At 50.3% G+C, this 70,572-nt stretch overlaps 1 long non-coding RNA gene across 1 annotated transcript; it reads right to left on the reverse strand.

Annotated features, from left to right (window-relative positions):
- Positions 1 to 15,368: 15,368 nt before the first annotated feature.
- Positions 15,369 to 19,635, reverse strand: LOC130454300 (uncharacterized). The gene is made up of 2 exons (XR_008911962.1): positions 17,411 to 19,635; positions 15,369 to 15,784 (listed from the first exon to the last, which is right to left on the reverse strand). It is a non-coding gene; the product is annotated as an uncharacterized LOC130454300 (long non-coding RNA).
- Between the last annotated feature and the right edge of the window lie 50,937 nt (positions 19,636 to 70,572).

A 70,572-nucleotide genomic window follows, 5' to 3' on the forward strand; every position in this document is an offset into this window, starting at 1 on the left:
ATTGTGTTAGTCTTCATTCTCTACTCTTCGGTTCCTCACTTCAAAGGGGTTTCTACCTTTATATCACCTCTCCTTTTCTTCACTCACACAACCATTACCCCTACCTCAGTATGTAGTAGTATGTATTAAGCACCTTCTGTGTTCCAGGCATGTTGCTAAATGCTAGAGATACAAAGGAAGAATTTACAATCTAATGGGAGAGATAACCAGTAAACAGCAATGGAGGAGCCAGATAGAGATAAGATAAACTGGAGATAATTGACAGGAGGAAGGCACTTGAATTAAGGGGTATTGCAAAAGATCTTCTATAGATGGTGGCAGCTGAAGGAAGCCAGGGAAGTTAGGAGAGAGGATGAAGAAGTACTTATCTCATCTGGGTGACTTCTGTCTTCACTTAGATTCAATGAAGGCATCAGTGGAAAGTGGCAAAGCCATAGAATATCCCAGGATATATGGGGCTCTTTTTTTTTCCTGAAGGGGTAAAGAGACGAGCCCAGGTTCACAAAGTACCCCAGTAAGAACTTAGTCCTTTACAATTCAACCAACAGTTATTCATTCATTAGTGACTGTGCTTAGAGCTGGCTGGCTAGGTATAATTTAGATCCTACCCAGGACTCCTATTACTCCTTATTTTATTTTATTGTGGACAATAAAACACAAATCTATATAACTCAAATATGCAGATTGTGTGATCAGTGAATCAGAGAGAGCCACTCAGAGTATTCTATCTATCTGTGGATCCCAGCTGTGTTTTTTGTATTGTTTCTTAGGATGATAATATCTTATCTATTCTAGAACCATTTTAAGCTTTTAAGAGCCCTGACTTTAAGGGTAGTGCTGAGTTGGAAGACATTTTTTTCTTTAAAAATATGATTTATTATATGGCAGATACAGACATTCTCTGAGAAGAGGAAGGAGGGTGACTGGGACAGTTTTGTTCTTCAATATATTGATCAATTTTGCCGATTTTTTTCTCTTCCTTTTTTGTGGGATGACTCTGGAATTGGGAAGGGAGAAGGATGCTAGGAGAAATTCTGGTGATAACTATAAAATTTGCCATAAAAAAGAAAGAAAAGACTCAAATGGGGCAGCTAAATAGCACAGTGGATAGAGAGCCTGGTCTGGAGTTGGGAGGACCTGGCTTCAAATCTCACTTCAGACACTTCCTAATTGTGAGACCTTGGTCAAGTCACTTAACCCCAGTGGTCTATCCCTTTCAGTTCTTTGAGTTTAGGATACTAAAGAGAGAAGGTGGGGTTTAAAAAAAAAGGGACCCTGCTAGTTCTCTGGAGGATGGACCCAACAGCTCCCTCCTCCCTCTCCTCAAGACTGACCCAAAGCTCAACTGAAGCTAGTGCCAAATGTGTCTTCCCTTCCCCTGTCCCAGAGCCACCTTGATCCTCCCTTTTTCTTCCCCCACATCCCCCACTAGGTACTGAATTCCTATACTCACCTCTGCTGGAGGAAACCCAGAATCCCTTCTTCACTGTGACCCTTCTCCCCTCTTCCTAATAGTGGGACCATTCCTGTGGGATCCATAACCTAGTGAAACCATCCCTGCCATTTGCCTCATTCCCAAATTCTCCAGGCCTCCAATTGGCCCTGCAGACAGACCCTCCCACCTGTATTACCTCCTCCAATTAGAGTGTATACTTCTTGAGAGAGCAAAAAATTTCTTCTTTTTTCCAGTTGTGTTCCTGATGCTTGACACCAAGTAAAATAAATGCTTTTTGTTTCATTCATTCATTCATTCATTCATTCATTCATCTGTACTTAGATGGTGGGAGTGGCAGGGGAGGGTTTCCAGGGGAGGACTGTTTTCATTATCTTTGTCTCTTTCCTTATGCCAAGCACTTTGTACTTTTACTCTCAGCACTTTATACCTGTGTTTGATTGAAGCAAGGATTGAAGGAATAAGAAATTAACCTAGTAATCTAGCTAGTTTGACCAGGTAGGATCCGAGGCAGGATTTGAACCCAGGGCTTCCTGATTCCAAGTCTAATGTCCTAGAGACTACTCCTTCTTGGATGGATCCAGTAATTGATTGAATGTGTGAACAAATGAATGAATGAATGAATGAATGAATGAATGAATGAATGAATGAATGAAATTTAGGGAGGAATCATCAATAAATGTGATTTATAAATATTTTATGAATGAATGAAATCATTAATAATTAATGTTTATGGATGAATGAATGAAACTTTGATATCAATCATCCATAACTATTGAAAGAATGAATGAAATCTAGTTAGAAACTATAAATCAATGTCTGCTGAATGACTGTATGAATGAATTTTAGACATAAGCCATTAATAAATGTCTACTGTTTGAATTCGTTTTGTTAACTATTAATAAATGTTTGTGGAACAAATGAATGATTGAGAAAATCAATGAAATGTAGACAAATCTGGAACTAACATCTTTTCACTGTGTGAATCCAGAAGCTGAGTGTATGTAGGAAGCCTTAACAAGCACTTGCCCAGTAAATGAATGAACCCTTTCGGTGGGGAGCCTCGTGGACAGACAGATAAGCATTGGCCGAATGAGGGAGTGATTCTCTGAGGGATGAAGGAAAGAATGAAATCTAGGTGAAGTCTCTTAGTATTTGGTGAGTGACGGCACTTAGTAAAGGAATGAATTCTGAGCGGACTGGGATGATGTGTCCCTCTGCTTGAGCTCAGGACAGGACACCGAGAGCCCGAGAGTTTGAAACAGGCTCTGAGTTGAAGGCTGAATTACTTTTAAATTTGTTTAAACATTCAGTGTGGACTCTCTGTGGGGAAGGGCCAGGCCTCTCTCCAGGGGCTCCCCCTTTCTCTGGGCCTCTCCTCCTTTCCCCTCCTCTCTCCTGCCCCCTCCTTCTCCCTTGCTCACTAGATTCGTCTTTGTGGTTCTCGGCTGCCAAGTCCTGGCTTTGGATCAGCGTGGAAACTTTCCACCCTGGGAGGAGGATTCTCTGGAAAGTTCTAAGCCCGCCTGAGCAAGCAAAGGCTCACAGAAGGGCCCTGTCCCTTTAACTCATCTGTTCAGGGTTGTGGCTTGGGGTTTCAGAGACCAGACACCAAACCCTGACTCCCAGAGCCCAGTCCCCAAACCGAGGCTTCTCTCATCCTGGCACACCTGGCTGGGCTGGGACACATCACCGCTTGTAGCACTGAGTGGCTCAGTAGGTCCTGGACCCTGGCCTAGCTACCCCCAAATGGAACAGACTCTGAAGAGACAGCTGTGCTCTGGGGAAGCCATTGAGCCCAGCCCCCTGTGACTGCAAAGTGGGGAACTGAGGCCCAAGGAGATTCTGATTCTACCAGAACTGGGATCTTGGGAAAAGGACCTGGGGCAGAGTGGGAGTCTTGGTAAGTTCTTCTTTCCCTTTCATGATTCCCTATGTTTCTAAGTGTCTGTTGGTGAGGGCTGGACAGCCTTCTGGGAGGGCTTCAGGCTGTGGCTCAGAAGGTGCACAAGTCCAGGAAAAAGTGTATCAGGGTCTAGAGTACAGTATCTGGTGGAAATGGCAGGGGTGGAGGGATGTCACAGCTGAGAGGGCCCTTAGAACATGGAATGTCAGAGCTAGACGGGGCCTGAGAGCAGGAAATGTCAGAGGGGCCTTAAAACAGGCAACGGCAGGCTGAGAGGGCCCTTGAAACTTGCCATGTGCAAAGTGGGAAGGGCCTTGGAACTCCAAGAGCCCAAGTCCCCCCATCATCCGGGGGCACTCTCTGAAGTCCCCAGAAGGGACAGCCTTTGGGTGACGTTGCACAGCCAGAAAGCAGAGGAGCCCTGGACTTGGGGTCAGAGGACCAATAGCATTAGAGCTGGCAGGGACTCTCCGACTGTGGCCCAGAAAGTCCAAGTCCCGGGACTGGCAGTGTCTGTGATCAGAAGTTACCCCCCAACCAAGCCTCTTTCTTGCTATAAGAGGCTTGAGTGCCATTCCTCACTTTGTTCCTGACTCACTGCTGTGAGACCTTGAGAAATTCTCTTCCCCTCTCTGAGCTTTTGCTGCTTCCCAGGTCCCTTCTAACTCCCTGCCTCCTAGGGAGCAGGACCAGCTTAGGGCCCTGATGAGATCCAAGTGCCCTTTCTGTCCCACAACAGTCAAAGGAGGGGCTATGCTCTTCAGAGGTGGACTTGGGCCACCCAAAATTGAGTCTCCTCTGCACTCCAGATCCAGCTTTCCCTGCCTCCTCTCCTAACAAACAAAGGAAAAGCTGCTTCCGGGGAGCTGGAGGCTGAAGGCCTCTGCCTCTTGGCTGCTCTCCCTTCATCTGGCATGCAGACTGCTTTGCCAAGGGGCCTGTGGGTCCCAAATGCTGGGCAGCTGCCACCAGCTTCTCTTAAAGGGGAAAAAGCACGATGTTGGCTTTTGTGTGACTGTCGTCTCTGCTTTGGTTTGGGGAGGAGGAATTCAGAATTAGAGGTCCTGGGTTCCAATACCAGCTGTTCTGAGGGACCCTGGGCAAGTTCCTTCCTCTCGTTGGGCCTCAGTTTCCCCTTCTGTGATTTTCAGGCATTGGGTGAGATGATCTTAAAGGTGCTTTCTGGCTCCAGGACTCAGGTGTCCTGTTTATCACTGCTCTGGACTTGGGCATCTGTACAGAGCATCCTCCTCCCAAGCTACCCTCTGGGGGGAGCTTTCTCTCACCCCTTCTTTCCCCACTCCCCTTATCCAGTGGGGCTCTTGGAGAAGGAAATCTGGGAATGTTTTCACATCGGGGAAAGTCAAGTCACTCAATTGGGCAAGCAGGGACCAGGGGCAAAAGATGTCAATCGTTCATTCCTGGAAGTGCAGGCTGATCCTTTCCAAAGACAAGAAAGGTGACAGTCTAGTTAGGTCCATGCTTCCTACCCTCTGAGGCAAACTCAGCCAGGGAGACTTTGCTCTGTCTGGCCTTAGGAGAAGAGGGGAAGCCAAATGACCTGGCGGCAGTGGGAGGGCGCTGGCCTCCTCATCAGTTACTTGCATGGTCCCTGGGAGGGACTGAGCATTCTTCTGGCCCCTTGAAGCCTGAAGTCCTGAGGATTCTAGATCTGGAACCAGACAAGGACCCCTCAGCCATTCAGCATGGTTCCCTCATTTTACAGAGGATAACCCTGAGGCCCAGAAACAGGAAATGACTTGGGCAAGGTCATCCTGGTCCTAAGAATCTGAGCAGAATCTGAACCCAGGTCCTTTGACACCAGAGTTAATGGTAACCACTTCCTCCTTGGCCCTCAATCCACTACTGCATACTATATGCAGAGAAGGAAATCCCTCACTGGAGGACTTAAAGTATATACAATGACAAAAAAGAGAGAGGTACTATGGGAAAGGCCCCAGCTGGTCTAGGAATCTGGAGATTTTGAGTTCCAGAGCTGGCTCTAGAATACTGGCTCCATAAATCTAGAGCACTGAGTTCTAGAACTGGCTTCGTGTGCTGGGGGGCTTCTCCATCCTAGGAGCTCCTCCTCAACTTTTAAGTTTCTGCTGGGATGCTGTGCCAGGTTCCCCTTCCCCTCCCATATTCTCTGAGGACAGTCACTGAGACCTTCTTCTGTCAAGTGCAATGGGAAATCCATCAAAACGGGAGCTGGAGGAGGCTAAGACTCCATTTCCCAACTCCACACTGCCTTGAGCTTGCCCTGAGAACCTTCCAGGAGGCTGGTAGGGAGAACTTTGGGTCTGTAGGGAAGAAGATGTGACTTGGAGTTCTGCCTCTGCTCTTTTTAGCTAATGTGGCTTCAGGCAACTTATTTCCCCTCTTTGCCCTTATCTCTTTTAGAAAAGGAGAAGGTTGTTTCAAAGGGCCCCAGCTCTGATATCCCCTGTTCCAAGACATCTTCCCTTCTCCTTCCCCCAAAGCTTAGAACCCAAAGGTTCTAGATTCCTTCCCATTCTAATATTCTAAGATTCTCTGTAGTGATTGCAGGGTCAGAAAGCCAGGCAAGAGTCCAAACAGATTCAAACAGGTTAGGAAACCTAGTCTTGCTGGTCAAGTCAGGAGAGTCTACACAGAAGTAGGGCAAGATTTGTGATTCTGGGGGTTTCTGTGATTAGGAGGTGGCAAAAGGGCATAATGTGGTAAAACAATCGCTGGGCTGGCAGTTCCAAGGTGGAGTCCTGCTTCTGACTAAACCTGTGTTTTTGACTCAGTTTCCTCCTTGGTGGATTGCCCTGGATGGCCTCTAAGGTCCCTTCCAGTTCTATCTGGGGAAAGTCCAATTGCTCCATGAAGTGAGGGTGGAGAGGGAAGCATTTCTATAGCACCTCCTGTGTGCCAGGAATTGTGCTAAATATTTACAACAATTATTTCTTTGGATTCTCATAACCACCCATTTTATACTTGAGGAAACTGAGGCAGGCTGAAGTATAATAACTTGCCCAGGATCCCACCACTAGCAAATATCCGAGGCTGAATTAGAACTCAGGTCCCCCTGACCAGTGTTCTAAGCTCTGGAGCTCCTCTAGCTGCCGTGAGATAAGCTCTGGAGTTTTTTGTGTCTTCCCTGTTGTTGATGCTTCTTATTCCACAATGGGCTAACTCTTTCAGGGGGGGCCTTTGGGATGGGCTGCCAAATCTGGGTGGGTTCCCACTGTCCTGGTCAGGCAGAATAAGGAGTTCCTTTAAGAACCCAGGACCAGGTGAGAGAGGGCTACCTTCTCCCTCACTGCCCCCACCAGTCTTGGCTGGGGCCTGGCCCAGATGGGATGGGGACAGTGTGCTGGGAGCTGAAACATCTGCTCATTCCTGCAGGACATTTTTGGGGAATGACCTCACCCTCTTTGAGAGGGAAACCAGCTGGACAGGCCTCCCTGCTCGATTCCTGGCCCCTCAGGAACAGAGCTGGGGCGTTTACAGAGACCAATTAGCCAACTGGAATCTTGAGCGGAGGCTGGGAAAGATTTGGGCAGGAGCCTGTGGGGAGGGAGCTTGGGGGGACACTGGGCAAAGTGCACAGGCCTGGGGGCCCCCCCTTCTCTGTCTGGAAACTCCCACTTGCTCCTTCTGTGTGTGATTTGGGGTTGGGCCTCGGGTCTCCAAAATGAGGGATTTGGATCCTTTTGGTCAGTGACTTTCAGAGGCCACCAGTGGATGCCAGCCGGATGTGGCCACAGTCATCTGGCCTCACAAAAAGCTTGAGTTGGGGCTAGTCCGTCCGTCATTAACGGCCCACTATTCACCATATTTTTAATATCATTATTTAATTTAAATACAATTATGAATAATAAGGGTCTACTATGTGCCAGGGACTGGGCTGAGCACTGAAGAGTCAAAGAAAGAAAGGATCAGATGAATGTTAATAAAAGCCAAGCTCTCCAGGAGACTTTCCCCCATCCACATCCCAGGACCACGCTGGGTGCCTCCATCCCCCCATCCACGTCCCAAGACCCCAGTGGACCATCTCTGCCTTTGCCAAGTCTGTGATGGCCTCCCCTGTTTTCTGGGTCCTTCCCACGAGGGCACTCTCAGCCATTAGTGTCTGGGTCATTATTATCGCTGGCTATGCAGTTTGGCTGAAAATGGTTGACAGGCTTAGTGCACGGTCTCAGCTCCTGAGGAGACCCAGATGCTGCAGAAGGGACACTGCATAAATGTTTGCTGATTGGTTAACAGTCCTTAGGCATGGCCTGGGCTTGGAGTTGGAAGATCTGAGTTCAAATCCTGCCCCAGACACTTCCTAGTTTGGACGCTGGGCAAGTCTGTCTGTCCCCTCTGCCTGCCTCCAGGATCCTCAGGACCTGGCAAGCCTCAGAAATTGCTCTAAACACACCTGCTGCCTCACTCCAGGGGCCTGTTCACACCAGCAAACATTTTTTCTGTGGTTGCATCTTTGTCCCTCCCACCAGTGATGGCATATTATTGCAAATTCTCACCTCAGAGAATTGCCTGGGGACACGGAGGCAGGCTGTGACTGTTCTTACTTCAGAGACATCACTTGAACTCGGGCCTTGGGCTGTTTCTCCAGTCAGAGTGCATGCAGGGAGGGAAGAGTGGGGATGGCCTTGGAGGCAGGGCCTGACTGGATTCCAATGGAGTCTGAATCTCTGAGGCCCCACCGTTTGGGACAGTGTCTGCCCAGAGCAGGCTCTTTGTCCATCCATGGCTCCCCAGGTCCTAACTGAGAAATCTGGAGTTCAGGAAGGTGCCTGGGATTGGAGATCAGGCTTCTCGGGCATCCTCTACCCTTCCTCAATGCTGGGGAGAAAGCCTGCCTCACGGGATTTGGGATCCAAGAGCCTGGGACTTTGGGTAGGGCTAGGACCTCCCTGGGCCTCGGCTGCTTTTCCACAGAGTGACGGCCCCCTACCCAGTCACAGCAGCTCCCTTTGTCTCCTCCAGGCTCCCGGGGTTCTGATGGAGATTGGCCCAGGGACCGAAGCCGCACTGGAAGAGGCTTGGCGTGCCTCTGGCTGGGTGATGGGGCCTGGGGGACCCAGCACGGGCAGCCCCAGTCCAGGCTTTACCCATGTACCTGGGTAACTAGGTTATCTATACGTACATCCTCCTATATTTCTAGAAATAGCCAGAGCTCTCCCTATTGCTCATCGGATGGCTCTGTGTGGTGATGCTCACCTCCATTCCCCAAAGCCCCATGGAATGAGAGCCATCACCACTTCCCTGACCCTCTCGTGCCTGTGATGATTTCACAGCTGGGAAGCCCACATCCGGCATCATTTGACCCATGGCTATCAGGCTGGGCCATTTTGTCTTTGAGCACCTTTCCTCTGCAGGCCACCTCAGTTTTCTCATCTGTAAAATGACCAGGTCTCTCACAGGATACAGTTTGGGATGGGTCTTCATCCTCCTCCAGCACAATCTCACACGCCTTTGTTATTAAGCCCCTTGGCAGCGGGCGACACCGAGACAAAAGGGAGCTCTCCCCGGCCTTCAGGAAGCCTCTCCACACCCACAAAAAGGCAGATGAAAGAAGTGGGTGCTGAGGTAAACAGCTGTGCTGTGGGCAGAGCTGAGCTTTAAAGGAATCAGTGTGGCTAAGTCCACAGAGGTCCTGAGGTGGGTTCTGCCAGGCCTGGAGGACTGTCTGGAGGTGGAGGATCCCTTGAGAAGAATGGTTTGGTTTCACTGGCCTAGACTCTGTCTTTGAATCTGGAGGTAATAGGGAGCTAGCTAGCAAGGGGGTGCTTCCTGCACAAGGCAGGGGTGGGTACACTGGCAGCAGTGAGGAATACGGATGAGAGCTGGGAGGGAAGCAGACCCACGAGAAGGCTAGTGTAGAATGCAGCTGAGACTTACCAATATGGCGGAGGGCAGTGAGTGGCTCTGGGCCTATGGATCTATGGAAGAGGCTGGGGGCTGAGGCATCATGGAAGAGGGTCCGATGGGGATGTAAAGCACTTTGCAGCCCTTAAAGTTGGCTCTTAGGATCAGTCCATATTTTGCCTAGATCCCAAAGGAGATGGTCTGAATGAGTGGCATGGCTGGGTAGGCTGGTCAATTTGGGGAAAAAAGTCCATTCAGCTGAGTCTTCTGGGCAAAAGCAGCGCCTTGCTTCTCCAGAAGTCCAAGAGAATGCCAAGATCCCCCAACCCATCTTTCCTTCCTTTCCTTCCGGTAGGATGGCCAGCCTAACAGGCAGGCTGATTCAGCCTTAGTGCAGAAGTCACAGGGCCTCAGGAGAGCACCATGGGCAGGGCAAAGGGGTGGTGATAGAAGAATGGCTTCCAGCTTTGACCATGGCTAGAATACAGGGAGGCAGCTCCCTTCCCTGGGGACAGAGGAGCATGGAATGTTGGAACTCCTCTCCTCATCATTCCCCTGCCCAGACCCTGTTCCCCACCTCCATATTTGTTCCCCCCTTATACCCCTGGATGCCCCAGGATTCCTTCCCCACCTCCTTTTCACCCCCTAGCGGTTTGGTCCAAGGCCAAGTTCTCACCAAGGGAAAAGGGGGTGGGGTGCAGGGAGGGGGAGCTGGGGCCCAAGGGTTAAGCTAGGGGGTTTGTGCTGCACCCAGTTGTGTTGCAAGGAGGTGGGGCAGGGAGGGGCAGCAGGGAAGTAAGGGCCTGGGACTCCCCCTGTCACTCCACCCAGTTCAGGGGACTGGGGAAGACAGGAGCACATGTTTTCAGGAAAGAAAACTGGGAGGGTTTGGGGGAAAGAGAGAAAAAGGCTGAGAGAAAGAGAGATGACAAACAGGAGAGAGATGAGAAAAAAAGGAAGGAAGGAAGAAAGAAAGAGAGAAAGAAAGAAAAGAGAAAAAGGAAGGAGCTAAGAAGAAGAGACTAGGAGAATGGGGGAGCAAAAAGGAGGAAAGATGGAAAGGAGAGGAAGGATAAAAAGAGGGAGAAAACTGAAGAAGGGGAAGGAGAAAATTAGGGAGAATCAGGTTGGAGGGGGCAGCCTGGACTGAATGTCTGGGAAGGGTCGAGGAAAGGGAGGTGCAGCCCTGCAGGGCAGTGGGGGCCTTTGAGACCCAGGGGGACTGAGCCCCTGCACCCCAGGGAGGCCTCCTGGGGCAGTGATTAGGGCCTAAGACCCCTTTCTTCTAGTGAGTGGTATGGGATCCTAAGCAAAGACTTTGAAAAAATCACAATCCCGGCCATGATTCCTTCTTCTATGTCCTTGGCACCTAGTGCTAGGGTCCTGGGAGCCCTTTCCTGGGCCAGGTCTCCCTGTTCTAGGGTCTTCTTGGGCCTATGAAGTGAGAGGCCAGCCAGAGCACAGGCTTTCAGGGACACACACACACACACACACATTCCACCCACAGGCAGAGGGGCCAGCAAATTGCTGAACTCAGCACACCAAAACCCCACACTCACACATCACTTCCTTTGGAGGTCATCACAACGATGTGGAATGTTTACTCCGTGTTTAGTCACTGTGGGAAATCCTGATGGGCGCTGAGCTCCCAGGCACCCAGCTGCTGCCAGGCAGGGGCTTCCCCAATGCCCACCTCACCCTCCTTCCAGAGTTCCAAGGGCACATTTGCCCAACGCCCCCAGCAAGGGATTCACTTCTCAGCTGCCCACGACCCCAGCAGAGATACCCAGGGGCTGGCTGGCAGGCAAAGTCCACTAGCCAGAGATTGGAGGGAGCCCGGCCTCTAAACAACTCCGACACTCGAGTGTTTTCTGAGTTCTGCCATTTGTGGTCCTCCTGCCCAACGCAGTCATGGCGGAGGGTTGAGTCTGGGTGTTTGCAAGCGAGAAAAGGGAAAAGGCATGGAGAGAGATAGAGATGCCGATGTCTATTTCTATATACATATATAGGGCAGCCAGGTAGGACACCAGATAGGGCACTGAGTCTGGCATCAGGGAGATGAGTTCAAATCTCACCTTAGACACTTACTAGCTGTGTGACCCTGGGCAAGTCCCTTACTTCATACCTTATCAGGAAAATGAGCTGGAGAAGAAAATGGTAAACTACTCCAGTATCTTTGCCAAGGAAACCCCGAATGGGGCTATAAAGAGTCAGAAACCACTGAAAAATGACTGAACGAGAAGCACGTTTTATATAAATATAGGTGGAGATATCTCTCTCTATGTATTTATATTTATAAAACACACTATGGCTGCACATGCACACATGCATGTGTTCACACACACGTTATTACATGCCCTACACATCATACGCATGGTATTTGTGCACGTGTGTACGCTGTACATTTGTGCACACACAGGTACCCGTACACATATCTATCCATATGAGTGTGTAAGCACATGCCCCATGGAAGCAGGAGGACAACTAGGCTGGGTGGGAGCAGGACCCCCTGCAGGCTCCTTGGGCCCACAGTACTGCCACAAGGGAACTCTGAATGGGTCTGCCAAGGATCACCCCAATCCATCCCCCTGGAGGAAGGGGTGCCTCCGCTTTCAGGGCCAGTCTGTCTGTAGGGGAGGAGGGGGGCTCCCTGGAGGGGCCCTGACAAGCCTCTTTGGGAGCCAAATGACCCATGGGAGCAGGATTCTGGGATGCACCTGGGGAGAGCACTCAAGGCCCCAAAGGAAGGGAATTTGGAAGTGAGGCAGGCAGAGCAGAGCCCCCTGGGAGCTAGGAGAACCTTTGAGAAAGACCTAACTTGGGCAAGATGGTAGTGAACCAAATTTCAATGAATGGGAAAGTCGGTGGAGAACTCCTGCTTGGAGGAATGGGGGAAGACAGGGCCTCAGCGGCATAGGGTTGGGGTGCTGCAGCACCAGGGCCCCTCTTGGCAATCTGGCCACCTGAGCAAGTCTTCTGGCCTGGGCTAACATCTGGGAGATGGAGCCTGTCACCCACATTGGGTCTGCTGGAGAATCTGGAACCCCAGCCTCCTCTCCTGTCCCTGCCAACTATCCCCTGCCACTGACCCTTGGTTGTCAAGTTTGTCTTGGGAGGGAGGCACTGCCCACTCGTTGCAAGGCAGTTGTTGGGCTCCGTGCTGCCAGGCTCCCCCTGTTCTCCCCAACATTCTCAGTCCCACACCCAAGGCTTTGTTTCTTGGGTCCATTTTGGACAAAGGAAAAACCCCAGCAGGCAGAGGAGTGGTGGAAGGGGTCCTGCCTGTCTCAGAGCAGGCTATGGGAATTTGCTGTGAAGATCCATCTCCCCCAGGGGTGGGGGGTCCCTGAGCAAATCTTCTCCTGCTGCTGCCACAGGCCTGGCTGGCCAGTCAGCAAATGAGCTCCCTCCATGCAGGGAGTAGCAGGCTAGCAGCACCCCCCAGGTAGGAGGGAGGGACCAGGCTGGAGCTCTGTGAGCAAGGCTCTCTGGGGGATGGGGCGCCTGTAACTCAAGGCTCTTGACCCCTTCACGGGTGACCCAGGAGATCAGTCAGACAGTGAGGCCTGTGTTTGCTGCCCGGCATTTATAACGTCCCCATCAATTTGGGCTTTTGTTCTTCAGGCCAGGATCTCTCCTCCTCCTCCTCCTCCTCCTCCCCCAGCCCTCCATTAACCCCTTGTGTGCTGGATGCAACACTCTGGCACTGCGCAGTTTTATTATTTTTGCCCTGCTACGCTTGGAGTGAGAAGATTCCATCATGTGGGGAAGGGAGCTGACAATCCCTGTGAGCAGGTCTGGAAAAACTGGCAGAGAAGGCCTTGCCTGCCTCTGAGGGATGGAATGAGAGGCCAGAACCAAAGCATGTTTGGGATGACAGAAGAAGGGATGGCTGTGTGCCTGAGGTGGTCGCATTGAAAGAGCATGCTGAGGGGGCAGCTCCGTGGATTGAGAGCCAGGTCCAAAGAAGGAAGTCCTGGGTTCAAATTTGGCCTGAGACACTTTCTAGCTTTGTGATCCTGGGCAAGTCAGCCAGAATGGAGAGTCTGGGCCTACCCTGGCTCCCGGGCAGCTGGAACCCCTCTAAGTGGGTGTCTGTGTTCCTGTGACCGCAGTCAGTGGTGAGCAGAGAATTTGACCAACAGTTTTACAAACGAAGCACAAACTTTTGGTCATTCTCTTATGGGGTGACTTTGGGAAGCCAGTGGGCCTGTCACACACAGGGAGGGCCAAGCTTGAAGGCCGAAAGTCCCCTGCCTGGCATTTTATGATCGAGAGTGTGACTGAGCTGGGTGAGTCCAGAGCCATTGGTTAGTGGGAAACGTAGGGCGTGTTTCATGAAAAGAAAGAGAAGACAGCTGACATGGCGGCCCAATGAGCACCCCACGCCATCCACTGTCAGTGCCTTCCCCAGTGCCCAGCACATAGCTAGGCCCTTACTAATGAGGGCACGATGTTCACTTGGAGAGAATGAACGATCCCCCCCACTCCATATTGGGGCTTTTCCTCTAACGAGGACACCTAAGAGCTCACTAAATGATCCTGGAGAGAGACTATTATTTCTAGTCACTTATTTATTTTATTGGTTATTGAATTAATTCACTTAGAATATTTTTCCATGGTTCCATGATTCGTGTTCTTTCCCTCCCCTCCTCCCTCCCCCTCTGTAGGGTTTTACAAGGATAGGCCCAGAGGGGAAATTGGAAACTCGCATGTCAGGCCTGGGCTCACTCGTGGTCAGGTTCTGATTTATTTTCCACATGCTGGGACGAATTGAGAAGCAAGGTAGGGGTTGGGGATCTTACCGGCACCTCCCATCAAGGTTGAATTGTTCAGCCATGTCCCTGATCCTTGGACGAAATCTTGATTTAGATTTGGCGCTAGAAAGGCAAACAAAACTTCTCCAAGGCATGTCATCGTTAGCTGAACATGAGACCATAGATGATTATAGATAGACTCTTCAGGGTCAGCCTGGGGGGGACCTTTTAGGGCATCTAACCCATCCTACCCATTTTATAGATGAAGACACTAAGTCACTTTAAAGTCACACAGTCAGGATTTGAATTGAAGTTCTCTTATTCCAAAGTCCAAACCCAATAGAGCATGGTTTAATGATCTATGGATCAGAAGCGCTAGCTAGGGTTTAGAGCTAGAGCAAGCCTTATAAATTATCCATGTTAGGAGAAGGAAACTAAGAGGGAAGGCACTTTTCAGAATTGCAAAGTCAAAGATCCCGGATTCAAACATGGGGCCCTCTTGTAATTCCCAGATATGTGACCCTGATTTTCCTCATCTAGGAAGTGGGGAGAATAATCTGGCCCTGCCTATTTTACAGAGTGGCTGTGCTTTATAAATGTCAGCACTCTAGAGAAATGAAAGTCCTTCTAATGACCTTTTTCCCAAAGCAGAAAAATGGGAAATGGTTAAACCATTATCCATCCACAGAGTCTCAATCATTCCTTGGGGGAATATTTTGAAGACTAAAAAGCAATTTTTTCCCTGGGCTGGGCTGAATCCCAAGAATCTCCCCCTACTCTATCCCTTACCTGTCCTCTTTGATTGAGTTGCCTCAGAGTTTTATTCTGAAGGTTAGAATAGTGGCTTGCAAGTCTTTTTCCCAGCAAAAGCACTGTGCTCCCTTGGTTGGGCTGGTATCTATACCATCCTCACAGCTACAAGGTCTCCCACCTTTAGCCATCCCCGACTCCATATTGGGGCCTTACCTCCAACTAGGACACTATCTTGGGTATATCCAAGAGGCCATTAAATGATCCTGGAGATAGACAATTATTTATAATTATTTATTTTGATTTATTTAATTATTTTAGAAGATTTTCCCATGGTTCCATGATTCATGTTCTTTCCCACCCCTTCTTCCACCTCCTCCCATAGCTGATATGCCCTTGATTAAGACCTATTTCCATATTATTGAGATATGCACTAGGGTGATAGCTTAGAGTCTACATCCCCAATCATATCCCCATTGACCTATGTGGTCAAGCAGTTGTTTTTCTTCTGCGTTTCTACTCCCACAGTTCTTCCTCTGGATGTGGAGAACATTCTTTAGAGACTATTATTTTAAAGCAAAACCCAACCAAGCGAAATCAGATTCCTGCCCAATTGTGCCCCTCAAATCGGTAAAAAAAGATAAACCTTGATACAAAATAACCAGAAGTCTAAAGTCTATGTGAAAAGATGCACAGCCAAGAGCTCCAGAAAGCAGTCATTTGGCCTTTGTTCAAAGGTCTCCCCAAGGTAGCTTATTCCACGGCTCTCCTCATCAAAAAGGGCTTGGTTTTTCTTCTTCCACTGAACTGGAACTTGCCTTTTGGCAACTTCCATTCATTGCTCCTGATCTGCATGGGCAGGCAGCTGCCCAGTGGTGGAAGGTTTGAGGTGCTAGACAGAAGAATCTGTACTTGAAGGCCACATGGTACGGGAGAAAGAGTCCTGGCTTGGAGTCAGGGCAGGTTTAGCATCTTGTGTGGGCTATTTGCTAGCTCTCCCACCTGGGGCCAGTCAGCCATATCATCTCACTGCTCCTCTCTTAAATGAGCCAATCTTCTTTTCTGCTCCAAGTCCTATAAATATTACACAGAAAACAAGAGGGAGTCACTGATCACTCTTTAACAGCAGATTGGGGTGAAGTCAGTTCCTACTTGCATCATGTGCCGGTGGGCTTGGAGGAGAAGCAGGCCATAGGTGGGAATCCTGTAGGAGCAGTGCTTTCCCCATAGCCCAGGGATGAGGTAACGAGCATGGTGGCTATAGCCTAACTAGAGAGGAGGGTTAGAAGTAAGAAATTCAGAGGGGCAGAAGCAGCAGGAAGAGGGACCTGATTGCCTATGGATGGTCAGGGAGAGAGAGGAACAAGAAAACACTAGGGTCTCAAATATTGAGGACAGGAGGGGGTGCTGAAGGCAAAAGGGTGGAATCAGGGGCAGAGACAATGAGCTCAGGGTCTGGGGTGCCTCTGAGCAAGAGGTGTCCTGTTGGAATCTCAGGAGAGACAGACAGACCAGGCTGGAGATCCTAGTTCAGAAGGCAGTCGATGACAGTTGGTCGCGCTCTCCTGGCATCTCAAGCTGAACACTGTCCTGGGTGGCCTGAAGAGTTGAGGGACCCAAAGGGAGGAAATGCCAGGCCAATTGCCTAGGATTTCTTTCCATTCCCAGATTAAATCCTCTATACTTCATTTGTGACTTGGGAACACTTCTATTCCTCCTCTGAACCTCAGTTTGCTCATCTGTAAAATGGAGACTCATGTAATCTGGAAAAATATATACGTTAAAAAACCCCTAAAATAAACAAAGTGGAGATATTGGCACATTGTACTCAGTCTTCCCTTCCCAGAGGTGAGAAGAGAGGAGAGGTTGTAGGCCAAGGGTGCTTCCAGAGTCACAGTGCTGTAGAATATCAGATCGTGAGGAGCGGCTGGTTCCTTTAATTCCAACTGGGCCCTTTGCCTAATGGAAGTTCTGGGTGTGTCAAACCCAGCTAAATCATAGTCAGTGTTGGGGCTTGCCCTGTAAGTTTCCAAAGCCTGATGCCAAGGCCAAAGGTAATTTGCTGACTCAGTGTTTGAGGGAAAGGAGGAGGAAAAAGTCGCCTCCTTTTGAAGCCCAGGCTCAAGGAGAGGACAAGGTCTGGGGTGAGAGGGATGGCCTTGGGAGAGGCCAGAGGACAGGGAGCCCAAGTCAGTCAGGTCCAGGATTTGTCCTGGCAGGCCCTTTAGAGCTTATCTGACCCAGCCTCTTTAATGGACAGAAGAAGAGACTAAAGCTCACAGAGAGGAAGGTCATAGAGCACCTAATTGGCAGAATTGGGGTTTGAAAGGTGTTAAATGCCTACTCTACTGCTATTCAAAGGAATCTGGAAAGAGAGTGAGCCAGGGAGGAGAGAGGATTGGAAAGGCCTAGTGGGGGGTAGGAGGGGATCCACAGAGACTGCCAAGGATTCTAGGAAGCATCAGGAAGAAGGAAAACAGTACCAGGGATGGGGGCAGCCTGGAGATGGGAGCCAGCAGGTTGGATGAGGATTCAATTGGCCATTTTGAGAAGAACATAAAATGTTGGGGTGGAAATGACTCCTGTACAAGGTGGATTGTGAAGGCTTTGAAAGCCAGACATGGGGGATGGAAAGGAGCTAAACTAAGATGGTCTTTGTAAATGTGAAGGTCCCACAGACTCAAAGACAGTCTCATGTACCATCTCTGGATATCGGAGGAGCTGTTTTTCAAGGCCCCCTCCACGGGTGCTGCTGTCAGCCCCACTCATGAAGCCTCTGTGGCTCTCATTACAAATAAAGTCTTTGGTCTGTCACAGGCAGGATTCACAAATGCCCTCTCATCTGCCAAGCCTCCTGATTTCTTGGGCACACCTCGGGCGCCTGGTTGTTGTTTCTGTACCACCAGTTAGATCTCTGGTGTAGCTCTTTCTAGCTAGAATATTGACATCCAGCACACGCACACTTATCCCTTCACTCTCTATGTATCCTGGCATTCAGAGACTGTTGTTTGCAGAGAACAGTGGCACGGAGAGCCAAGACGAGCTCTAGCACCAGACAACAATGAGGCAGTTTCTTCTGTAACCCCAAGTTTGGCTGACACATTCTGAACCCACAGGAAGGACTGGGCTCCTGGGCAGTGGACGTGTCAGTGAAAGGCCTCTTCCCTTCGGTGGTGGGAAGATCACAGAAGGATTCCTAGGGCAAATCCTGTTAACTGGGATGGGAGAAACTCTTTTGAGGTGATGGTGTTGCGGTGAGGAGTGGCATTCAGGGCTTCTTGATGATTGGCTGTTTTACATTTTTGATCCAAATGTTTCCTAGATCTATGCAGTAAGAGAAGAGACTGGAAACTGGGACTCTCTTCTTTGGGTGGAGTGACCCTGAGCTAATCCTCAAGCCAGGTTCCTTCCCAAGCTGGGCTCTGGTTCAGCCTCTATCTTTTTGCTGGACTCCACTCTGGAGAATCAGACTCAGACACTTGGCTCAAACAGGCATCCACGGCTTTCCCTTGCTGCCCAAATCTTGGTGGGCAGCTGGAGAGCTCCCTTATCCAGCAGCCACCAGAATCCATTCCCACCCTTGGCAGCCATGACTGAGAGGATCCATTTGGGGTACCCATTGACTCCTGGATTGTTTGCTGGGGGTGGCCAGGAGGAAGTACCTCTTACCATGTTTGTGAAAGAGCAGTGAGCAGGCCTCTGTGTGGTGTTGGTGAGAAACAGGGCCAGAAAACACTTTTTTCCGTCCCATAGTCTGGGGGGCGGGGGCAGATAGGGTTTGATGGGCCCACCCCAGCAAGTTCCATCTGGGGGATGGATGGGAACAAGGCCTGAATGGCTAGGAGTGGGCCCCCACTTCGATTGTCCCCTCTGGGGGTAGCTGATCCAGGTTCACTCCAGCACAGGGCCTTTAACCCATGTTGGTGCCTTTGTTGGGGGATGTTCTTGGGCTCGCTCTATTTCAATGAGATCCCTTTCCTTCGGTCCTCACTGAGCACCAGTCTTCAGTGAGGGTCTTGGCCACAGCTGGGGGAGGAAAACAAGGCTTCTTTCCTGGGTACTGTCTTGTCGAGGGGCAGGCAGGGGCTTGGAAGGGTACACCTATTGGATATAGAACCAGGGCTGTGATTGGGGGGAAAGGCAAGAGCTGCTTGCTTTGGAGCCTGGGAGGAAGGCTCCCATTTGGAACACCCCATTTGGAGGCCGCTTCTGCCACTTACTAGCTCCAAGTCTCAGTTTCTTTTTCGGAAAAAACAAAGGGCTTGTCCTCCCAGGTCTCCGAGGGCCCCAGGCATAGAGGGAGGATCTGAGGAAGGAATCGAAGGGCCCCTTCGGGTCAGACGCCCCACCCCGGGCCCCTGCGTAGGAGAGAAATCTGCCCGGGCCTCGGAGATTGTCCTGGAACCCGCGGATGTTCGGTGGGCCCTTTGGCCGGGTTTGACGTGCCCGCCGACGCTATTTCCATGGGAGCAGGTGTTGTGCTCCGCGTTTTCGCCGCTGCCTTTAGACCGCAACCCCATGAAGACTTTCACCCCCACGACGCCCCGCCAAGGGGCTCAGTGGCGCGGTCTCCTCACCCCCGGCCCGGGGCACCCGCCAAAGGCACTGCAGCCCGGGCCGGAGGAAGTCCCAGGGGCTCCCGCTTTCGGCCGTTGCCCTCCGCCGCCCTCCCCGCAGGCTGCGGGATTTCGCCGAGGTCTCCTAGGGGAAGGCGCTTGGGCCGGAGCCCCGACTCCCCACTGCCACGGATCAGGAGGGAGAGGCAGGCTGGCTAGGAAGTCGGGGTGAGGGCGGCCCGCTGCAGGATTTGGGGCAGGAGGTGAGGGGCTGCTCCGGACCCTGCCGTTTCCCTCCTCCCTCCCCCAGCCCCGTGCCCGCCCCGGCCGCTTCCCTCCCGAGGGGCCTGACCCCTCTAATCCTCCTTAGTGCCCAGCTGGGTGAGTTTTACTTAGGCAAAGTAAACAGCGGCCCGGAACAAAGGGCCGCCGGGCGCGGCCGCGTCCCACTCTGACCCTGGGGTCGCGCCCTTTGTTCCCGCGTCAATGGCAAAGGCTCACCCAGGAGCCTGGGCTAATTCCGGCACGTGCGGCGGCCCCCGGGCAGGCAGCGAGCAGCCACGGCGCAGCTCCACAGGCCATCCCTGCTTGCAACCACTCTCAGGTGTTGCTGCACGCAGCTGACAGCGCCTCAGTCTCCCGAGGAGGTCTCCTTCTCCCCTGTCCCATTGGCCTCCCTCCTCCACCCCACTGGGTTCAAGGCCCTCACCGGGCAGGTCTTTCCCAGACATAAGGCTTCACCTTCTCCCTCTCGTGGGCACCCACCAAGGTCTTTCCCAAACATAAGGCCTCACCTTCCCCCTCTCATGGGCACCCACCAAGGTCTTTCCCAAACATAAGGCTTCACCTTCTCCCTCTCGTGGGCACCCACCAAGGTCTTTCCCAGACATAAGGCCTCACCTTCCCCCTCTCGTGGGCACCCACCAAGGTCTTTCCCAGACATAAGGCCTCACCTTCCCCCTCTCGTGGGCACCCACCAAGGTCTTTCCCAGACATAAGGCCTCACCTTCCCCCTCTCGTGGGCACCCACCAACCACGGCAAGTTTCTTGGTGCGGAGGGGTTTGGTGCGTCTGGGGTCTTTTTCCCTCCAGATAAAGGCAGGGCCTTTAGGGCAGTGGCTCTTCCAGTCTGGCTTTGCTCCAGAGAGCCTAGCACACAGGGATGCCAACTGGCCTAGAGATTGCCAGGAAGGAAAATCCATCCTCCCCTGCAGCTTAGACACACTGAGGCAACCCACCTGGAGTTACACAACCAGGTGGAATTTGAACCTTGGTCTTGGCTTCACCGTAGGCTGGCCACAGTGTTTCTCAGCTGAAATGAAAAAGGATGAACTAGGCAATCAATCGTCTACTAAGCACCTACTACGTGCCAGGCTCTGTGCTAAGCACTGGAGTTAGAAAAAGGCGAGAGATAAAGGGACCTCAGAGGCTATTGGGTCCTCCCCCAAAGCCACACAGTGGTCATCTGCCTCAGTTAAATCCCTTGTAGCATTTGGATCAAGTGCCCAATGACACTGCAGGAGGAATGGTGACTCAGAGAATTTTGCTCTTGAAACATGCTACGAAAAGCAGCAACTCACTGCCCAGCCTGGTACTTTGTGCCTAGTAGGTGCTTCTAATAAATAAAAAAGTGATCTTCCCATTTTTATAGTCCAGAAAAGGAAACTGAGGTCCACTGAGGGTAAGTAGCTTGCACTGGGCCATGGAACTACTTCACAGCACATTCAAAACCTGAATTCAGGGCTCCTGATTCACAGTGCCAGATTCTTTTCATCACTGCGAGCTATTCGGTGAAATTGAGGTAATCAGTATTCTAAAAGATCATGGCTATGCATTTAGAAAAGAGGGGCCAAACAAAAGGAACCAACCCCATTTCTTCAGGATGCTCCCTCAGCCCTGCACAGGTCCTACCATATTACCTAACTAGAGGCTGGAAATAAAAGTAGTACAGTATGTGAATACAATATTTTCCAAACGTTTTGGGTATTTTATGCAATCAAAGGATTTGATGGCCATTATCCACAGTGCTCTGGGACCTAAACTTTACTGAGGGAAGGTATGCAAATACGTGAAAATATGTACAAAGTACAAAAAATTTTTCTTGAAATTTTCCCCCTTACTCATCCAAAAGGAAGGAAAGAAAGGAAGGAAGGGAGAGAAGGAAGGAAGGAAGGAAAGAAAGAAAGAAGGAAGGAAGAGAAGGGGAAGGAAGGAAGAAAGGGAAGCAAGCAGGCCTTTTCTTGACTTTGGATTTTCTTCCTAGAGAATGGGAACTATGTGGGGATGGTGATGTTGAGATTAATGGAGGCAACATTTCATTCCAAAAGGAAACACCCAGTGGTGTCTGAATTCAAAGACTGATCATCTCTTAGGAAAAGTTGTTCTCCAGAGACACAGGGCACAGCAAGCAGTCCGTGCCAAGAGCCCCGAGTTAAGAGGCCCAGGATGTAGGCGTTTGCACAGTTTTCAGCACATACTAGTGACTGGTCCAGAGTCTCACAGGTAGTGGCTGAGTCTAAACCCAACAAGGCTTCTCCTGTGATGGCAGCAACTCCCAGTATGTGACAGGGAAAAAAAGGGGGTGGGGAGAGGGTGCCCAGCACTGCCCACTTTCAAATGAAATGCTTGTTCTGGGCAGCCTGGTAGAGAGTGGATTGTTTCTCCAAGGAGCGGCAGCAAAGGAGTTAACATGATTCCATTTGGAAAACCACATGAGTCTTGTGACGCATGTGATGCTGTGGCCAATACCTGTCCAAATTCTGGGGCCCATCCTTCCACCCAGCTCTAGTCTCTTCTGTTCCATTCTGCATGGATGGCAGGCAGCCTGTCCCCATTTTAATGAAGTCATTGTTTGGGGCAGGAGTGCTTTCTGTCTATACAAGATCCCAAAGAAAATGAAAAAGGATCCTCTCTCTCTCTCTGCCTCTCTCTCTCCCTCTCCCTCCCTCCCTCCACCTCTCCCTCCCTCCCTCCCTCTCTCCTTCCCTCCCTCCCTCTCTCTCTCTCTCTCTCTCTCTCTCTCTCTCTCTCTCTCTCCTTCCCTCCCTCCCTCCCTCTCTCTCTCTCTCTCTCTCTCTCTCTCTCTCTCTCTCTCTCTCTCTCTCTCTCTCTCTCTCTCTCTCTCTCTCTTTCTCCTCCGCCTTGGCCCCCCTTCTGGTTTATGCTTGCCCATGCAATGATTATAACCTGAAAAAACAATCTCTGGAGTCAAAATAATTATGAAACTGCAGCAAAGATAAAAATTCTATTCAAAGAGCAAAAGGAAGCCATCATTTATTAGGGGACATATGAACAGCTTGGACATATTGCTACTGGGGAGTTTGTGATGGGGTGGAAAGAACAATGGGCTACAAGAACAGGCCCCCAGGGCTCAACTCTCTACCCTGCTAACAGCTTCCTTGTGTGCTGCCAGGTAAATCGGATTCCTTCTCCAAGCCTCAGTTTCCTCCTCTGTAAAATAACAGGGCAGTACTAGATGATCTCTAAGGTCCCTTCCAGATCCGACATTTCACGTTGGCGATTGGAAGGCATCTAACAAGCTCTATTCCAGGGACTCTATTGCTTGGGCATTGTGGGTTTTAGGGTCCTTGTGGCTCTAACAACAATAACTGAAATGTGTATATAGTGCATTTTGCCAGGCTGTGATTTTGCCGTTATGTGGCTGCCTAAGCCACTGGGAGTTTATCTCTGCCCTTTTGAGAAGATTACTAAATCTGGTGACCAGTGGCAAGGGGGAGAGAAAAAGAGAAAGAGGAAAAAGAGGATTGGAGGAGGCATGTACATACATGATTGTATTTTGTCTGAATGCCCTTTGCCAGACCAGTTGGAAACACAATTGCTGCTGTGACTGAGATGAAGTTGGTGGCGCCCATAACCTTGGTGGCTTGTGTGTGGTCGCGGAAAGCTTGGTTTTGATTTGGGGCCCAGAAATGAGTGTAAAATCTGCAATCCTCTGCCTTGGGAAGTGGCCGTGGGTGTGGAGGACTTGTGAGAAAGACAATCTCCAGTCTCGTCCCTTTCCTCTCCTGACATGCCCCAGTTTTCTTTCCTAGGCTCCCCTGGATCTCTCCATGTCCTAGCTACAGGCTGTGCTCTAGTTCCCAAGATGGAGCCTTTTGGATTCTGAGCAGAATTCCATTATTTTCAAAAATACCAAGTTGTCATGCTGGAGGGTGAAGAGTGATGAATCAGAGTCAGAATATCTGGATTCGAATCCTTGCTCTCATTCTAGATATGTAACCTTAGGAAAATTAAACTGTTGGATTAACCTCAGTTTTCCTACTGGTAAAAAGGCAAGTGTGGTAGGGGCAGCTAGGTAGCATGGTGGACAGAGCACCAGACCTGGAGTCAGGAAGACTTGGGTTCAAATCTGGCCTCAGATACATCTTAGCTGTGTGACCCTGGGCAGGTCACTTTATTCCAATTGCCCAACTCATGTCACTCTTCTGTCTTGGAATTGATACTAAGAGAGAAGGTAAAGGATTTTTTGTGGTTGTTTGTTTTTTTAAAGACAAGTATGGGACTAGAACTTTAAGATCCCTTCTAGCTTTGGCCTCCTTTATACATGAAATGGATTAGCTCTGTGCCTGCTTGGAAGCCTTCAGTATGATGAGGCAGGTCCTGCTTCTGGGGAGATGGTACCTCAGTATACCAGCCATGCCCATTCCAGTCTCTTGGGGGCTATTTGAGGAACCCTGGGAGGCTCTGGGTCCCCAGGCTCCTCATAGTGAAGAGCCTGGACTCAGTGATACCAGAGGACCCTTCTTCCAGCTCTGGCCTCTCCTGTCCAAAGGCCCTCTCAAACTCTAACAGCCTTTGATTTGAGGTGCTTTCAGTTTCTTTTCAGGATTCGAAGCCCTAGCATGCCAAGGACAGAAGCCGTACCAGAAGGCTTTGTTTGGCTTGTCAGGAGCTTCAGGTCCCATTTCTGAGCTAGCCATCCAGTGACTCTGTGTGTACCCTAGCTGTACACATGTGGTCTCTATTGGAACACCCACCCTGGAGAGCAGCGGGTTTCCCTGTCTTTCTCTGCCTCCCCAGGGCCAGGGCCAGCAGCAGATACCCAGAAGTCACTCACTATCTGCTTGTTTATGACTAGATTTGGACTCCTAATTGGCCTTTTCAAAGAATTCTGTGTTCCTGGAGCATTTTTAGGTGATTGTGTACTTGGGGGTGGGCGAGGAGGCTGGCCTTCCATCATTTGTTGTGCACCCCGAAAAGGTATAGAGGGCCTTTCCCCTAAATGTGTCTTTTGTGGAGGCTTGGGGCCTGAGGATTGTGAGCACTTAATCCTCTCTGGAGAGGGGGTGGGGGGACAGAAACCAGCCTGGGTCTGCACCCAGCTCAGGCCTGTGGCAAACTCCCTCAAGCAGAAAAACGATCTTTCGGCGAGTGGCCCGGTTTGGCTTCCGGTGGAGAGCAGGGAAGAGCTAAGCCAAAGCCCAGCTAGCCCCAAGCAGTGGCTCTGAAATCCAAGATCCTGCTTGGTGGAAGGTCCCAGGCCCTGGGCTCTGGAGTAGCCAAGAAAACTGAGTAGGGGGCTTGGAGGTTTTCAAAAGCTGGATTTAATCCTGTCCAAATCCACTGGACTCCTGGTTTTGTTCATGAGAAACGGGATAAGTATCCGAGTCTATATGAAGTTGTTGGTTCTTTGGGGAGGGAAAATTATCTTTTCTTCTTTCTATTTTTAAAAATAAAGTCTCTCTCCTCAAGTGTGGGTCCCTGCTAAATAGCACAAATTACTTTTTCCTACATCCTCAGCACCCCACCCTTCTCTCTGAGAATGGTGGTATTTTTCAGCCTTTCCATGGCTCCCCAGTGCTGCCCCCACCATTCAAGAGCCTGGGGACTTTCTTTTGGACTTGTGAACGAACCTGATAACCAAGCACACCAAGCTGAGGGGGACAGAAAATAAAGCAGGCATTCCCAGCGGCTTTGCAGCTGCTGGCATTGGCATTTCTATTTTCCCGTTTGTCTCCTAAGTGGAAGGACAGCAAAGCTGAGGCTGGAAGAGGGTTACGTGTGTGTTAGCAGATCTGCATGTGGATCTATGTGCCATTGAAAGGAGAAAGCTTCCCTCGGCAGGATGGTGTTTCTGCCATGGAATTTTCCTAAATGCCTGCCTTTGGCTCCATTGGGGTTCCTTCCCTGCTGCACCCCAGGGGAGCAGCTTCGTTTCCACTAATTGCTCTCTAGAAGAATTCTCCGGGACAGGTTCCTTTGGGGAAGTCTCCGCTGCCTGCCGATGTCCCAGGCACCCTGAGAGCCGACCTCCACTGACATTCTGTTGCTCGGTCCTTGGTCTATGCAAAGGGACATGTGCTTTAGCAATAGATTTAATGGGCTGCCAGCTGAAATCATCCAGCTCTGGGCCTGGCTCCTGATGCAGGGAAGGAAAAGCGTTAGCTCTGTGGCTGCTGCAGAATTGATTAACCTTTGTGGACCGGGATATGTGGAGGTGAGAGCCATGGGCAGGGGTTGAGCGTCCCCCAAGTTGATATTTCATTGCACTGTTCCATGGGGCTTTCATCTGGAGGCATCAGGGCCCGGCCCGAATGTGGAGATTCTGGGGACACAGGTCCTTGTGAAAAGATCAAGGATAGGACCTTCCTTTGTGCCCCCCCCCAAAACCATCTTTCCTGGCTGCATAAGCAGCAGAAGACACATCTTGCTGGCCATTTTCCCCCCCAAGACCGACAGCATTTTTCTTCCCAAACCATCTGATGTCTCCACTTTTCTTTTTCCTGAGAGAGGATAGAGGACTTGTTTGGCTAGAAATAGTTAAACACCTAAAATCCTTATTGCCAGAAATCAAAGGGAGAAGTGGCCATTTCTACTGAGACGCCATTTTAATGAGTCTGAAAGAAAGCCTCAGAAAAGAGCAGAGACAATCTGTCAACTTAGGGGAAGGCGAGGTGACCATTTGGAGGTGCAGGAGGTGATACGGCTTTTCCTGATGCTGGGAAAAATCAGAAACTCGTCTTGCCTCCAAATAAATGTGTCTATTTGTTAGCCAGGCTGCAGTCTGTAACTCAGATCTTCCGGGCTCTTGTAAACCGAAGGGAGAATGTACTTCTCAGCCTCCCATGGACAAGGGAAAAAGCGATCCATCTCATCTGTCTCTTTTGATATCTACCTATTCCATAGCCCCCCCCCATACACACACACACACACACACACACACACACACACACAGCCAAACGTGCCTTATTCTTTTTTGGCTTGCTTCTACTACCTAAAAAAATGAAAATGAAGGGTTAGCTGGTTTCAAAGTTGTTTCCTTTTAAGCTATAGTATGTAGTCCACATATACACGCATATAGCATATGCTAACATAGAAATCCAAGCTTTATTGGTACAGTACTAAAATAGACACGTAGCCTATAATGAAGAGATACATGAGAGATGTACATATGTGGCCTCATAATGAAAGAGGTGTATGATATCAGGAAAGAATACAAGCTAGAGCACATAATGAAGACATCCGAGGATATATGTATGCTCATCCATGCAGAGTCTCTACAGAAAAGGATAGAGGAGATGTACACCCCAAAAAGGTCTAAATGCAGATATGCACATTGTGTGCATATATACATAGACCACAGCCACCCATCAGCAATAGATATAGACAATGTAGCCCAGGTTAAAGAGATCAATAGGCCACATCCACACATTTTGGATATAACAAACAAATGTATACAAATGCAGGTTACAATAATAAGACATCTAGGACCAAGAGAGAGTCTGAAATGGAAATCAGGAAGATAGACGTGAAAAGAATACAACAAAAAATCTATTCATCTGTATACAGTCTAGGTGAGCTCCCCCCCTGGAATATGATGGAATATGCCCCCAGGTCGTAGAAAATAGGGGGGAGCCATCTCTACTACATCTGTAGTCTGTAGCTCCATGGTATCTAGATCTATATAAATACACGTGCATGGGAGAGGGAGTGAAAAGGTCCCTGCTCCACATACATGTTTTGTGGAATGAAGAGATAAGACACACAGCTAGAATGAAGATATACAGTGTCTATGCTCGCAGGTGGGCTGTAATGAAAAGAATTCTATCCTATGCACGCCCATGGGATGAAGAGGGAAGCTGAAATTTTAGTGTATATGATGATGATGATGATGATGATGGATCCTTTGCCCACTCGAATTTTTCATCTGGACTTTCATTTTGCAGACATTGGGCTGGCAGCCACCAGTCCCAGGACAGTCTCCCAGGCCTGAGAGCATTTCCGAATGCTCTGGAAATCGACATTTAAAACAGAAGTGAAAGAAGCAACGCCATGTTTTTGCTGATACCCTTTATTTGGATGATTTGGGGCTAGAAGGGAGGGGACTGCTTGCTCTCCTCACTACTTTAGCTCTTCTCCCTCTCAGATCTGAATTGTGTTGGTCAAGGCTTTATTCATGTCGATAGTAGTTAAATGTCAAGTTTGCTACAAACCATGAATCCTAAAAATGAAGTGGATGAAGCAAAAGTTTGGGAGAAATGCTTCCCTGGGTTCTGAAGAAAACCTGGGTCCACAACCTCTAGAGGCTTTCTGAGGCAATCTGAGACACTAAAATCCCGAGTTGCTTTTTGCCATTTTATTGGGTATATATGCCGGTTTTATCTATTCCCTATGTGATTTTTAACTTTTATATATATTTTGTATGGATCCATCCAGCTGCATGAGGAAACTGATACCCAGAAGCCCAAGAGGAACAGGATGATTACAGAAGCCTACTTCTTATTACTGAGGAGCTGTGTGCAAAATTACTTGGACCCAAAAGCAAAGGCTTAACTAATGAATAACAAAGAAAAAGAATATGGTCCTTGTTCCTAGATTTTTGTCCCTCCTCTTCTGATTATCCATCCACCTATCTATCTATCTATCTATCTATCTATCTATCTATCTATCTATCTATCTATCTATCTCTCTATCTATGCTGCCTGCCTTTGGAAAACATTTACCGAGGGCATTGGAGCAGCTGTTTTCCCAAGGGCACCATCTCTCTGGGCACCCAGCTTAGAATAGCCACACTGTCCACCTTGGGAGCAAACACAGATTGAAGGCATTTGGCCAGGGTTTAAAAATATTTTCCTACTTGATTAAAGTTTTAAAAATGTCTGTCCAAATCTAAATTGTCTTGCCAGGCTTATCGTTCCCCACTTGTTTTTCTTGTTGCAATATTGAACAAGAATGAACTGTAACTTAAATATTAAAACATGGGCTTTTGTATAGAAGAAGTTTTGGATGAGGCTGAGAAAGTAAACTGAGGTCACTGAAACAAATGATCTGATTTTTTTAAAGTGTAGAGGAGAAAACAGGTAACTTGCTTTAACTCTAGCCAGTTTTTACAAACCGTCTTTCCTGAAAAGTAGCAGCAACATTAGCCTAACCTTAAGTTCACACAAATTAGCAAAGTGGCTGACACACTAAATAAAATTGGAACAGGGAAAAAGAAAAAAAAATGGGGGCAGAGGGGAGGGTGGATGGGAAACAGGAAGCCCCTTACTGAGATTTCTATTAGGCACATTTCGAAATCAAGCCGAAGAAAATAACTCACCCCAAAGACCTTTTACGAATATTCCAAGCCTTTCGGGAAGCATTTGGAAAGATTTCACCTCATCCCTAGAGAGCTCCCTCCCTCCCAAAGGCAGACAGGCCATTCACGGTTTTTTGGGATCTAGTGATAAAATGCAAAGTCAACATTTTAATATTTTAACTTAAAAAACTTTATTGCTATCATTTTAATGACAATATTTTCATTTAAATCTTAAAATATGGCAATGTCAGAAAATGGGGGGCAGGGGGACACTGACTAGTAGTCATCTGAAATTACCTGACTGGTATTAATTATTTCTGAATAAAGCTGAATTTGGCTTCCCAATTTGCACTCATAATTACATGGAAATCCCCATCCGACTGGGGTGGGGTGGGGTGGGAGAAGCTACATTCCCAAGGACAGCCTTCTGCCAGGTTCCAAATAAAAACTGGAGGCAACAGCTAGCATTAAAATGTCTTCTTCGGAGGGGGGGGGGGGGATCATCCTCCAGCATGAAATAAAGACTACCAGGGGGATCCTGGAGAGACAGAGATTTCAGGTGAAAGTTACAAAGCAGAGATCTGGTGAGAAGTCTCCAGCTTTTAGCCAGAAATGTAGCTGTGCTTATATTGATGCTGGTGAATGTCCTTTGGGGATGGAAGAAAAGTCGCTTGTCTTTTGTGGGGCAAAGAGATTGAGGTGTCTCCTGGCTCCTTGTCTCTCTAGAGAGGTCCCCGCAAAGGTCAATGTTTTCTCTCTCAGATTGAAATCGGAAGAGATATCATATTCATTTCTATGAGTTAAGATGCTTGAGAAATTGATTGCACAGGAATTCAAGAGTAGTTTAGGGATGCAGCCCATTTTCCTGGATAATTCTATCTTTAGAAGAGAGGTATTTCCTGTTTCTGCAGTGGGGCATGTATGAATAAGGCAGGTGCCTACAGATTTCTGTCATTATTGATTGAGATATTTATTCATTGACTTGATCTTTGGTTTTTGTTTTGTTTTGTTTCTTCATGCACTGTCATTCTGCAGCTGGGGAGAAAGGGAAGCCATGGAGTTAAGAAAGTGCAATCGCAGTGCTGTTAATAATTCTCTGTTCTTTGTTTTATCATTTTCTTTTACATTTTCAGTTCATTTACTTCTCTGTTTCTCGAGATTGGGGGAATGGTTCTTGCCCTCCGACCGGCACCCAACTTTAGCTCCCGAGAACGCCTGGGGTTCTCAGCCCTCCGCAAATAGTGAAAAGCCACAAAATGGCTTTACGATATTTTTCAGGAGGTAGACCAGAGAAGGTACATTTGGAGTCATTGGGGCTGGGGAAGGGAAGGCTGGCTATTGTTACTGGTTTTGATGCTCCCAAGGGGTTAGATTCTTTCTCTTAGTTAAGGATTGCTTGGAAAAAAGAAGGTTGTCGGAGCCTCTTCCTCCTTCTCTCCCTGTATGTGTACATATCGTACATCCTCCGTGTGGAGCAAGCCGGGTGCCTTTTTTTTTTTCTTGTGGATAGCCACGTTGGCGGGGCCACAGTCTTTAGCCTTGTCTAATCCTTCGAATTTCATTTGAGTCAAAATGGGTAAACAAAATTGGGCTGAACCAAGGAAGAATGGTTTTTTGCTCCATGCTGAAGTAGAGGCTGGACCTGGGAGGAAGATGGAATGGCTGCTGTGGTTTTCATTAGAGTAATAAATGCCTTTTTTTGCGGGGGTGGCGGCGGTGGCGTGGGGTGGTGTTAGTGTTGTTTTGGTGGTGTGGCTGCCTGCCTGTGTGTTTAACGTAGCAAATACGTCTTTTTCTCCTCTTCCTCAGCCCTGGTCAAACAAACTTTTCCTTCCCAGGACAGACGTGGGCGTGTATTCAGGGCTCTGGGGTCAATCAATTAATTACTATTATTTAACAATAGTTGGGGAATGAACTTGTCCCCGCATTTCCTGTTGTGTCTGGAGGGGAGCGAGCGAGTGAGCGAGCGAGGCCGTCAGGACCGAGGGAGGAGGTCAAAACCAACGCCTTTTGCCACTCGGAATTTTCAAGGCAAACTCAGGCGAGGGCCTCGGGGGCTGGAGGGAGGGAAGAGAGCTGGGGACGGAGCCGCGGCTCCCTGCTTCTCTGGTTTCATCGCCCTCGCTGAACACCGCACAGCAAATGTTCCGAACCAGACCGAATAACCAGCCTGCTGCTTAAGTCCGCGGCCACAGAGTGGTGGGAACTGCATTTTGGGTAAGATTTGTACAGGGGACCGTGCGTCTTTCCTCCTGGGCCGGAGCAAGCTGAGAAATCCGGCCCCGAGGCCCCTCGGACCTGTCCCGAAGCGAAGGAGGGAAGGTCTAGGAAGAAGCCGGGTGGCCCTCAGTGGGCCGTGCGCCGGGGAAGAAGCGGAGGGACCCTGAGGCCAGAGAGCCGGGCTAGTGGGTGACGGTCCTCTCCTTTGTATGGGCTGTGGGGCTAATCCAAATGTTTAATGAAGTTTCCCTGCAAGGAGAGGGCTGGCAGCAACTTTTGAATTTACCAATGACATCAAAACTATATATATTTTTCTTCCAATGGGCAGGTTTCAATTGGTAGACAAGAATGGTGAGATGTGACGTGGAAGGGTACTGGATGGAAGGAACGCTGCCGTATGCTGGGGCCAAGTACCAAGAAACTCTGTTGCTATGAGAGGGAAGGGGGGGCGGGGCGGGGTTGCAAACTAGAGGAAGCCTGAAGTTTTCTTCTGTCATATGAGAAAGCCAGTAGCTGCCCCCAGCCTGGAGGACGAAGGATGGGGGCAGTCGAGAGACAGACAGAGACCGAGAAAGGCAGAGAGAAAGTAGGACTTTCCAGCCCAGCCCCAGTTCTGTGACAGGGGAAATGGGGAAGCCATGCAGCCCAGGAAGCTTTAGGCTAACCTGGCATGGTGGCTCCGAATTCGTGGTCCCTCCTTCCTTTCTTCGGGCCCTGGGCCAGCTCTAGGGCTGGGCCCAAGCCCCTGAGGGCCCTCCAGGCTTAGGCCATCCAATCAGGCCCTCTCACTCCCCTTGGTCTAGGTCGGATGTCTGCCCAGTGCCCAGGCAATTGTAATGATGGCGATGGAGGTGGGGATGGGGGGAGGGATGTGATGGGGCAGTGGGAATGATAACAATCACAGTTCCCCACCTTTCCAGTTATCCGGCTGGGACTTCGGTCTCTTGGGTAAAGTTGGGTCTGATTCATAAATATGTCCAGTCCAAAAATGTGGACTTGAGGCTTTCTCCGTCGCAAAGGAAAAAAGGAGCCTTGTGTTTGGAGAGGAGAAAAGTCTTCTTCGGATCGGAGTTTGGGCTTTTGGTGGGTCTTTTTTGTTCCCTCGGGCTTGGGCACAGAACAGCCAAGGTTGCTACGAAGCCCTCGGCCTGGCAGCGGTTGCGCCCAGGCAGCTGGGGAGGTTGGGGACAGGAGTGGGGGAGGCGGCCGGTGCCAGGAAGTTGCTTTACAAAAGCCTTACAGTGAGCGGCCAAAAAGCGCAACGTGGGGCTGGGGGGGGGGGGGGGTTGGTAGATAGGGTGGGGGTGGGGGGAATGCCTTGTGTCCCCCCCTCCCCCGTCAGAAAGGCCAAGTGTAAGCAGCCTCGGAGTTCTTTCCGTGACAGGGGGGAGGGCCAGGGGGAGGCAGGCCGCCCGTCCGTTCGTCCGCCCGTCATAGTATCCCCGGGAGCGGCGGCAGCGACTCAGCAGGAGGGCCCCGAGAGGGGGAGGGGGGACGAGAGGCATGGGGGATGGGGAGCCCGCAGAACTCGGGGAAGCGAGGGCGGGGCGCGCGTGCGCGCACACACCAGGGCGCGCCCCGACTCCCCCGGCCCGGAGCCGCGAGAGGGACGCGTTCGGCCCGGCCAAGGTCAAGTCCTCGGACGCCCCTCCCCCCGGGAGGGTCTGAGCTCAGCCTGGCCCCGAGTCTTGGGCGCGCGCTCGCTCGAGGGGCCTGCGGGCACGGCGACGGGGGCGCGCAGCCCATCCTCGGCTCCTGGGACTTGGGGTGGATGGGGAGGAGGAGCTATGGGAGGAGGGGGGTTTCGCGTGCGGGGTTCCTGGCTTTCGGGCCTTCTGGGGAACTGGGGGTGCCCAGCGGCGGCGGGGGGGGAGGGGTAGCCTGGGCTGCGTGGGGTTCTGCGCGCGCGCCTCCTAGGGCGCGTCCTCGCCGCTGCTGCCTTCTCCACGCAGGCCTGGGCCCCCTTCCCCCTTGGTGGGCAGCACCTCTCCCCCCTCCCCTTCTCCAGGCCTCTCTCCTCCGCTCTCCCATTCTTCTTTCCTTCTCCCTCCTATTCTCTTGCAGCTCTGGCCGCCTTCCTCCTCCTCCCCCTCCCACCCTCCCAGCCTCGCCCAGCCCTAGTTAGGATGGCTCCTCCCCACCCCGCATGCCAGCCCAGTCCGCAGCCCGCAGTCCCCCACTTTCCCGTCACCCAGCCCGCACGTGGACAGCCAGGGCTCGTCACCACCCCCACCCCCCCAAAGCAGCCTGAGTGCCGGCAAGGAAGGCGCCCAAAGGTTCCTGGACGTGATGGACGGGGTGGGGGTCATTAAAGTGGTGCTCTGTGGCTTCCCCTTACCCTCATTAACTGGAATGGCTTAGAACGGAAGGATGCTGCCTTGCTGGTTACTGCCCAGGGATCCGAGGTTTCGGGGAGCCTTGGGATGTGTGTGTGTGTGTGTGTGTGTGTGTGTTTAAGTCTCCCTCTCTTCGATTTTGGCAAGATCTTTTATTGGCCTTGGGGTGCCGGCGACCAGAGTCGGCCTCTTTTTCCCCATGGGCGAAGTCACTTTTCTTGCCTGGTCTTTCCTATTTTTCTTTCTCCTCCTTCTCCTCTTCCTTTGGGCCGGGCCGGACCGGGCTGGGCCGGGCCAAACCCCACCCGCCGAGCCTCCTCTGGGGCCCAGGGGCCCTCGGTCTGCTGGCCCGCCCGCCCGCCTGCCTGCTGGCGCCGCTCCCCATATCTGGGACAGGTGCCAGCTCTGAGAGACAAAAGACAGAAAGGGGGCGGTCACGGCCAGGACCAAACGGGCCAGGCTTGTGTGTATGTGTGTTTGTGTGTGTGGGGGGGGGGGCAGGAGAAGGAAAAGGAGAAAGAAGAAGCCGGGCCAGAACTCCACAGGCCCGACCTGGGCAGGACTGTACTGGGCCCGGCTGCTAAGCGATCACAGTGCCCAGGCTGGGGCCCCAAAGGAGGCCTCAGGGTGGCCCCTTCTCTCGCACTTGGTTTCGAGTAGAAGAAACTTTTAACTATACTTAAAAAAAAAAAAAAAGAGTAGCTCTCTCCTCCTCTTCCTCTTCCACCCCCACCCCGCCCATCGGGTTGGCCCTCCCCATCTCTTTGCTGGCATGTCTAGGGGGGCTCTCCTGCGCGCTCTTGCTCTCTCTCTCTCTCTCTCTCTCTCTCTCTCTCTCTCTCTCTCTCTCTCTCTCTCTCTCTCTCTCTCTCTCCCCCTCCCTCCCTCCTTCTTTTTTCTTTCTCTCTCTTTTTGCCTGCTGAATAATTCATCATATCAGGCCCAATCCGGGACCATTAGCATGCATCTGACATGCTGTTTGTCTGTTTGCTAACATTCTTCATTCAGGACTTGTTAATGCCAGACGAGCTTAACACGTCCCCCCCCCCCCCCAGTCCCGCATAGCCCTCCTTCTTCTCCCCCTTCCCTCCGTCCCTCCCTCTCTTCTCTTCTCCTCTCTTTTTCCTTTCCCTTTCATACTATCTCTCTCAGCCCGCTATTGTTGTCGTGGCTGGGAGCTGGCAGCCAGAGCTCCTTGTGGGCTGGGCGGACAGCCTGGGAGCCGAGAGCTGGGCCAGGGCCCGCCGCCGCTGCCGCCGCCGCCGCCACCACCACCACCACCACCACTACCACTACCACTACCACTGCGCTGCCGCCTCCTCCTCCACTACCGACCCCAGCCCCGTTGCTAGGTAAGGACCGCCTGCCCCCTGGACCCAGCCTGCTCCAAGGGCCCGTCTCTCCTTCTTTCCTCCCCCTTCTCCCCCCCTCCCCCCCAGTCACAGTCACGCTCGCACTCACTCCCGCACCCTGGGAGAGATTCCGAGCGTGCCATTGAGTGCCTCTCTCCCTCTGATTTGCACAGAAGCCTTCAGGACTGACTGCAGCTTGGACTGCTGGCTCCCCCGCTTCCCCACATGCCCGTCTCCCTCTCCATCCAGCACGGGTAAGACTTTCTTATTAATTACAAAGCAATTGACTGACACCTGGTAGTGGGGCAGGTTGGTTTGTCCCCAGCCCCGGGCAGCCTGGCCTGGCCTGGCCTGGGGTGGGGGTGGCCTGCATGGAGCTGGCCTCTTTGCCAAGGAGGGAAATGAAGTTTTAGACATTTCCTTTCCAGCTGGCTCCAGAAAGGGGGCCTTCTGAGACTTCGGTGGCCCTGGTAGCCAGAGGCAGAGCTTGGGTGTTTGGGGTTTCACTCTGACTCTTGGGGGAGAACCGCCCTCCCTGGTTCTACCCCAGAACAGGGAGGAAGAGGACAGGAGGAGGGTTCTGGGTCTTCCTGGCATTTTTGAATCCACAAGTACCACCCTGGCCTGGCCTGGTCTGGGCTACCCTCCCTGCCTTCCTTGTTACCTTCCTTGAGTGAGACTTTGCCTGTCATTTTTATTTTATTTTTTTTATTTTTAAGTATAAGGAATGGCCAAAGAAAGAAAGGCAATATTGTAAGAGGGACTTCTCCAAGGGCAGTGCCTAATGGTGAGCTCCAGAGTGCTGAGTTTGAGCCTCAATTTTTCCTCACTTTTTCAGTGAATGGGGTGTGTGAGCCTTCCTTTCCCTTCCTTCCCTCCTTTCCTTCCTTCTTCCCTTCCTTCCTTTCTTCTCTTTCTTCTCTTTCTTTCTTTCTTTCTTTCTTTCTTTCTTCCATCCTTCTTCCTTCCTTCCTTCCTTCCTTCCTTCCTTCCTTCCTTCCTTCCTTCCTTCCTTCCTTCCTTCCTTCCTTCCTTCCTTCCTTCCTTCCTATCTCTGTTGAATTTCCTTAGGAATAAATTATAATTCTTTTTTTTTTTTTAACTTTCTGTGCTTGTTCAATGTGTGTGATTTAGATACTAATTGGAGGAATTTCTAGAAAACTCCTAAAGAGCAATGTCTCCATTTCCAAGCATTATTCGTTAAAGACATAGATCATTTTCTTTTCCTCCCCCCCCACCCCCCATAGCCTACGCGTAAGTCCACTGGGCATTACATGTTTTCTTGATTTGAACCCATTGCTTTGTTGATAGTATTTGCATTAGAGTGTTCATTTAGAGTTTTTTAAATATATTTTATTTGATCATTTAAGAGCAATGTCTCCAACAGCTCCAGGATAACAGGGCTAGAGAGAGGCATTGCTCATTGTCCTGAAGCCCCTCTCAGTTTGGGGAGACTAGGCCCCTATTCTAGGGAATAGCAAAGTTCTGACAAGCTAAGCCTGGCTGTGAGATTAGTCATAAAAAAAAAAAATCACATGCAGATAAACTCCTAGATTTTACTTTTCTCGAAGCTTCTACCCTACTTAAAAAATAAATCTTAAAAGGGATCTCCTAAAAAATCTCTTTCCAGAATGTCTACAAAGGTTTCTTCTTTTCTTTTTTTTGGCAAGCACAAGCCCTTCCTTCTTAAAATCCCTGACCCTTGAACTGTTGCTTTCCTGCACTGCTCTGTCGTCCTTGCTCTGATTTTTGGTTGAGCTGCCGGGCTCCTCTGAGGTTCCCAGACTCGCTCACTTGCCCCTACCCTGAAACTTTGGCCAAAGCCAGTTTGGAAATCAGGCTGGGATTGAACCGCTGGCTGCCCAGCATTTGCCTGCCGTTTGAACTGGCGTTTTATGGCAGCATAAACTGAACCAAACCAAACAACAACTCATAACTTGCTGTAATAAATGGGCATTTGTAGGAGGATTACTCAGAAGGCTCTGCCCACTGACTTGGCAAGTCAGTGAGGTCAAGGAAGGAGTTGGGGAATGCCGAGCGAGCGCACAAGCCCACTCCGGCGGCCATCATGGACTTTCTGGGAATGGGGAAATGAATTTCTGCCGAGTATGCAGAAGGAGGCCCAGGGTGTATCTTCAGGAGGAGGACAGAGCCAGCCTCTCTTTTTGCCTGTTGCAGAGTGTGCAAACTTCCACACTGTGCCACTCTCTCCCCTGGAAAATGGCCGCCTCCGGGGATCCCTGATGCCCAGGCTACCTTTTGCTGTCGGCTCCTTTCACTTGTAGTTTGGGGAAGGGTGCTTTGTCTGGAGAATGGGGTAGCCCGGGGTGGAGGGGCTCCATGGAATCCCGCCCCACCTAAATGTGCTTGGACTTGAGACCCAATTCCACGTGGTCCTCCCTCCGAGAAGTCCAGGCCTGGTGAATGGAAGCCTTGTCCATTTGTCTGGCAAGTGTGGATAGCTGCTCCGTCGCCTGGTTCCTCTCGGGCTGCTGGGAAAGCCGAGTTGGGGGTGGGGGTGGGGGTGACCAGCCACGTAGAGTGTGATGCCAGCTGCCTCAGGCCTGTCTTAATTTTCGCTGCCGCTCCATTCCAAGTGCGTGTTCTGAGCTTCCAAGCGATTCTCGTGCAGTTGTAGAGATAGGCTGTTTGGGCTGGAGAAATCCATTGGCCCCCACTCCCACCCACTTGGAGGCCATATTGGATGGCTCACTAAAGCATTCCGCTGGGAGAAGAGAGGAGACTTCTATGATTTGAATCCCGAGAATTGGGGGGAAACTTTGCCTGTGTGTGGAATGGTGGTTTGGGGCCAGCTACGTTTGACATCCACGCTCGTCCACGTGAACTCCTTGCCGACGGCCTGAATTGGGAGGGTTTTATTTTCCTGGAGTCACCGCAGACTTTCTGAGTTGGAAGGGAGCTGGGGAGTGGAGGTGCGGAGAAATAGGGAAGAGGGACCCATGGCGAAGGTAAGAGCGGCACCCCTTCCCTCTCCTGGGGAGCCATGCGGATGCCCCCCTCGGAACTGGAATGAGAAGCCCGCTTACGACAAATGGACATGCCACGGCAGGGCGGCACTGTGAAATGGGCTCCCCCGTATTGATTCCAGAACAAATGAGGAAGAGTGTGAGCGTGGAGAAGCCCTGTGTGCTAACCTCGAGCAGTGCCCGCCGCTCTGTTCTTGGCTCTGGGCTTCTGGTGGGTTTTTGTGGTGCTGCTGGTGGTTGTTTTTAGGAAGTCGTACACAGAAAGACAATTCTGATAGTCCAGCTCTGCTCTCTCAGGGGCTAGAAGGCCCCATTCAGGCACACAAAAAGGGGGAGACAAAGAAAGAAAAGAAAAGGAGTTTTTAGGGTTAAGAAAAGGGTAGGCGAGAGAGCCGGGCATAGGCATGGCATGTAAACACTTCTGCTGCCGATGCCTCCGGATTTCTGCCCTTCCCGAACTGAAAATATTGAGATGTGATTGGAAGGAGAAGAGAAGGCACGGAGCCTATCTATCTGCCATTGTGTGCATGTGGCATGCCGTCAGAGGGTTGGGCCCTGGGCCCCCCTCCCCTGTTCATCAGGACAGATGCTGTTCCCAGATCACTGCTCCTGGGATCTCTGGGAGGGAGGTAAGGGCCGAGGCCTTAGCAGGGAGGTGGACAGCCTCCTTGTGCCTTGGTCAGGGGGAGGCAGAGGAAGAGGAGGAAGGAAAGAGAAAAGGATGGGGAGGAGAAGGAAGACGAGGAGGAGCAGAAAGGAAGGAGGAGGAGGAGGAGGACTTGGCCTCACTTTTCTAGCCCGCTGGACATGCATGGAGTCCAGTTGATGCAGCCGGCGGTGGTGGCCATTGGGGCTGTTCTCTCAGTCCTTGGTATGGGGGTGGGGAGTCCAGGGAGGGTAACACCTTCCTTTCAGGCAGCTGAAGTGTGTCCTAATGAGGCATTTTCTCCATCAGTGCGGCATCACTTGTTCTTTGCTTGGAACAGGTGCAGATAAGCAGCCCGCTTTGCTTAGTGGGTTCTGATGGTGGGGCCAGACGAACGTTATCTGCTCTGCAAGATGGTGCCTTCTGAGGTCAGCCTGGCTGGGAAAAAAGTCTTTCTACTTGGGGCTAACTCTGCTTTTTGGAGGATACATTGAGGAGGAGGAGGAGGAAGAAGAAGAGGAGGAGGAGGAAAGCGGCGTGGGGGGGGGGGGGGGAGTAGGGCCATGAGGATCATGGCACTGGCTTGGGTGGTTTCCTTCTTGTCGGGCAGCACCCACTAATTTGGTGTGGGGGCAGACTGAGGCTGAAAAATATTGGTGCAGGAAAACATATTTGAAAGCCGAGATCCTTCCTCCATTTCAGCCTGCTTGATCAATGAGCAAATCCTCGAAAGCACCCCCCCCCCATTCTATGTGTTGGAGTGTTTTGTTTTGAGCAAAGGTAGCTTCCGGGCACCAGTGAAAGAAGCTATTCTGATATTGGTTTCCAAGAGGAAGGTTCGTGTAATCGATGAGAACAGCCATTTCTCATTTCCTGTTCTAGGTGTGTTTGTGTGCTGGTGGGGGTGGGGGGTGGGGAGTATGTTCGGCTTTTTATTTGTCTGTTTACAAAAGATCTATAGCCTTCTGGTCCCAAGAAAGAAACCAAAGCTCTGGAATTGCTGAAGCCCAGATGGCCCAGGGCTCTGCCTCCTCCTGGTCACCTACCTATAACTTGGGTTTTTAGGGACTGACCATTTAGTACAAGCTCCTCATTTTAAAGGTGATAAAATGAGGCACAGAGATAGGAAATGACTTGACTAGGGCCACATAGCTAGGAAGGGGAAGATATGGAAATCTGGAATTGACCATCTCCTTCCCAGTCAGGGCCTCTTTTCCCTATCCTCCTCCCCCATCCGAGACGCTGAAACCAGGGACCTGGAAATATGGCATTCGTTGTCTCTTGGCTGAGAAGACATTGCCAGAATCTCTGGATGCCCAACTCCCAGAGCCCCCAGGAGAATTGTGATGTTAGAGCTGAGCTGAACCCCCTTCGGGTCTCGCTCATTGTCTGGCACAATTGGGGATGCCATCTCAGCCTGCCAGAGCCGAGACACTGGGCAAAGGAGGGAAAGAGGGCCCTGAGAGCCCACACTTTAAAAGGAGGAAGGGATGAGTCAGGGAGGACTGCTGGAGCCTTTCATTTGTTCTGTCGAGATCCTAGCTTCTTGGCCACATTTGCTGTGATCTGAAAGAGGACGGATGCAGGGTAAGGATGCTGTTCACTGGACAATAAATACCATCTGCAGGTCCAATTTCTGTAGATTCGCAAAGGGATTTCCTTATAACCCTTTAGGGTAGGGCTGACAATGATTATTCTCTTCATTTTACAGATGAAAAAATGGACTTCGAGAGGGAGGGAGAGCCTGAACCTGGGGCCAGAGGCCTTGGCACTAGATCATTGTATCCCTGTGGGCAAGCGCCTTCCCTACTCTGGACCTTGGCTTGGTCTTCCAAGAAATGAGGGCATCCCTTGGAGCCCTGAATCGATTATTGCCCCGCCTGTGATTGTGGGGTCAGAGGTCTTGGGTGGCAAAAGGCCTCAGAGATCCATCTAGTCCAAAGCTTTCATTGCCAGATGACAAAGTTGAGGTGTGAAGATGTGAATGGTGAGCTTCCCGTCACAGGGGTAGTGACAGAGCTTTGGAGTCCACCCCCATCTCTACCTCCACTGTGCTGTGTTTTGGAGATTATATTCCCGTGTCTAACATAGTATCTGACAAATAGTGGGCCCTTCATCAAAGCTTGCTGGGCTAAGGGATCTGAGGCAGGATTTGAACCCAGGTCCCCCAATTTCTACCAGTGCTCTTCTATTGCTGTCAGGCTATTTTAAGAGATAGTTATCATAGCTCTGCCCCCCCGGAAAGTTGTATCTGGCCTCTAATCTCTGGTCAGCGCCAGTAGCATTAGTCTTCCTAGAAACCTATGAGAGCATGGTGGGAGAAGCAGCCACCCCAGCCAGACTGCTGCTGGGTAGGAAAACAGAAACAATTGTTTCAATACTCAACAATGGGCCTTTATCAAATATTTATTTTCAGGGCTGATGAATGCTTTTTGGAGAGACTGAGGGCCCAAAGAACCCAGAGCCTTCTGAAGGCCACAGATGCTGAAGAGTAAGTCGTTTCACAAAGGAAGAAAGAAAGAAAGACATTTTCTAGAATTCTTGGAAAATTCCACTGAGAAAAGACTTCCTTCTTTTCTATGGCAGTAAACTCTCAGAAGTTTGTCTGGTTCTTGCTGAGTCTTTCTCTTTCTTCCTTTTCTTCTGTCCCTTTTTTCCCACCACCCCCCCCTCCCTCTAAGTGAGCTGAGTTCCTGCCATCAGGGCAGTGTAGGGTGGTAGCAAGAGGGCCTCCCAGACTCCAGAGTTTCAGTCCTAGCTCTGCTACCTGTCCGCCGTGGGACCTTAGGCTCTCTGAGCTTCAGTCTCTGTAAAATGAGGAGCTGGACTAGAAGCAGAGGTTCTTCACCTAGGGTATGAAAACTTTTTAAAAACTATTTTGAAAATTCTATTTCAAAATAGTTGGTTTCCCTCGCCAACCTCTATTTTATTTACGCATTTACAGGCAGGATTCTGAACTATAGTGGTTGGGCTTCACCAGCCTACTGCCCAAGGGGTCTGGGACACCAAGAAAGGGAAGAAGCCCTGGCAGAAAACCCCAGAGGACCCCTCCAGTTTACAGGACCTCATAGAACTCTAATAAGAGCTGCTTCTGTTTGCCTTCCACAATGTGCTTTAGGAGGTATAGAGCACTTTTCATATATTGGCTCCACTTAAGGTTCTGAACAGCCCCGTGCAGTGGGTGCTCTCATTATTCCCATTTTACAGCGGAGCAAACAAAGTCACAAGAATGAATTGGCTCACAAAGAGTCTCACAGCTACTAGGTGTGAGAGGCTAAGCTTGAACCAGTCACTCAGTCATTCAGTGGCTAGGAAGGAGATCTGAGAAGTCATCTAAACCAGTCCTACTCTGTTCCAGATCTATAAGCATGTATTAAGTACCTGCTGTGTGCCAGGGACTGAACAGTGCAAAGACAAACTCAGATATTTCTAACTTCAAGGTTAGCCCTTGGCTCGGTCCTTTTCTGGGGTATGTGGTTATGTGGCTGCCACAGCATGCTGGGAAGGTCTGGCCCTGGCCATGTCTGTTCGGGCTCCTGAGCTGACTTGGAAAAGGGAAGCCGAATGAATAGGGAAGGGAGAGGGGGCGCAGAAAGAGGACTCCTTCTAGAAGAAAAGCTATCTAAGAACCTCCTCAAGCCATGAGTGGCCCCTTCCCCATTCTGTGGATCTCAAGTGACCCCTTCCACTGGTCAGACCTTACCTGGCTATCTGTGCTGGCCTTGCAGAGAAGTAAAGCTAAGCCTGGGTCTGGGCAGGAAGGAACAGCAGCATTCATTTTCAATTCCTTGATTCAAGTGAATGAAAATTATGTGAATTCTTCCCAGTGTTCTGACGGTGGCTTGGATGGTTAATTGTGCCACTCAGCAGGGCTTTCTAGCTTGTTGGGCATTCATGGCAAAATTGGCCCAGAGCAGCAGTGTGAAATGGGCTTGGGCATAGCTGGACTTCTTGTAGCACCCTCAGCTTCCTTTCTTCCTAGGCTGGCTATACCAAAATACTGTGGTAGAGAAAGAATCCATGGACTCTATGACTATGCCACCTTGGGCAAGTCCCTTCCATGCTCTGGGGTTCTCATCCCCTCTCCCGTAAAATGAAAGGATTGTTTTAGATGATTTCCAAAGTCCCTTCCAGGTCTGCATCCTGGAGGCAGATAGGAGCCATCCCAGGATTCTCTTGGTCTGAGCCCATTGTAAGGGAGCTACTTTTTAGCTTTGCACTTTTTGGCTTTCCAAGGTGGTTGCTTTGAAGCTTTCTCCCTCGTGACCATTCCCTGCGTTCCTTGTTGTGGCCAGTTTCTGACTTTGTACCCTTGGAGTATGCTCTGAAAACAGCTTTGGCTAAGGGTTGGAGTGATCCTACTTCCTGAGACTCCCTCAGAGACTATCTGGGGAGCAGGAACTCTGCTGGTGCTGGCAGCCCCCACAAATGGTTAGGGGAGTGAGTATCCTTGGCCTCAAATGCCATCGCTAGCCTAGTCATCCTGCCCTCTCCTGCCACCTCAGACTACCACCCTTTCCATCCTCTGAGACTTTGCCTCCTGGGCGCCATTGACAGGAGTCCTTCTCTTCTGTGGGCTCAGCTCAGGTGCCCTCTCCGTCTTGGGAGACGCCCCCAATTCCCATCCAGCTGACCATTATCATCCATTTCTCACATCACCCTGGGTCTCAGGGTCGCCTTTCTTCTTTGCACCTGATTCTTCCCTCCCTCTGCCCTTCCCTGAGAATCACAGGTTCATTGATTAAAAGCTGGCAGGAGCCTCAGAGGCCATCTAGACCAGCCCCTTCATGTTACAGAAGAGGCCAGGTGGGATGAGCTAGGATGAAAGCATCAGAGTTGGGATTTGAACCCAGGTCTTTGGATCCATGGGCCATTGACCTGACTTGATTGGCAGGTTCTTCAGTGAGGGGTGATGTTTTCCTTTTCCTTTTTATGCCTGCCATGGACTAGACACAACAGAGACCAAGTCAATGGCTGTTATGTTGGAGTAAGCAAAATCTATGTGTCTGGAAATAGTATTTCAAATAGAAAGAACCTTGGGATAGTAGAGGTAGTGGGGCCTTATGTGTCTCTTACCTTCTGTCTTAGTAGCTTAGTATAAGATAGGTGAATGGCAAGGACTAGGCAAATTGGGGTAACGTGACTGGCTCAGGGTCACCCAGCTATGAAATATCTGAGGCCAGATTTAAACCCAGGGCCTCCTGTCTCCAGGCCTGGTACTCTATCCACTATGCTACCTTGCTGCCTCCTTAAGAGACTCTTGTAATCAACATCTTCATTTTTCAAGGAGGGAAACTGGTGGTGAAAGGGATTTGTCTCTCTCTCCAAAAAGAAGTCATTTGGGGGCTTATTTAGGAGTTCTTTTTAGTTATTTTACATAGATGAATCTGCCCATTTCCTCCTAGATAAATTCCTTTGGTGACTTTACAAAGGGTGCCATTGGGTGTTTGTAAAACATGTGGACTGGCCTAGGACCCCCACTGCTCTCCAGGAAGAGCTTAGCTTCAAGTTAAACTGTTAGTAGTTCACAGAGTGGCTCGAGCAGAATTGGGAGGGTCCTTAGAAGTGACCCCATGTTTGTGAGAATGATATGGGACCCCTGAAGGGATAGTGACTTGCCCAAGATCACAAGGCAGTGGCAGAGTTGGGATTTGAACTTGGGATCACTATCCCGATCTCTCTCACAATGGGCTTCATCTCTCTGTCTGTCTGTCTATCTGTCTGTCTGTCTGTCTGTCTCTGTCTCTCCTCCCTCCTCCCTCCCTACTGCTCTTCCTTCCTCACTCACACACACACAAAGCAAGAAGTCAGAGCAAATGAATAAAGTGTAGGCAAGACAATTGCCTTCTGGTGATGAAACACTGGATCTTGGAGGCTTTGAATGCACAATTCCAAGGAAGTCTTTTAAAAATTCTCTTCCTCCACCCATTCGGTAATGATAAGAATAGCATTTAGTAGAAATATTTGCCAGGTGACTTGAGTTTCTGAAATGCAGAATTCCTTTGGAATAGATTTAAGCGAGATATTTCCATTTAGATCAGTCTTTTATAATTACATTTTAAATTATAATAAAATAATTACGCCATTACTGAGATTTTCCCCCATATGTTTTGTGACAACCAAAGTGATTATAAATTGCAGGCGTGTAGGGGACTCACCTACAAATGTTTGTTAGTATGTACTCTGATGGCATGTACACGTGACCAGCATTTGGGAGCTGTGGGGAAGAGACAGAGGAATTAGAATTGTTTGGGGAGCCACTGTTTCCCTTAATTTAACCCATGGAGGCTTTGCCAAGAAGAAGCCAGTCTGGCTTGTAATGATTCCAGCTCCGAGATCGCATCTGTATTAGAAAGCCTATGGGATGGCCCTTGTCTCATTGTTGTTGCTGTGACTTTCTAGAAAGCGCCCCTTCTTTTTCAGCAAATCTGGGGGGTGGGGGCGGGTCAGTAGAAAGATGGACTCTGATGGTAAGAAAGCAGGAGTCCATCCCATGTCCCTGGGTGCTCCGTGGCTGTGTGCATTGCTGCATCTCTTGGCCAGGCTGCCAGGCTGCCATTTTTACCTCCAGAAGATGAGCTAGTTCTGGAAGACCTCTCAGTCGCTCCTGCCTGGGATGTCCGTGTTCTCTGTTCTCAGGCTCTTCTCAGCTTTGCCATCGCCTAGCCCAAGGTCTCCCTGGTGGCCCCGCACTCCCATCCTCTTATGATCTAAAGTCTGTCACCCCCCGAGTCTCTCCCGGCCACCCCAAGAGGAACCTTACAGCCAGCCTCGGATTGGGCTTCTTAGAAGAGCGAGCATACAAAACGTGATCTGGCGTGGGGGGCCTGGGGAAGGCTGGAGCTCAGGGAGAATCTGTCTCACACCCCTGTCTGGTGCTCTCAGCTCCTTCAGAGAAGTTCCCAACAAGGTGCCCAGGACTGTGTGAGGGCTGCCTTCAGGGGCTCTCCGTGGCCCTCGCTACCCCTGCCTTCCCACTGACCTCAGCGCTGGTGGCACGTTTAGGAAGTTAGTCCTCACCCATTCTGGGGGTCTCTTGCAGCCGGCTGGAGCAGGCCCTACACCTGGGAGAATGAGATCGACTCCGAATTGCCTGCCAGCCTGAACGGACACTGTGGACCTTTCCCCGCCCCGTCCCTCATCAGATGGGCGACGTCCTCCCCAGCCCATCTGGCCGTCCAGGGTGTGGTGTGTGTCAGCTGTGAATGGACCGCAGACATGAGAAAGGGCCCCCGACAGAGAGCCTTGAGCCTTTTTGTCGAACCGTGAGTCCTCATTTTGGATGTTCTGGGACCCTTTGGGGCTGGGCGCTTCAAGCAGAGAGAGGAAATGTGTAGACTCGGGGGACAGAGTCATGGATTGAGGCTCTGTGCAGGGTACTAGAAGCAGGCCCGTGGGGGGCCCCAAAGCTCTGGGTTTGACCTCCAGAGCACCAGGAAGCAAAAGAGGCCAGTGGGGTCTGGTAGGTTTAGTGGAGCTCCCTCGGCGCCTGCTCTCCGCGCAGGCCCAGAACCTTCAGCGCGGAGAGGCCGAGAAAGCGTCCTTTCCTCTTAACAGAGAGTGCAGAGCTTTCTGGCTGCGCGGCGCAGGGCCTCCGATTCTCTAAGCACCGTGCGGGAAGAGCTGGACATCTGTCCGAGCCTTTAGGCCTAGAAATGGTGAGAGGGGAGGCGCCCCCACTCTCATGGCCCAGGCTGCCATGCTGGGATTGTCCCCCACATGTGCTCTCTGTGGCTCAGAGACGCTGTCTGGGGCTGGCGGAGTCCTTGGCAGCGATGGAGCAGGTCTGTCCTTCAGAGCTCTGAGAGGGTGCGCCCCATGTGTGCGGGCTGGGCGCAGGAGGGGCTGGAACCGGTCCTGCCCCAGCCTTGATCTGACCTGACGCCCACGTGACCCGCTCGGGGGTTGGATAGTTCTGTGGGGAGCCAGAGGCGCCTCCTGACATCCTTTGTCTTGGGAAGTCTGAAGCTTAGAACGTTCAGGGCCCTCAAAATGGCCGCTGCCAGTTCCTCCTCTGGCTGCATGGCCGTGTGCGCCTGGCCAGCCGCCAGGAGGGGCATGCCAGGTCTCCCCCGGATCCCGAGCACACCCTGAATGGGCACCGGCATGGAGAGTGGGAATCCGAAGTGGCCTGGCCAGAGTAGCCCCGCTTTGTTCCCCCTGGGTTTCCGGCCAGCTGGGAGTTCTACAATTCCAACCCAAGAGCAGGCAGCCTGAGGTCCAGTTGCTTCCTGGGGCTTCAGCCCCGCTGAACCAGTCAGCGACATGTGGGCCTGCCTCCGCTTTGGGGAGTGTCTTCTGGGGGTTCCCCCTTCCCCCTTCATCTCCCAGCGGCCTCAGGCCATTGCCTCTGGCCTCTGGGCATCGAGGCAGGCCCCCCCCAGAAGTGCTCTCTGTCCCCCTTGCCTTTGGGTTGAGCTGTTTGGTGCCGGGGGCCTTCAGGACATGGCTGAAGTGGGGGAAAGGAAATGCGACACTTCCCCTCTCTGTCAGCAGCCAGGGCATAGCGAGCTCTCCACGGCCACCGGGCATCTGTCTGCCTGGCGCTGGCCGGCCTTGGGCCTGTCTTTCCAGACCTCCTCCATCCCAGCAGCATCCTTCAGACGGGCCTCGAAGGCTCAGACTATAAAGCTGCCTGTGTTAGCAGAGCCCCATGGTGCCCCCACCCCCACCCCATTGTTGCGGGGGTCCCTTGGGGGCTGCCGGTGCTCCCCACCCCCACACTGTTCAGGAGAGCAATTCGTCTTGCATCCTGATTGCGCGCTTTGGCTTTCCTGGAACCCGAGACAAAACCCAGCCGAGCAGCCTGGACCGAGCCCCCCCCCCCCCAGCTCCATGGCGATGGGGGTTCACCATGGCACGGGCGGCCACGTTCCCGACTCCCCCGCTGAGGCGTGCCCGGGGCCAAGCTCCACGTAGTGGAGGCCCCCAGCAGCCATGTGCAAGGGGCTGGGGCTGGTGGTCCGGGAGGGGGTGGGGGGGCTTGCACATGCGTGTTCCACGCGGCGCTCAGCCCTTCTGTTCTGTCAGCCCAACACCCAGGGAGGGCATCTTTCAAAATGCCTGTGGGCGGGGCTCAGCCAGCCAGCCCTGCTTACGTGGGCCATGCAGCCAGTTCAGTGGGAGCAGGGAGAGGAGGAGACAAAGTGGTGCTCGCCCGCAGCTGCCTCCTGTGAGTCCTGTGCGAACCTGTCGCCCTGCGCTTGCCAGCCGGAGCCAGCCCGGGCAATCCCGGTGTGGAAGGAGCCGGGCGACCGGCCACGTCCTCGGGGCCGATGGCCCACAGCGCTCTCCCGGCTCACTTCTTTTCTGTTTCAAGGAAGGAAGGGGTGGCTGCTGCTCCCGGGGTAAGTCCCGTCCTGGGATTGGCTCTCTCGAGTGGAGGAACACGCACCGCTGCCGTGGTGGGGGGGAGAAAGTCTGCCGGGGCTGTCGGGAGGCCTCCTCGAAGAGTCCAGGCCGAGGTTTTCCCAAGTGTTTTTATTTGGGGGGGGCTGGAAGCTTAGGCGCCCAGTGCAGAACCCCCCCCCCAGTCTGGCCTGTTTTCGTCCGCCGCAGGCCTTGGCGGAGGCCATGAGAAGGAGTGGGGGCCGCTTCCTCCCCGGCCCTACCCTTTCTTGTGTTGGAGCAGATGGGACACTGTTCCCTCCTCCAAGATCCATCAATAGTCTTGGCCCAGGTTACCCTTTTGTGTGGCTCTGCTTGGCCAGAGGAGAGAGGAAGGGGTAGATGGCGGCAGCCTGGACCAACCAGCTGGATGAGGAATGAAAACAGAACCCCGAACGTTCCAAACCGGGCAAAGGACTGCTTTTCCGAGCTCCCGGGACTTCTTTTTGAAATAACAATAACTCGCTTCTGTCGTGCTTTGAACTTAAATTAAAAAAAGCAAGCAAGCAAGCACAGGCTCATATTTAAATGTCTTGTTCCAGGCACCAAATGCTGCTAGAGAAAGTTCTTGCTGGTGTTAAAAATGGAGCTCTGTCATTTTCCATGTAGATAGGCTAGTTTTGCAGTAAGACCTGTGTGTAGATATTTTGGTCTGCTCTCAGGACCTTGTCTTGGGCCCAAGCCTGTGATTTAGATTGAGCCACCCTGGGGCCTCTTCAAGCGGGACCCAGCACCCACCGGTAGCCGAGTGCTTCATTTGGATTGGGAATAACGGGAGGTCCGGCTTTCTCCAAGGCAGCCTTTGCCCCAAGCCACCTCTTGGGCTAACCGGGATTTGTGGGGTGCCTTCTAAAGGGCCAAAGTTGTGAATTTTTCAAAATGTACTTTGGAAGCCTGGATGATCACGTATCCCGTTCTGGTCTCTGGCACAGGCCTAACCGACCCAGCCTTTGTTTTCCCAGTTTCCTTGTTACTTGACGTCAAATGGGACGGTGATTTGTAGACAATCTCTTGTCAGGGACAGAAAGTTTAAAGTTCCCCTCTCAGGAAAGCCAGCCAGGAGAAGCCCTCTCCATCTTCCCTTCTGGGGATGTACCCAAGGGGGATTTCGGTGGCCAGCCGGCCAGACAGTGTTCTAGGAGGGATCGCCGGAGTGGCTTTTGCTTCAAAAGCCCGTGTCCCGGCTTGGGAGAAAGAATCCTGACCTCTGTGGAGCGAGCTCCATGGACTCCAGAGCCGTGAGCGGGAGGAGGGAGAGTGTCTGTTCCGTCCCTTCCGATTTCTTTGGATTTCACTTGGCTCATAAATGCTGCAGGTCCTAGAGAGAATGCTGGGCAAAGGTGCCAGTCCTGGGTGATAGGTGAGGGAGACATAGTGGTTGGACACAGCTCATTCCAGTCTTTGAGACTGGCAGCCCCCCTCCACCCCCAACTTTCTGGTGTTCAGTGTAGATAGCTACAACATCAAAATAAGAGTTTTGTCTTTTTTTAGCAGATTTTGTGATTTTATTGGCAGAGGGAACTCCCAGTGAGGGAACTCCCTCTACCAAAGCCCAGATCGTCACTTAACATACACATGAACTAAATGTTTCTTGAATCATAGCTGATCAAATGCAGGTGATAGAATTTTGGTTTACTCTACAATATTACAAATGAAATCTGTCCAGAGGAAAAAAAAATGGAGGCATTCTCCCACTTCCCCAAATCAATAATTCCCACTAGCCTTAATATTGTAATGGTGCACTGAGGCAGGGTGCTCCACATCCTTTATTTCGCCAGCTTGCCGTTGCCATATAATTGCCACATTCCAGCCCTTAGTTGGAAACTTGAACAATGAAACAAGAAATCAGGGGAAAACATTAAGTGATTGGGGTGGGGGGTCAGTCTCCATATCAACTTCCTTGATGGCCTCTGTGTGTGTGTGTGTGTGTAGAACTCTGGGCAGTGCCTGCTTTGAGTCCTTTCTATATAAATTTAACTCCCAGCCTGAAATGGTACATTCTCACAGCACAGATGGGCCAGTCTGTCATTAGGACTGTCTGTTACTTGTTGGGACACAGAGCATATTTCTGGTGCAGAATCAACAATTTCTAAGAACCCGGGTCAAAATAAACAAGTTCTATTTGCTGATTAAAATAGCCCTAGTCCATGCACTTTGCAGTCCCCGCTCTTCTTTGGGAGAGGGGAAGAGGAGGTGGCAGGTCTCCGCCTTGACCACTGGGGATTTTTATCTCCAGCCTCCCCCAAGCAAGGCCCTTGACCGACCATTTTTAATCGACATCTGGCCTTTTGAATCCTCTCTTGAGATGTCAGCTGGCTGTGGAAATACTCTTTGGGTGTTCAGGGTTGTAACAACATTCTTAGGCCATGGAATGCTTTCACGGTTCTCTCCGGGCTTTTTGCGAAAACCCTTGGGAGACCTTGAACAAAATCAGGTTCTCCAGATCTAGGGTGAAACGAGGCCTCTATGGAGACGTGGCTTAAAAAAATAGTGAACGCACGGCAGAAGTTAGCTTCTCATTTGTAAAAAAGTATCTTGAAAATAAGTTTCGAAATCTCTCATTTTTAGATTCAAACTTGGGGTGACAAAGCGGTTGTGCGATTTTGGTTGTTTCTCAGCTCCCTCACAGGGGCTTTGTGAGGCTCAGAGGAAATAATCTTTGCAAAGTGCTTAGCACAGTGCTTGGCACATAGTAGGCCCCGTGGAAGTGTTAGCGATTATCATCGTCATCATCATTGTTCCCCACACCAGACATCTACTAAGCACCTAACAAATGCTATGGATCAGCTTTTAATGCAACCGTCTTCATTGTAGAGCGAGTCCAGCAGTTCTAAGATGATAATCTTGGGTTTTTTTTTTTCTTTCCTCTTATATCAGTTTCCTATCAGTTTGGAGCAAAGAGTTCTTTGTGCCTTAATTTCTTCATTCTGTATTCAGCCTCTAAAATGGAATTGCCCCTCATCTCAGCCCCGCTGGTCTGCTAGAACCAGGAATCAACCCGGGCTTTTTACAAAGGGGTCTCTGCCCCCTACAGTGGGGCCCAAGCTCTCTCCTCTCAGTCATGTTTTATATTATTATTCTTTGGGGGGTTGTTATTCTTTATTGGGGGGTAGTTGTTTGGGAAATGCCCCTCTGTTGATCTCCGAGGCAAACATTAGAAATGGATATTAGGGAAACAGACTAGAACCCTGGCTCGTTCTGACTCTCTCGTCTCCGCCTGTGCCTCTGGCCCGATGCTTTACAGTCATTCCTCATTTGGGCTATTCAGTCTCTTTCATGGGCGTCTTTCCTTCTCCCACACGCACATGGGGACCTTCTGGGGGCTGTTCAAGAGGCCCTTAGTGCTGTGCCTTCTGCCCTCCAAATGGCTGCGTGTGTGGAGAAAGCCCCAAGTGTCTTGGGTGGAGTGGGGTGGGGTGGGGCAGTGAATTGTCAGACTTCAGATTCAGAGAAATGCGACTCTGGGACCGTCAATCCGTGCCCCGAAGAGCCCCCCAGTGAGGCTCTCGGTGGCTCCCGAGGGCTCCAGTGGCCTCCCCTGCTCAGACGGAGCTGCTGGGGCCTTTGATGTTCTGTGGGTGTGTCTCTCCATGTTCAGCGCCATCTTGTATGCACACACAGGCGCACATAGGCACATTGGCATGTATGGATGTGTGTCTGGGTGGCACCATCACACTCCTTCCGCGTGCGTGGGCACTCTCAGGATCCCTGGCCTTGTTTAACTAGTTCCTTTTGGTAGGCAGGCTGAGAAGAGCCACCCTGCCTGCTGCCTCATTTTGGGGGAGGGGCACCAGGTGGCACACACAGGGGCCACTTCCAGAGAAGCTCAGCTTCGTTGGGAGGTGAAGGGCCTCTCCCCGAGACTGACGTGCAGGGCGCCGTCTGACCATGCTCTGGATGTTGGCTGGAGGGTGGGAGGGAGGTCGAGGCTGGACTTGTGACAAGCAGAGCCTGGGGGACTCGATTCTCTGGCAGTGCTCGATCATGGTTGCTCTGGGAATCCCGGGCAGTGGGCCAGGAAGAGGACGCCATTTTGTACACTTGAGATGGAAAGGCAGAGACCAGGGAATCAGACCCAGTGGAAGGAAAGTGTATGATTTCTACAAAGCAGGTGGTGATGAAGAAGAGGAGCAGGGGGGCTTAGGGGCTCCTAGATTTCTAGCCGGAAGGGACCTTTGGGGCACAGAAGTCAACCCCTTCATTTTGTAGAGGAGGCAGCCGAGGCCTCCAAAAGTGAAGAGGCACGGTCACGTGGAGAGTGAGGGGCAGACCTGGAGTCCTGTCTCCCGGCCTCCATTTTCTAACACTTTCCCCTGCCCTGCAACTAGCCCTTCATCTTTCCGTGTACATGCGGGGTGGAGCAGGGATCCAAAGCCGAGATTTCATCTGTGTGAGGAACACTGTTACAGGCACTTCCTCCCTGGGTGCACATTGGCAGCTGCCTCACTCTATCTTCGAGTCGTAGAGAGCTGCCCAGCAGGAGCCCCTCAACAAGGCCCAGCTCTCTTCTGATACTCAGGTGAAGGAGGGGGAAACAGAGCTATTTTTGGTGAGAAGCCTCACGCTGGGCGTCCCCTTCTCTTTGCCCGTCATGGCCTGGCTAACAAGTGCCCTTTCTGCCTGGGCTAAGCCTCGAGGTTTAAGGTCAAGGATGGGCCTTAGTGATACAGACGGCCAGTGTGCTTCCCCCATCTGACACATGGGCCATGTCCGACCCAGAAACGCTCATGGCAGGAAGTTTCGGAACTCCAGGTCCTCTGGCTCCAGGCCCTCTCTGGGGTCTCCTTCCTTAACAGCGCCATCCTCCTGAGCCATCCATTGCTGGCAATCAGGCCAGTGAGGTTGTTTGTGTAGTGTCTAGGGGCAGCCAACCGCCCTCAAAGTGATGGGGCTTCCTGGGACACAAATAAGGCGGGCTTCCACTCTCTTCCAGATCTAAGTTCTGGATGCTTCAAATTTAACCTCAGAAAATTCTCTTCCTTTGAAGTCTTAAGTCCTAGCAAGGAGTTGGCAACCATGCCAGAGGGTGGCTCTTGGGCAAGTGCATGTTAGGGTGGAAGTATGTTAGTGTGAGTGCGTCCCCACGAGCCTGTGCACATGGGTGTGCATGTGTGATCGTATGAGTGTGCCTTCCTGTCTATGTGAATGCATCCATGTGTGTGGATGGTTGTAGGAGGGCGGGTTCAGGTTTCACAAATGCTTATGATCAGGGCTTCCCTCAGGAATAACTAACATTCAGAAAGCGCCTTAGACTTTGCTGTGTGCTTTTAAGAAAATCTTTTATTAAAAGACTTTCCCTGAGTGTCTAGACAGTGAGTGACACTTGCTCAGGGACTCATTTAACCCCATTTGGGAAACTTGCAGCCAACTTTTCAGTCCTTTCCTCAGTTTCCCCATTAGACCTTTATCCTCTCTTTCCCCCTTTTGTGGTCGTCTTTGCAATGGGATCCATTTTCCCAGTTCGGTTTGTGTTTTGTTTTGCTTCCTATTATTTCCTTAAGGCTCTTGCCCAATTTCTGCTTTTCTCCTACTTCTCAGTGACTCCAATACCTGAATGGGCCACAGTTGAGTGTACCATTCCTTATTGGGCATTTAGGTTGTTTCCAGTTTTCCGTGATTGTAGATGCTGCTGCCATAAAAATCCTTGCACAGCTATGGCTCTTGGCTTTGGTGGTGGCGGTGGTTGTTTTAATGACAATTTCAGGGCCTATTTTTAGCTCCTTTGAACATTTTGGCTCTGCCTATTCCAGATGACTCTTCCTAACCTCCTCTTTGCTCGGTGACAGGAAGAGGTGTGGGAGACACTCAGGACAGAGGAAGTAGCTGGGGTGTGTGTTGGGAGGGAGATTAGTTGTAGCCTGTGTCGATTCAGATGGTCTCTGCTTAGAGGAGACATGGTCTTAGTAACAACTCCAACAACAGTTAATTGACTTGTCCAGGGTCACACCATCCAGGTCCTCCCAACTGCAGGCCTGGCACTCTATACCACCTAGCTGCCCCAACTAGCAAATGTCTGAAGAACATGTGGCCAACTAGGAAAGAGGAGTAATTGAACAGGTGGGCCAATAAACAGATATGCCTAGACCCTGGGCAAAAGCACATAGGGAAACAGGCGCCCAGGAGGATTGCCTTTCTGTGAACTTGTGTCTTGAAATCCCCACCCAGGGAAAGAGATTTTTTCTGACTGAGCGATTGTGCAGGGAGCAGGTCTGGAGTTGATAAGACCTAGGTTCCAGTCTTGCCTTAGGCACATTACTCTCTGCATGACCCTGGCAAATCGCATAACTGGTCTGAGCCTCAGAGCCCTCATCCGGAAAATGGGGATGACAAAGCCTGCTTACTTTTCCCAGAGGCTCAAATGATGGGACCATGTCAATCTGAAGGTGCTGCAGAAATGGCAGGTGTTCTCTCCCAGAGGATCTCCTAAGGGCAAAGCTTTCTTAGTTAGCCCTGGGGCCAAAGAGGCCTTCCTTCCTCTCTTCTCAAAAAGTTTGATCTTCTCTAGTTTGTGATTCCTGGTCCTGGAACCTACTCTTGCAACAAAGAAAAAGCCTGAGATAAAAAAGCAGACAGTGAGTAACAATGTATGCCCACCATGCCCATAGAGTATCTCTCCCCAATAACAATGTATCCTCATCATGCCTACAGAGGGCCCCCAAGTGGTCACAATATATCTCTGCCATGGCCATAGAGGCCTCCCCAGCAACAATATATCCATATCTATAGAGCCCCCCCCCCAGTGGTAACAACAACAACATTCTGTCCTTGGAACCTTCCCCTCTGCCTGTGTTGGCTGTCCTTGGCCCTGGTGTCTGGAACTGGGGTGGATTGCTCAGCTCCTGAGGGGGCGCTTCCTCCTGGACATCTTGTCTTGAACATTGCTGCCTTTACTCCCTCATTCTGTTTGTCTCATTTTGTATCAGTTCAGGCAGAAAGCAAAAACCGGTTATCCCTTCCTTTGGCATTGTAGACTTCCCTTCCAGTCACGGCTTGGCCAGCCATCCCCAACCCTTTTGGATGGGGACACTGAGGCTAGGAGTGCTCCTCTGCCCGAGATCACATGGCTGGTAGGCAGCTGAGCTGGCCTTGTGACTCAGTGGGCCCTTGCTTAGTGGCTGGCGGCTATCCATCTGCCTGTTGGAGCCTGTGCTCTCTCAGCATGTGCGTTTCTTAGACATTTCCTCAGGATTGCAGCAAGCACCAGGTCTGGGTTTCTGTCCTCTGTCCCACCCTTGTGGATCCCATCTAGAGTGGCAACCAGTAGGAGGCTAGCATTAGAGGCTCCAGCCCTCCTGAAAAGGTGCCCCTGATTGGCAGCCTCTCTGGCTGAGGGACCTTGGGGAGCCCCAAGCTGGGGGACAAGTACATTGGTGGCCCAGCTTAGCACCCAGATGTCAGTGGGGAGGCTCCTTTGGAGTCTCTGTTCTTCATCTGTCTGCATTTCAGGATCCCAAGGATCACGGGGCAAGAGCTGACAGGCACCTCAGAGGCTATTCAGTCCAAGCCCTTTGGCAGAGAGGAGGGACTGGCTTTAGGTCACACAGACAGCAAGCTCGGATGTGGGATTTGAACCCTTGTTCTCGGATCCAAGCGCCACCCAGCCTTGACACGCTCGCGGTCCAGTCTATTGAAATGCTTGCTTTGTCTGGGAGGGCTCAGCCGCCCATGCTTTGGTCAGCTTTCATCCCCAGGGCCATGCTGGACCATCATATACCTCTTAGAGACACTGAAGCCATGGGGTTCTCCTGCCTGTGCCTGACTGCAAGTCCAGCAAGGAGCCTCTGGGTCTGCTCATGACGTCCTGGCCCACTCCACTCCTCTCTCTCCTTGACCTCAGCCTCCACTGATTTCTTGGCAAGCTCCTTCCACTGCGCCTGCTTCTGCTCTCTGGTGCCAGGCAGAACAAGACAAATCCTCCTTCTGTGCTCCGGATCCTCCCATCAGCTACAGAATCATCCCTTCCTGATCTCCCCCAGCCTCCCGGGCCTCGCAGGTACAATCGCTCACTGGGGCTCACCTCAGAGGACTGAACCTCAGTTCACTCCTTTGGGAGAAAAGGCAGTACAAGAATTCAGAGCTTCCTTCCTTCCAGTTAGAGCCCTGGACTTTGATTGGGCGCCTCTGAGATTGCTTCCTGTTGAAGCACAAAGAGCCCACAAAGCAAGGATGCTGTGAATGAGCTAGAATAAGCAAGGGGAGGACCAGACTTGGATTTCAGCTCCGCCGCGGTGTGCCATGGGCCCAAGCCCTCCCTGCCCCTGGGCTTGCTTCTTCCTTGGAGAAAGTGTAAAGTGCAGGGGCTGGCCTCTGCTTCCTGCCAGCTTTATGCCAGCTTGGCATGTCCCACCCTGGAGTAACAAATGCATTTTCCCCACATTACCTCTTCCATGAGTAAGTAATTGTGTGTGTATGTGTGTGTGTGCGTGTGTGTGTGCATGTGTGCCCTGGGCCTGGCTGAGATGACAGCCATGTTCCTTATCTCCTGAAGTTCTCTGAGCTGGAGAGAGAGCCATGCATGGAGTCCTCCTGCCTATGCTTGACTCCAAGACCAGCAAGGAACCTCTGGGTCTGCTTTAATACCTATGGCAAAGGGGAGCTCACTACCTCCTGTTGGGATGAGGCAGCCAGACCCACTCCCCTCCCAGCTCTCCTTGGCATCATCCTCCATCGATTTCTTGGCATTCTCTGGAGCTGATGTTTTTCTAGCCTCTGCGCTGGGTGCCGGGGGCAGAGTGCACACCTGGAAAGGTGACTTTCGTGGTGTTTCCAAAAATGCTAATAAGAGCTCAGAGTGCTTGGGGATGCCACCTTCATTGTGTGATGTTGTTTGATCCTCACACAGCCTTGTGGGTGTGTGTCCCTGCTGGAGTGACGCCCCATCTAGGGCTCTAACTAGTGAGCTGCCTGGCTGTTTCTAAGTCTGGTGGACCAGTGTGTCATGGAGAAAACCCTGAAGTTGGAATCAGGAAAGAACTGGGTTCAAATCTAGGCCATCTCACTGGGTCTGTACTCTTTAGCAAGTTATTTACTGTTTCTGAGCCTCCATGGAGGAAATTGAGAGTGCCGGCTCCTAAGGGACAGAACTTGGAGCGCCTCCTGCCATTGAGCTTTCCTGAGTGATCCAGCCATGCCACTTCCCCTCACTTTGTCCTCAGTTTCCTCATCTGGAAGATGAGAGGATGGGACTAGAATTCATGGCTCTCTCACTTTTAAATAAAGTTTTATTGTATTAAGAAATGGAGAACCACTCTCAGAACAAAGACTGTGTGGGGAGGGCATTTGGCCCAGCGAGGTTTTTGGCTCTGTGTTCTGGGGTCCCTCTCACTTTGGACTAGGCAAGGCTAGAAGCTGTGTGGCTACAGACAAGTCACTTAAGTTTTCTCAGCCTCAGCTTTTTCATCCATTAAATGGGCAGAACAGTAGTACCTACCTCATGGAATGACTGAGGATCGAAAGAGAGAAATCCTAAAATGCTCTCTAAATCCTGGTGATTATTATTAGTGGTAGTAGTGATATGTTCTATTATACCTCCTAGTTCAAACAACCAACCGACTTTTATTAAGCCCCTGCCGTGGGGGGATCCACAGACAAAAAACAGAACTGTTCTGCCAGTGAGGAACTCGGAGTGAACAGTGCCCTTCTGGGTAGAAATAGGAAGCAAACCAACCCAGAGAGACCAGGTGGGGAGGAGTGGAGGCAAAAGCTATTGGGGCTTTTCCTTCCTCATTCCTTTTCTCAATCCAGCCTCCTAGCTTTTCCCTCCTTTTGGGAGGAGATCAGTCAGGCCTGGGCCTCCAGGCAAGCTTGGGGAAGCCAGAGAGGGCATACTTTCTCTCCTATGTGCTATATGCAATTGGTGTTTAATATATGTTTGTGGAATGGGTTTAAATGATGGGAAACTGAAGAATTGCAGATTTCCTCCTCCTCCTCTGGGGCCCAGATGCATCTGAATGGGAGCTCTGCTCCCACAACTGCCACCCTGCCTTTCTTTCTGGGCATTGACTCCTTCGTACCCAGTTTTTGGACAGCTTTTCACCCCGGCTGGCATTTTTCAACCACAAAGAAGGGCAAGGATTGGTGGGCAGCCTGGGGCCCTCAGACCACACCCTGATTGTACTGGGTCTGATTCTTACGTGTTACAGACCCCAACTTCGAATCCAAGCACATCCAAGGCCCTCAAGTTCAACCCTTTCATTTTAAAGAGGGGGAAACTGAGGCCCTGAGAGGCGAAAAACTTCCTATATTAGCCCGAATATAGTGCGATTCCAAGTATTTTGAAGAGTAACTCAGAAAGAGGAAACCCCCATTTTATTTTCTCCTTTTAAATGACAACTTTCTCTAAGTCGTGAATAATGCAGGCACTTTTTAGTTGAAGTTTTTTCAAAGTCCTTAAAACAAGTTTAAAAAGTTTGAATGCCGACACTTTTACTAAATGAGTAAAACTTTTATAGATATGTGTGAGAAACTACCTTCCAATATTGAATCTTGTTCTCCTTCCTCTTCTATTTCCTCATCTCCCAAAGTGGAAGCCTCCTTCAAGTCTTCGCCGTCACCCTCTTCTTCCCACAGAAGGCCATCTTCACTGCCTTCCATACTGTAGATAGACAATATTTTTTAGACACAAGCACAGTAGAGATTTTGTCCCAAGCGGTTTTGATCAAACTCCCTAATACAGGGACCGACGGTTTCTTTATTTTCCTGATGGAGTAAATTCATGGTTTCTGGCCAACATCCACCTGTTATATTCTTTCCTCAAATGATCTTTGAATGGCTTATTAATGACTACATCTTGCACTTGTCATTGTGACGTCATCCCTCCTGGTCTCTTCTTCATATTTTCAGTCAGGTGACCCTTGAATGCGTGAGTACGAGCATTCCTCTCTGACACAGTAATTCAACTGATCTGACACAAGTTCTTCATTCATCCACCCCTTTTCCTGCCCAGGAGAGATCACTCCTGATGGGAACTTTCCCTTAAGTCATGCTTTACGCCTAACGTCAGCTGTGACTGCATGCACCACAGTCATTCTAGTTTTCTCATTTCCAGTAGTTCTCATCAACACTGATTGGCACCAGCCTTTAGTATTAACGGCGCCATTTGAAGGAATATCAAAGCAAACAGGCATTTGGTTGACTTTTCCTGTCTGTTCCAGCCATGCTTTTTTAAGGATGCTGAGGCACACAATACACAGCTTATGGTTTCAAAGCTGGAAGTGCTCAAATATAGTATAAATGTGACTTTCAATGGTATATACTGGAGAAAAAACATTGCATTATATTCAGGTTAACACGGTACCCACAGAGAAGTGGTGAGAGGCAGGATTTGAACCCATGTCTTCTGACTCCTGCAGTTTCCCCCTCAACTCAGTCTATACAGAAAAGAACCTTCTGAACCTTACCATGACTCCTGCATGTGGGTTTCTTCTGGGCAAGGCTGGGCCCCTTTCAGTCCCCATACATAGTGGGTGCTTAATCAATGCCTGCCCTTAGAGGGTGATGCCAAGTTCTGCTCCCTCCAGGCTGATTCTTAGGACATTTTTCTGAAAGGAAGTGAGAAGAGGTGGTGGGTGTGACCATGATGGTAATGAGTGAACTGGGGGTTTGGATATGTTGAGGCTGCTTGTGTGGAAAGCCCAGTGCCTGAGCTCTCTCTCTCTGAAGGAAGGCATTGTTGAGATTTTGCCTTTGCAAATTTGCTCAGTGCTCATCCCTCAACAACAGTCCTTCCAAGGAGGTGAGGCAAAGATGGGCATGCCCATTTTACAGAGGAGGAGGCGGAGGTCCTGAGAGGCTTGGTGGAGTGCTCTTTTTTCTGCTGTTTTAACAGACAGAATGTCTCCCCTGAAACCTACAGTCCAGCCTGAGGAGCATTCTGAGAAGTAGCTGAAACTTTTCAGATGAATAGTGCAGGGTCACACAGGTGACATGTAGGGTGCCACTGAAAACTCAGTTGAAGATTCAATCAATAAACATTGACTAAATACCTACTGTGTGGCAGGCACTGTCCTAAGCTCTGTGGATACACAAAAGGGGTGCGGGGAGACGGTCCCTGCCTTCAAGGCTCTCCCCATCTAATAGGGAGTTCAGAATCTCTAAAGAGACGGGACAGATGTCTGGTGTTACTGTACATGGTGACTTCTATAGGTGCAGCAGCCAGGTCGGCTCCCGAGCTGTCTAAGTCAGAAATGGGGAAACGGTGATGCTGTGGAAAGATCACTGGTGAATCCTGGCTCTGCTCCTGGGAAGAACATTCTGTGGGACCTTGGGCAAGTCTTTTATTTTCTCTCACCCATGGGTGCCTGCATTAGATAATACATAAGAGCCCTCCAGCTCTGACAGTCTCAGTTCTGAAACTCCTAGGTCTTTCCCCAACCATAGTTTGTAAAATGCTGGTGTTCCAAGTGTTGGCAGTAGGATTTCCCTTCGAAAACTCGAATGCTTCTGCTCTTTCCCCCCCAAAATATTCAATTAGCATTACAAATATTTAATATGTGTGGCCATTGTTTTTTTGCTATGAAAATAGCCTTCGTTTCCTCCCAGTGCCCTAGCCTCTCTGTGGGCAATGTTTCATAAGCCCAGCTCCCTCTGGGCCAGCATTTACGATATCCATCTGTGTACTTCATGGAAACCAAACTAGGGGAGCTGAAAGGAGGGGCTGGCCTGGGCTGGGGGAGTGGCTCTGCAGCCAGCCTGCCCATCTGGGTCATTCCATGCAGGGCCTCCTGCAGAGGTTGGAGCCTTCATTTGGGGTCCGTTGTTAGACCCTCCGTTGGCACAAAGGTTCTTGCCTTACCTGTTGGAGTAAAAAGATGGAGAGTCCTATCACCTGCTTCCACTGGCCTCAGTTTCCTCTTTCGGACATGAAGAATGGCTAGTTGGGCTCTGAGGGCTCTCCCAGAGCTGACAATGGAACTTGGCTCCCTAATGCCAGACCCGTGTGGGACAATGGAGTTTCACAGGGCTGTAAATGCCAGGCTCTAGGGTTGCTGCTTTCTGCCATAGCTAATAGGGAGCTTTGGAAGCTTTTTGAGCAGCATGTGAGGGGCCGTAGAGTCAGGGGTCAGAGGCAGCCTTGTAGCCGGTGATGTTTTCGAGGGGAAAAGTCCAGGAATGTGGTGAGGATGAAGCCAGTGGCTGGCATCGGGGGTCCATGAGGGCCATGAGGAAGCCGAGGCAAGAAGGCCTCCCTGAGTTCTTGCCCGCAAGAGGGTATCGGGACAAGCTGGGGGAAACTTGATGCTGTGAGTCATTCAGACTGTGCTTCTGAACTAAACAGACCCCTGAACTTGGAAATCTAGGCAGAAAATGAGGTTCAAAAGAGTGCCCCATCAGTGCCCGTGGGGAAAGCTGCAAGCTGCCTACAATGGCATTTTTATAGCAGCCAGACCTGGGCAGCAGCAAGATCCAAAATCCTCCATGGGAGTGATTAGAGGGGCCGCAAAGTCAGTAATGAACCATGTCTGTGCCTGGAGCCAGGCTCTTCAGAGAAGCCTTGAATGTCAAGGCTAGCTTGGATCTTATCAAGTGTGGAAACCCCATCACCTTAGAGAACACCCAGATTCCCAGTCTAGCCTTCTGTGGGTAAGGGGAGCTCGTGTCTGAGATGGGCAAGCACCTGATGATGGCAATAAGTCAGTGGCAGCTTTTGTTTTTTATTCTTGTACACAGGGCACATCGCCTCCGGTCTGTAGAGCATCGTGGCTCTTAGAGATTCAGACCTTTTGTTCTTTTGGGGAAAGGGGGAACTCCATGGCCCAAGTCACAAAGGAAGTTGTGACTACTCCAGAAAGCATCTCAGCTTCCGTCAGAGGGCCTGGATTTGAATTTGGGTTCTGCTACTTACTAACTGTGTCATTAAGCAGCAGGGCTGGAGTATGGAAGGAAAGAAGACTCATCTGGCCTCAGAATGGTTGTGGGGCAAGTGTTTTGTAAACCTTAAAGTACAATCTGCATGTGAGCTTTTATGCTAATCACTGCTGTCATGTCTGCAGGATCCTGATCTTCTCTCTGCCTCAGTTGCCTCATGTGTAAATGAGGGGTCAGACCAGCTGCTCTCTAAGGGCTAGAGCAACTCAGAAGCCTCTAGTGGCTGTTTCATACTGCCTGGCACATAGGAAGTGCTCAGTAATGTGCATTTTCTGGCTGTTCATGTGCTTGTGAAGGAGTAGCCCCACAGTTGCTTGGGTCTATGATCATTTTGTGCCTTCTATAAGAGCCTTGCAGTGGGAAGAGCCCAAGTCACTGTCTGATCTCAGCCTCTTCAGGTGTAATATTAGTCAATCAATGATCATTTAGTAAATGCCAGTCACAAAAAAAAAAAGTAAATGCCAGTCACTGTACCAGGTATTGAGAATATGAGATAAGTGAAGTGGTCCCTGGCTTCTGTTTTAGGGAGGCCTGGACTGGATGCCTCTCACCTTCTTTCTGTTGTAGGTTGCTCCAATGCTGCGGTCTCTCTGGCTGCCTAGAGAGACCCTTTGCAGCTGGAGCTGCCTTTCTGGTGCTAAGACGTGCCCCTGGCTTTCTGGGGCATGTGGTTGTGCTCGTCCCTGGTCTGTCCTCACAACAGAGCTCTTTAGTGTGTTCTGTAAAGCACCAATGTGCAATAAATCTTCCCTAAAAGAAGCCAGCTTCCCATCTCCTAAGAGAAAAGAGCTTGGTGCCAAAGGCTCCCTGGCAAGGGGTGGCCTGCTGATCTGACCACAGCCACACTCAGGCTATTTCAGGCATAAAGAAGAGGAGGATCTGGTGTGCCCTGCCATGCTGTGTCTTCACTGCCAAGGACTGAGGAGCCGAGCATTGGAGAAAAGTGGGAGAGGGTTTGGGCTTGGGCCTGGCCTGGCTCCCTATCTAGGGAGGAGCAGGATGGGGCCAGGACCTGGGAAGATATGAGAGCAGATCTGGTGGGGTTCAGGAGGAGTCGGCGATGAGCAAGAATGAACAATTGAGTGCTTGAAAGGACAAAAATGAAAGCCAGTGTGCTTATTATGGCCAAGCACTGGTGCTAAGTCCTGGAGATACAGAGCTTCACAGAGAGCCGCAAGAAACATTCAGTAAATGCCTACTGTGTGCAGGGTGGAAGGAAAGTCAAAATCCTGTCTCCCTGCCCCCATCCATTCCGGGTCCTCAATCCATCTGTCTTAGTGGCTTTGGGCTTCCCAAGGCCCAGGGCAAGGCTGATGGTGCTTTGTGGTGAAAATACTCAAGAGGACCCTTCGTTCAAATGACCTTCTTAGCTTTGAGCTCTCAGGATGCCTCAGTTTCCTTCCTGGGAATAACAGTTCTCCATACCTTCCTTCAAAGGCTGCTCTCAGGAAGTACTTTGTGAACTCCCTAGATGGGAATTGGTATTGGCATTCATCCTCAGCTATTGGCAAAGGGCTCAGATGGTGGGGACATGGGGACAAGCCAGGAGCTGGGAAACCTGGACTCCAAAGTAGACTTTGCTACTTCCTGGCTGAGTGACCTTGGGCCAGCTACGCCTGTTCTCTGAACCTCAGCTTCCTTCTCTGCACAATGGAGATAACAGGCTATTTGGTGAGGATGGGGCTTTGTCAATCCCAAGCAATGGCTGTAGCCTTGGGGCATCCCACCTCATTTACAGCCAGTAGGCACCCCATTTCCTCCTTCATTGGATTCTGTTAAAAGCCTGCAAACACATGTCTTATGAAGTCCTTCTCTGATTGTTTCCCAGAAGGATGACAGCCTCATTCTCATCACTTACAGAAAACATTGAGTGTTTCCCAGAGATTCTTGGGACCCAAGATGGCATTAACACTCAGAATGCCTGGTTTTCCATGGTTCACAAAAGAGGGCAAGAGTGGGGCAGGGTACTCTGCTTTAAATTATAGATCATTCCAGCTGAAAGATGTAGTGGCATATAGCTCCCAGGAATGGGCTGGCCACATAGCCAAGTTTTGTGATTCCCTAATATTTACCTATGACAGTCTCTTGTGGAGATACTGAGGCTCAGGTGGCATCCCTCCCTCCTGAGGGTCTAGAGTATCCCAGATGGAAGGGACCTTGGACCTAGAGTGTCCTTGGACATTGAGGCTAGTCTGTACCTGGATGAGAATCCCCTCTTTGGTGACCAACCTTTCCTTGAAGATTTCCTTTGGGGGGGGGGGGGCGGGAAGCACCCTGGCTTCTAGATAGCCCATTCCCTGCACTGGGGATGCTGCTACTGTTGGGGATGTTTTTTTCTTCCATTGGGCTTCAATTTGCTTCTTTGGGACTTTCACTCATTGCTCTTAGTTTTGTCCTCTGGGACAAAAAACAAAACAAAACAAAACAAAACCAGCTACACTGCTCCTACCATGTTTTGGAGAAATTTATTTTTTGAACCTAAAAGTGGAGTTTATATTTACTAAAATGAAAATCAGTCTTATATTTAACTCAATGCTCTAGTCTGCTGGGACATTTTGGGTATCCCAACTGAAATACCTGACAGGTTCTCTATCCTCTCAAGCTTGTGTCTGACAAATATTTTAAGTCCCACCTTTTTATAGCTGGGGAAGTTGAGGCCAAGAGCAGGGGTTAGGGGGTGAGCAGCAAATCATGGGCTCATATTCATAGCCTTGAACCCCAGATCCAGTTCTTTTTCTATGATCCTGGGCAATAGACTCAAACATCTGAGTGGAGGGAGCCAGATTGGGGTGGAGGGTAGGAGACAAAGAGAGAACACAATTCCTGCTTGCTAGTCACTGGGTTTTACTAAGTGATAACTGTGCTTTCCTCCCATTTCATCGTTTAGAAGCTAAAGGACCTTTTAAGCCTCTGTTGCACCCTTACCTCCTTCCCTTGCTCCTTATTCTGTGTAAAAAAAACTGACCAGGCTTCTAGTAGCAAGACTGATCTCTATGACTGTGGCAAAGGAGGGCTGTGCCTTGGAACCACTAGGAATACTGGCATAATGAGGTGAATCTTCTCAGGGGATGGAATAAGAAAAGAAAGCTTGGGGGTGGGGTCAAGTGATCACAACTTTGGAAGAATTTCTTGACCAATGGGTTCCAGAGGCAAGAGTTTGTATCTTTCCATAGTTTACTAAAGAAACCTGGTGGGGAGGCTTGTTACATACACCCCCATGTTACATTGCAAGATACCTATATGCTTCAGGAAGGAATGTTACCCAAACCCCTTGGGTGGCCTGGGCCCTCAGTCTGAAAATGTCATCCTTTGGCTTCTGTATGTTGGCTAGTGGGGCCTTGATGCTTCTGAAGGCAAGCCATTTTAAGCTGGCTGCTGGAGAGAGTATCATATTGGGAGCCACCTGGAAAGAAGGTAGCGCCATCTTGACTCTCCAGAGTTTAGGGTTGGGGGGAGTCAGAGAGGCAGGGGGGCTGGTCCAGACTCACTTTCAGGCAAGCACACAGCCTCTATGAAATGAGCCTTGGGGTGGCCACTCCTTGGCCCTTATTTCAGCTTTCCTTTGAGGAAACAATAAGATGGAGTAGGGCATCTTTTTTCTTTGTGGAAAGAAGACTGTTAACTCTCATGTCAATAGCATGTGGAGGCTCTTTCTCCAAGAGAGAGCCCAGTGAAGTGACAGCTACATAAAGGTCCCTGCACATTCCCTGCCCTCTCCACAACTGGCCCAGTCAGTTCCAACAGATGCCACGAACGAGGCCGTGGTGAGCAGAATGTCTGAGTGAGGACCAAGTGGGCAAGAGAGCTTTTGGTTTCCAAGGCCAGGCTCCTTGATCTTGAGGATCACATGTCCCATCCAGGGCAGTGTCCCCTGGGTAGTGCTGCCATCTGAAGAGGAACTTCATGGCCAGATCCAGCTATAAAAAAAGGTTGGACTCAGTCTCTGAGGTTCTTCTTCCACTAGACCCAATGTTGGAAGACATCAGTGCAAATTCTGCTTTAGATGCCCTTTGGTTGTGTGATTCTGAGCAAGACACATAGCCTCCAGCCTTGGTTTCCTCTGCCTTAAAGTGGTATAATAAGATCAGCATTAATAATTCATCATAATTATGATAAACTAGTGCCTTGGAGTCCACAAAATGCTTTACATACATTATCTGCCTGGAGCTCACAACAGCCTTTTACCGATGGAGAAATGAAGACCCAGAGAAGGGGGAGAAAAGTCTCCAGCCAGAATCAGGGCATGCTGCCTGGAAGAAGGTTGTGTGTGAACAAGGCAATGGCCTTGATGTCCTCCTAAAACCTCACCTGGTCTGAGATCCACTGTAGTTGTCCTTAAAAGGACTGGCAAGAGGAGGAAGGAGAGGAACTTGGAGATGAAAATGGGGGACTTTGGAAGAGTTCTTCAGGCAGATGGCTGAGCCTGCTGTGAGGAGTCTGATTTGTGTTCTTGCTTAAGCAGCCCATTGGAATGCTGATCCCTGGGATCTGTGCATTGTTCCCATCCAGAAAGATGGGGTGGTTCCCTTATCTCTCTGAACCTCAAGCTTACCTTCCAGTAGTCTCCAAGATCCCTTTAAAATAATTCAGCAAGTATTTGTTAACAATGTCCTATGGCAGGCTGGCCATTGAGCTAGGCACAGGGTAGACAAGACCAGAATGGCTCCTGCTATGAGGAGCTTTGAGTTTCTCCCATCCCACCCTCTACCTGGTTCAGACTCCTATAAGCTTGTTATTCCTAGAGACAACTTCTAAAACCCACATAGATGCTTGTCATCTGAGAAGGTGTATCTTGTGGAGGATCCAGGGTAATCTCAGAGGTAATCAGAGGGGTGTCCAACTTTGGGCCAGTCCTTCCAAGTTGATGATGGCCTTGGTGAATGCTGCTTCCCTGAATCAGCTCCTTCCTTTCAAGATAATGGAAGGTCTGGAGCCCTTCATGGCCCACCAGTTCCTCCTGCCTAACATTCAGGGAGGAGGCAGAGTCAAGATGGAGGCATTGAGGCAGCAAAAGTTCAGACCTCTGAAAACCCTTCCTCACCAATTAAAAACAAAATGCTTCGAGGGGACTGAAAACCAAATCTAACAACAAGACAAAGCTAAGGAACTCTCCTTCTGGATTCAACTTAAAAGATACACCCCCCCCCCCAAAAAAAACCTGAATTCTAGAACACTTAGGTTTTAAGGGGAAGGAAGAAGGAAAGTCCCAGGACCCCTCCCCCACCTACAGTACTGAGCCTCCAGCGGTGGCTGGAATCTGGGTAAGCAAGGATGCTAGTCTGAAGGGGGTACCTTGCTGGCACAGCTGTGCCAGGCTTGGGGCATTGAACATGGGCAGTGTAGAGGCAGTTGAAGATGAAGCCCAGAGCAAGTAGCCCAGTCACAGCCAAAAAGCTCCATCTTGTCCCCCCCCCTTCCCCTCAGGACAAATCCAACTCTGCCCTGGATTAATCTTATCAACAGGACAGATAAGAAGCCTTCAGAAGGCAGGAAAGTTCAAGCTCCAACACCCCTCCCCCACTGACTCCACTGAGAGCCCACTGACTAAACTCCAAAGGTGAAGGCTGCAATTACTACAGAATACCTTAATAACAAAGTGGGAAGCCTCTGCAGGTAGCTGGGGAATATCTGACATCAGGGCTCAACCTGACCAATCAGCAGAGCAGAGAAGAAACCCCTTCAGGACAGAATAGCCAAAACCCACAGATCCAGCTCAAAATCAAAGGAGTAAGATTACAGGCAATCATGGGGGGAAAGAAGGGGAAAATATGAGTACACAACAGAAAAAGAAAAAAAAATTACAATTGACAGCTTCTATCCAGGCAATGAACAAAGAGCAAATGGAACAGAGGAGGACCAAGGAACACCAAACAAAAACACAGAAACTCCAGCAAATTGGACACAGGCTTTGGAAGAACTCAAAATGCAATTCAAAAAACAATTAACAGAGGCTGAAGACAACTGGGAAAAGAACTTTAAAATAAATCAGCTGGAAACAAAAAATAGCATCTTGAAAGTCAAAATTAATCAGCTTGAAAATGAGGCAAAGGAGTTGAAAGATCAGAAGGAGAAGGATGACCAAAAAGCCAGGGATGAAATTCAGTCTGTAAAAACCAGAATACAACTAGAAGCAAATGACTTCACAAGGCAGCAGGAAGCTATAAAACAAAAGAATGAAAAAATTGAGGAAAATATGAAACACCTCATGCACAAAATGGAATATCTAGAAAACAGGTCCAGGAGAGACAACTTAAGAATCATTGGAATACCAGAAGATCATGATGAAAGAAAAAGCCTGGACATCATTCTACAGGAAATTATCCAAGAAAACTGCCCCAACCTTCTAGAGCAACAGGGAAAAGTGGAGATTGAAAGTATCCACAGATCACCTCCTGTATTTAATTCTATATTGACAATACCCAGGAATGTTATAGCCAAATTCAAGGGCCCAGAGTCACCCAGCCAGTCAGTGGTAAAGCTGGAACTTTAACACAGTACACAGGTTCCCTGTGTACAGCTTAGCCCATGTTGATTGCCCAAATAGAATTGTCTACTCCTTGAAGGAAGGCAGGTAGCAATTTTGAACTCTGTATTGCCCAGGGTCCCTGGGAGGTGATAGAGGTAGAGTGACCTGATACCACTTTGTGTTAGGGTGCAAACACCACACACTTGGCAAGTGTCATAAATAGCTTGTTCATTTGTCACTTGATAAGTTTGCTTGCACCTTCTTCCTTCCCTTCTGTTTTTTTAAAACCTTCTCTCCTATCTCTCTCTCTCTCTGTCTCTCTCTCTGTCTCTCTCTCTCTCTCTCTCTCTGTCTCTCTCTCTGTCTCTCTCTTTCTCTCTCTCTCTCTGTCTTTCCCTTTCTTTCTCTCTCTCTCTCTCTTTCTCTCCTCTGTCTCTCTGTTTCTCTCTCTCTCCTCTCCTCTGTCTCTGTCTCTTTCTCTGTCTCTCTCCCCCTCTCCTCTGTCTTTCTGTCTCTCTGTCTCTCTCTCTCTTTCACACGCACACATATACAGACACACACACACACACACACAACAGTAGCAGTGCTCTCTTTTCTGGGAAGGAGTAATAACTTGGAAGCTTAGCTTTCTCAGATTCCTCTTACAGATCAAGGGACTGAGACCCCAGGAGAAGAGACTAAGGCCAGGCAGCAGCCCAAGAGCAAAGCCCAGGTCAGTGATCCTTGGTCCTGCTCTGGCTGCCTCACTAAAGGCTGGTGAGCTCTGGATGTCTGTCCCCTTGTACTGAAGCACAGACAGGCCCCATGGCCATCTCAGCTTTGGTGATAGATCTGTTTGCCCTAAAAGATGCCCCTTAATTCTACCTGAAATACAAATGAATCTACCTGCCCAGAGTGCCTTCTCATCCTGTGCTGACTTAAAATATCTATCCCTGTGTGTAAATTATATACATACATATATATATGCATATATATATATACCCACACACATATGTACATACACTTTAATATGTTTATCAAGTGTAGAATTCTTTTGTTCATATGAAACACCATATTGAACCCTCCAGAGCTTAGGGTGGTAGCCGCAAAATGCCCTTGGCTTGTATTGAATTTGCAGAGTTAAATTGCTATAGACAAGTGCTTCCTTGGCCAACAGACCCTTGCTCATCCTGCAATGTCCAGTGCCCACTGTTGTGTTGTTGTAGGTCACAGCTTGGACCTGAGACAAACCAAGAAATCAGGCTTTTGCTCCATGCCAAGACCCAGAGTCCTGCCCACTGCAGTTCTGTTGTTTGGGCCACTCTGCCTCTCTCTACAAACCTTGGTCTCGCCCCTGTCAGCCTTGGGTGTGTGGATGAAGTCTTCTGTCCCACTTTGGGACACTTTGGGACAAAGTGAGGCAGCCCCTGATGCCCAGGGTACATATGTCCCATCTTGGCTGGTCTCTCATGACTGAGGCCTTCCCAGAGGGCTTGGCAGAGAATCTGACCCGAAAGAAAGGGGGAACATCTAGTTTGGGTCCTTCGTGATTTGGTCAAGCTGGCTCCTGGTGGGGGCAACAACCCTCTGACCCCCTTTTCCAATCTCCCCAGTCATCAAAAAACAAACCAAGTGGACCTGGATCAGGGCTTTTCCCCCATACTGCTCATGAATCAAGGCTATGAGGTTCCCTGGAAGCTGGTGTCTGAAAGAAGAACATGAAGGCCTGGATGAGAGCATTTTCTGTGGGAGTAGTTTCCATGTGGAAAGTCACAGAGACCCGGGCCAGTGCCCTCTCTAGGAATAGGACTGGGGTGTCCACCCAGACAGCTCAGAGAAGCCCTAAGGGTGCCTTAGTTTTGATGCGCAAGGACCAGGTGGGAGTTTGGGGCCAGTGAGGAAGAGACCCATAAGTCCTGCCAAAGGAGCCTGTGTCGGAGGCCATCTTGCCCAATCCCTTTATCTTACACAGAAGGAAGTTGAGGTTCAGAAAATTTACAACAGGCCATAGTGGGTGTCAGACCCAAGATTGGAATTCAAGTCCTGTGACTCAGGTTCAGTGTTTTTGCCTGCTCCTCACTGGCTTTCTGAGGCAGAACTGAGGGTCTTGCTCTAGTCATTGGTAACCAAGGAGGTGATCTTTTCCCTTAGGCAACACTTGGTGGAGAGAGAAAAAAAAGAAGACAGCTGTTTTCAGTTATGCTATTGGGCCATCTAATGGTGTCCATACCCTTTGGCCTTTCTGAAGGAGTGAGGTCCTGGAAGTCAGTCTAGATGGAACTAGGATCTGGTACCTGGGGCTGTGTCTCAGGGCACCAAAATTTAGAGGGTGAAAAAATAAAAGCGAATATACTGCCTTAGCATTACTGAAGGCTCTGCAATGACTTTTCCTAATTCTTTCCACTATAAGCTCAATTCGAGGGAACACTTTGTTACTTGCATCAGATATATTCCTTGCTGCTTGCCCCGTTTACCAAAAATGGCTAATTATGCCTTTGCGAGTCAGGAATTCCTGTTCCTGTTCATCTA

The sequence above is a fragment of the Monodelphis domestica genome, chromosome 5 (genome assembly GCF_027887165.1).
Source record: "Monodelphis domestica isolate mMonDom1 chromosome 5, mMonDom1.pri, whole genome shotgun sequence".
Taxonomy (NCBI): domain Eukaryota; kingdom Metazoa; phylum Chordata; class Mammalia; order Didelphimorphia; family Didelphidae; genus Monodelphis; species Monodelphis domestica.